This window comes from Benincasa hispida, chromosome 8, assembly GCF_027475165.1.
Source record: "Benincasa hispida cultivar pf3 chromosome 8, pf3_genome.v1.1, whole genome shotgun sequence".
Classification (NCBI taxonomy): Eukaryota; Viridiplantae; Streptophyta; class Magnoliopsida; order Cucurbitales; family Cucurbitaceae; genus Benincasa; species Benincasa hispida.
Window position 1 is genome coordinate 61,866,734 of NC_143485.1, and position 72,089 is coordinate 61,938,822.

The following is a 72,089-nucleotide window of genomic DNA, read 5'->3' on the forward strand; positions in this document are numbered from 1 at the left end:
GTCGAGGTTTTCTACAGGCCGTTTGCGCTGTTACGGAGGAGTTCGTGACTGAAGCGATTGCTGAGGACGAGCGCGGTGTTCTTGCTGTTGCTGAGGAGTCCATGACCAAGGCGATCGTTGAGGACGAACGTAAAGTGTTCATGCTGTGTTGCGGTCGTGTAGATCGAGCGTTCATGGTCGCTGTTGTTCGAGCGATCGTGCGCAACGAGGCGTGGAGACGTTCAATTGTTCGTACAGTTTGCTCTTTGTGCATTTGTATTGTTCATGTTGTAATTTTTGCATTTGAATTGTATAATCGTTTTGTTTTGACGTCGATTGTAAATGCATTGTTCATTCATGATTGTGATTTGGAATTATCTTTCTTCCGCTGCTCATGGAAATCTCGCATCCGATTTCCTTCAAATAGAATTGGGAGGTTGGTGAAGAATGGACTTTTAAGCGAGTTAGAAGAAAATTCTTTACCTCTGTGTGAGTCATGCCTTGAAGGCTAGATGACTAAGAGACCTTTTACTGGAAAGGGTCACAGGGCGAAAGAACCTTTAGAGGTAGTACATACAGACCTCTGTGGTCCGATGAATGTAAAAGCTAGGGGAGGTTATGAATATTTCATCACCTTTACTGATGATTATTCAAGATATGGGTACGCTTATTTAATGCAACATAAGTCTGAATCTTTTGAAAAGTTTAGAGAATTCAAGACTGAAGTTGAAAATGCATTAAACAGAACGATTAAAACATTTCGATCTGATCGAGGTAGAGAGTTTATGGATTTAACATTTCAGAACTATTTGATAGAACATGGAATAGTATCCCAATTCTCAGCATCTAGTACACCTTAGCAAAATGGTGTATCAGAAAGAAGAAATCAAACCCTATTGGACATGGTTTGGTCTATGATGAGTTACGCTTCCTTACCTGACTCGTTTTGGGGTTATGCAGTAGAGACTGCAGTGTACATCTTGAACTGTGTTCCAAGAGTGTTGCTAGAACACCTTTGGTGTTATGGAATGATCGTGAAGCTAGTTTGTGTCGTTTCAGAATTTGGGGTTGCCTAGCACCATGTGCTTAAGAATTTGAAACCACGTTCAAGATTGTGCCTATTTGTAGGTTACCCCAAAGGAACGAGAGGTGGTTACTTATTTGATTCTAAAGAAAACAAAGTGTTTGTATCGACAAATGCTACTTTTCTTGAAGAAAACCACATAAGGGAGCACAGACCCAGAAGTAAGATTGTGTTGAATGAAATTTCCAAAGAAACTACTAAATCTTCAATAAGTGTTGTTGAAGTAGGATCATCTAGTAGGTCAAATCCACCTCAAGTGTTGAGAGAACCTCAACGTAGTGGGAGGGTTGTGAACTCACCTGTTCGCTATATGGTTTTAATAGAAATCCTGACTATGGTAGTGATGGTGAAGTTGAGGATCCATTGTCTTACAAGAAGGCAATGGAGGATATTAACAAAAATGAATGAATCAAAGCGATGGATCTCGAAATAGAGTCTATGTACTTCAATTCTGTATAGGATCTTATAGATCAACCTGATGGGGTTAAATCTATAGGTTGTAAATGGATCTGCAAGAGGAAACGGGGTGTTGATGGGAAGGTGCAAACCTTCAAGGCTAGATTAGTGGCAAAGGGTTGTATCTAGGTAGAGGGAGTTGACTATGAGGATACTTTCTCACATGTTTCCATGCTTAAGTCTATCCAAATCCTCCTGTTCATTGCCTCATATTATGACTATGAGATTTGGCAGATGGACATTAAGACTGCCTTTCTGAATGGCAATCTTGAGGAGACCATTTACATGGAACAACCCGAGGAATTCATAACCCAAGATCAAAAGCAAAAGGTATGCACGCTTAATCGGTCCATTTATGGACTGAAGCAAGCTTCTCAATCTTGGAATATAAGGTTTGATATTGCGATAAAATCTTATGGCTTTGATCAAAACGTTGATGAGCCTTGTGCATACAAGAAGATCAACAACAGTTCAGTAGTTTTTCTAGTGTTATATGTAGATGATATCCTACTCATTAAGAATGATGTAGGTTTACTGACTTCGGTTAAGAACTGGCTAGCGACCCAATTTCAAATGAAAGATTTGGGAGAGGCTCAGTTTGTTCTAGGTATTCAGATATTTAGAGATCAAAAGAACAAAATGCTAGCTCTGTCTCTAAATCATAACATTTATAATAAAGAGATGATGCATGACCAATGCATAACCTAAGGTGGGATTTTCTCTATATGGCATACCATATGATATATAAATAAAACATACATTCTATGTATATTAACAAAGATTAATGGACCGGGATGAACCACCTTAAAAAAATTGGAATGAAAAACTCTATCTATTACATTTTTCATTGAGCAAACCGGTTCACAGGCGAACCAGGTCTTGAACCGTTGGGCGAAGCTCCCCATCGTTTAGTAAACGCGGCCAGGTAAACGATTGTTGGGGTTGATGCCCTAAAGTCTCGTGTCCTGTAGTTTGTAAACAATTTGTAAGAATGCTTGTGTTGTATAATATATGATATTTACTTCACATCTTGATTTTGCTCAGTTGTATGTTTTATTTGCTTTACCACAAACCAATAAACATAAAATCAGTTATCTGTATGTAACTTAAGCATGTATGTGGTGACATATAAGTGGATCATGTCTTGACTGATAACCAAAATGGTCTGTAGTATATGGATATAGGAGGGAAACCTTATCCTGGTAACGCTATGGATGCTGCTCGCTTTGTGGAATGGTCACAAGTGTTGTGACTTGTCACATATGGTCTGATCCTGATCATTCGTGTAGGGGACATGCGAGCGGAGGCGTCCTATACAAAGAGTTTGTATAAGATCTGACCACGAAATGTTAACGTCTCGTTATATAACACCGTTCATGACAGAGACTTCACTTCACTAGGATCACCATAGGTAACATGACTTCAATCCTAAGTGAGTTGGGAACTTCTGCCATTGAGGGTAGTCCTTTGATTTGTATGGGTACGAGTGCCAGGTCACTGGTTCAAACCTACCATTTTGGGGATTTGTCTGATTTGGGAGTTGGGAACTTAGCTACATAATATGAAATTCACTCATTTCCCGACGCCGGGGCAAGTAGATAAATAGCTCCCTTAAGAGCTGATTCCAAGACTTGAACGATGTGGTGCCACACACCTTATCTTGGCCCGAGAGGTGTTCACACATAGTTGGACTATGTTGTATTGTTCATTAGAGGAATCAGTAGTACTTAAGGAGTGAGATGTAACTACAGGGGCAAAACGGTAAATTGGACCAACTGTACTTACGAGCATCTGTGAAGGGTCATCGTACTCATGATTGGTTATATCCGATGGACATAAAATATATCTGTGGTAAGAAGAGTTCAACTATTGGTCTTTAGTGGAATACCTGACAGTTAACGAATGGTGGATCTCGTGGTTAAAGAGTTTAGACAGCTATTCACGTACCGTTGGAGCTTCGAGCCACAAGTCCATAAGGTCCCCTAGTTAGCTTGGATAAAGTCGAGAATCAGTTTTTGGGTTAGTTTGAAATGTTCAAATTGACAAGAAGGAGTTTGATTATATATGATATAATTGGACCAGCTAATTATATATGATATAATTGACTAAATGTATGAGATACATTATTCTGGAGGAAACTAGATATAAATATGATTTGTATCAAGTGGAGGAGAAATTACTATAGTAGATATATGATATCAAACTATAGGGTAAGAATATAATATGATTATATTCATTTATTAATTAAATTGGTTAATTATGTGATAATTGGCCGAAATCTTCTCCTCGATCGTGCGTTAATGGGAAATCAGTATTCAGTTATTGTAACTGAAGAATAAAATGAAAATTTGTTTCATTTTGCAAGGAGTTTGAAAAATTCGCAATCAGTGTGAAAACGTTTTGATCATTTAGTTGAAAACCTATACGATAGAGCTTCATCGCTTAAATGATCACACACCTGTGTCTAAACAATCGCACACTTTTCTCTAAACGATTGCTTAGCTTCACTAAACGATCACCTAGTGTGCCGTGTTTTCTAAACGATCATTTACCTATTACTAGACGATCGCTTAGTAAAACCTACATGATCGTGTAGCTTTCTCTAAACGATAAGCATCCGCTATACGATAGCCTTATCTCCCACTTGCTTCTCGTCTACATGATCAGTCCATTCCTCATTCCTCTACCAAATTCAACAAAGACCATGCTTTGGATTCTCACTCTGAGAATACCAAGGGCTCTAAGTGGTGGTGTCGTCCCTGCTCCTTCTTGCTTGTGCTTGTTCGTGTTGCTGTCGTTCGTGTAGACGATTGTGCTGTTATATCCGACTGTTTTGCTGGGCGATAAAGATTGTAGAGGTTGCTTCCGTTGCTTTGAGTTCAAATTGAAGAGAGTCTTCAACTGGTATATGAACTCAATCCCTTGTATTTTATTTATCAAAGCATGCCGTTAATTAGTGTGAATTGCATAATTGTTTGATAGAATGTATGTGTGGTAATTTCAGTTACAATGAAATTGGAAATATCAAAATGCGCTCATGGATGCTCTTCGTTAGAGTTCCTTCAACGATCGTGTAGCGCATAAGACTAAAACACGCGGGTGCTAAACGTTCGTTTAGACGATCACTTAACATGCGAGAGGTAAACAATTTATAATGCGATCATATAGTCAGTAACTAAGCGATGAAGCTTGCTGAGCTATACGATCGTCTAGTGCGTGCGTGTAAAACAACTCCTGAGTATCCGATACTCAACGATTGTCTAACCCATCATTTACACGACCCGACTAACACTTGGTCGTCTTCATTCTCGAAGAATAGCAATCCTTACTATAAAGCTTCTTCACGAACGACTCACAGACTCAAACTCTTTGAAATTACAGACTCGATAACAGTTAATGTGCAAAAAAAGCGCAGGGGCCTTTACAATTAACTTCAAATGTAAAAGAATTTAAACAATCTAAAGGCTTTATCCCAGAAACTCCATTAGTTCATACATCCACAAACGATTTAACGATTAAATAGAGAATAGACATGCTTCACCCATTGAGAATGTAAATGAAATTCTTTGCACTAATGAATTTAGAATATCAGAAACCTGGCTCTGATACCAAACGAAGGAACTCTTATACAAGAGTACCTCTGAGTGGAAGTGGATCTTTCCAAAGGCATTGTGACAGAATTACCACATTTATATTCAAACATACAAATATGCATCATACTATGAAATTATTGGCATGCTTTTAACAAATAATCAACAAGAGAACGAATACATATCAGTTGAAGACTCTTTCTTCACGGAAGTCTCGCTCTCTCTAAGGGATGATTCATCTCACTCTTGCTGGAACGTCAAGCTATCGTTCACCAAAACTCTGGTCGTTTACACACGAATGACCTTCACACGAATTGAACAAAGATGGAGACGACACCACCACTTGGAACCCTCGGTATTCTCGGTGTGAGAATCCAAAGAGTGGGCCCTGTTGGGATTTGGTAGAGGGGAGGAGGAATGAAGATCGTATATAACGATCAAGAAAGTGGGAGAAGGCTGAGTCTATCGTATAGACAAAATGCTTGATCGTTTAGTAGGGAGTACACGATCGTGTAGTGAATAGGCTGCGATCGTCTATACGATCGTTTAGTAAATGCTCAGTGCTAGATGATCGTTTAGTAAAACGTAGGCGATTGTTTAGAAAGATACGCGTGCGCGTATACGATCGTGTAGTAAATTCGAGCTATCGTATAGTCTCTCAGTTTACTAAGCGATAGACAGCATACACTTCACTTGAGTGAATTACATGATCTTTTGAAAAATGAAAACAATTTTCATTTTATTCTTCAGTTACGAAAACTGTTTGGAACTTCCCACTAACACACGGTTACGGAGAAAACGACGACCAATTATCCCATAATTGTTCAATTAATAATAATAAATGTAATCATATTATATTCATTAACCTATAGTTTAATATCACATATAAACCATAGTGTTTACTCCTCCACTAGATATAAATCATATTTATACCCATTTTCCTCAAAGTAATGTATTTCATACATAAAGTCAATCATATCATATATAATCGAACTCCCCTTGTCAATTTGAACATTTCAAATTGACCCAAAAATTGATTCTCAACTTGAATTCATTGAGCTACCAAGGGGACCTTATAGACCTATGGCTCGAAGCTCCAACGGTATGTGAATAGTTGACTAAATTCTTTAGCCATGAGATCCACCATCCGTTAACTGCCAGACATTCCACTAAACACCGACAACTGAACTCTCCTTACCACAGATATATTTCTATGTCCATTGAATATAACCAATAATAGTACGATAACCCTTCATAGATGCTCGTAAGTACAGTTGGACCAATTTACCATTTTGCCCCTGTAGTTACATCTAAATCCTTAAGTACCTTGATCCCTCTAATGAACAATACAACATAGTCCTACTATGTGTGGACACCTCTCGGGCCATGAGAAGGTGTGTGGCGCCACATTATTCAAGCCTGGGGATCAGCTCTTAAAGGAGCAATCTATCTATTTATCCCTGCTTCGGGGAAGGAGTGAATTCCATCTTGTGTAGCTGAGTTCCCAACTCCCAAATCAGACGAATCCCAAAAGTGGTAGGTTTGAGTTGGCGACCTGACCACTCACACTCATGCAAATCAAAGGATCACCCTCAAAGGCAGGAATTCCCAACTTATTTAGGATTGAAGTCATGTTATCTATGGTCATCCTAATGAAGTGAAGTCTCTGTCATGAACGGTATTATATAACGAGACATTAACACTTCATGCTAAAGTCTTATACAAACTCTTTGTATAGAATGCCCCCGCTCGCATGTCCCCACACAAATGATTAGGATCAGACCATCTGTAGCAAGTCACAACACTTGTAACTATTCTACAAAACGGGCTGCATTCATAGCGTTACCAGGATAAGGTTTCCCTCCTATATCCATATACTACAGACCATTTTGGTTATCACTTAAGACATGATCCACTTGTATGTCACCACATACATGCTTAAGTTACACAATGACAACCAGGGATTTTAGTTTATTGGTTTGTGGTAAAGCAAATAAAACATCCAATGTTCAAAGACAAGTAGTGAAGAAAATATCATATATTATACATCACAAGCATTTATACAAAACTGTATTTACAAACTACAGGACATGAGAGTTTAGGGCACTAAATGCCATATGAGAGAGAAAAGAAACTATAGGTTATATTATATGCGATACAATATGAAAAGTATAGGTTATATGTTATATTTGATATAACATATAATTTAACATATATATTATATGATAAGTTAGTTATCATATTTATATATATTAAATGTCATTTTTTTATTATTTTAAAAAATGAGGGAGGAAGTTACAAATCCATCTCCCTCTTTTCTCTCCACCCACATAAGTGGATAGTTGTTATATTTGGCCTTTTGAAAGGAGAGTTTCCTTCTTCTTCATAAGGCAAGAGAAAAAGACAGAATAATTCTGTAAGTTTGAGTTGTTGGTGAACAATCCCAACCTTCCTCCTCTTTACTAAAAATTCCCTCATTCCAAAATAGTAAGAGCCCATCACTCTTGGGTTCTCTACTTAAGGATACTAAGGAAACCATTGTGATAGTGTTCGTGTACTTGATCGAGGATTTTTTGAAGAAAGTCTTTAAAGAGTTTGTGCACTGTTCGAGGGATTCTTGAAGAAAAGTCCTCAAAAGTATGAGTTTCTAAAACCCTAAGTTTTTCTTTTGTTAAAGCATGTTGTAATTTATAGAAATGCATATCTTATTCTTTATTTACTATAAAATTTACATTCAATGAAAAATGAGAATTGGGACGTCTTTTCTTCCGCTTAAGGTTCTCTTCCTCTTAGAGTTCCATCTTGTTCTTAGATTTACAAGAACTCCTGACGCAAGGAAGGGACCTTCGGGAGGTCCTATAACTCTCGATGAGTGGAAGGGACCATTGGGAGAGTTATAGGAACTCCCGACGAAATAGAGGGTCGTCGGGAGTTCCTATAACTCCCAACGAGTTTAGGGGACCGTCACCCATCGGGAGTTCCTATAATTCCCGATGCCCTATATTTGTCGTCGAGAGTTGTTGAACAACTCCCGACGGTCCTTTTTCGTTGTCGAGAGTTCCACTCTCGATGAATTTCTCCCGACGATCAATATGTCGTCGGAAGAGGATCTCCCGATACATTTTTCACCATTTTTTGGCGATTTCAAGCGTCGAAAAAAGTATGATTTCTTGTAGTGTTAGAGTCTTTAAAAAAAAAAAAAAATTCTTATGGTATTTTCAAAATCCATCTAAGGAATTAATGATTTTTTTTTAGTTCAACAATAGATTGGCCTTTGAATTGATGATAAATGCATTAACCTATTAAGGATTTGTTTGGATTAACTAGAGAAGAAAATGTTTTTAAAAAAAATCATTTTTATTTAATCTCTTTTGATGAAAACTGTTTTGGCATTCCAAGAACTTGGAGAATCAAACTACAAAAAGAGTCTAGTCTAACACAAGTACTTTGAAAGTGTTTCAAAATTTATTTTGTTTGGTTGACAAATACTTCAATTTATTCCAAAATGACTTATTTTCAAAATTAAACACTTGAAAAGTTAAACCAAACATGCTCTAAATTAGGTTCACATTCACTTTTTTCAAACTCAACTTATTTAACATCATTTTTCAACCAATATTTTTACTAAAATGACTCTCCTACCACATCATTGACAACTAGTATATATTTCAAAATGTTTGGGAAGTATGGTATTCTTAGAAATATCTTTGAAATAAAATTTTTATTTTTTTAATAAAAAAAAAACCCTCTATAAATGGAGATCTATGTCTCTGTCTTGCTCATGAAAAGACGGTAAAAATCAATTGTAAAATAGAATATTAAGGTGGTTGGCATTACCATATATATGCAAAAGATGAAAGTGGTCCTCATCTTAAATATCAATATCTCACTTCAAGTTTTTATCCCTTTTCCCATACTTTTTTTCTCTTACGTTTGGAGTATTTTCAAGTCATATTTTACATAATAAAATATGACCAGCCTTAATTTAAACACTAAACCGAACCCTCTTTGTATTGGTGGAATTCAACCACATTAGTATTCTAGTTTATTTCTAATATTTACATCTTTTTTATGTAAAAAAAAAAAAAAGGTTCTTTTGTAAATGAACTTTGTAATACAATAAAACAAGTCAGCATTTCTACAAGAAAGCTATTAGAATATTGTACCTCCTCATTTAGTTATCTTCTAACCCACTTATAAAACTTCAATACACGTTTAGTTAGCAATTATAAATTAAAAAAGAATTTAACCAAGTAAGTTTAAAATATTATTAGATAAGTCAAGTTGATATTGAAAATCAGGTAAATTTGTATTTTTAAGGAAGAATGACTTCTAAATCCTACAAAAGAAGCAATTATAGACACTGATGTAGTGTTGAGCCACATAGACTTTTATGCTCAAGTTAGTGTCAAGTTTGTAAAATGTCTCAATCAATCAAAAATGAATTTTTGTTTTGCCATACTTTTCTTCATATGTCGCTCAATGATTACCTAGATGTCCTTTCGTAATTGAAACTTGAACAACCTTTCTACTTCCAAGTGACCACCAGACTCTTCAATTGTCACTTCACTCAAAGCATTATTTGAGCTGTTATTCTCCCAAGTCATTATTAGAGTCATTACTCACCCAAGTCTCAAAATTAATTATCTTGAAATTAACCCCTTAAACTATACCTCTAACACTGGTAATAATATATATTTATAAAAGATTCACATGAACCAAATAATGGTCCATGTAGCACTAACACCTTCTCATGGATAAAACCATATAAAAGCATGAGGATGGTTAAAGGCATGCAACAAAAATACTATAAATGGTCAAGTTTGTATGCAGGATTCATGAGGGTAGGTCTTGCTGTATTTGTTGGGCCTAGCTAAATTTGGAGTTTACAGTACCCATATTGGACACTTAATAATCATGAATTATCAACATCCTAATTTTGATCTTAATTTACCCATGTCTATATTTACCCTTTACACAGTTGCCCTTCTCTGGAGCTTGGCTTGGTGTAGCTTTCAATCGCAGCCTAGTTTAAGAGCTCTTTCTCAAAATTCTAAGCCCTGACAGTTTTATCGTTTTTCATGCTAAGTTTTCTTATAAAAAGCCATATCTCGTCACTCTATTACCATACTTCACCTTTCAACCTTCATCCATCCTCCTGAAGGTGAATCTTCTATGTAGCTTATCCTTACTCATGGAGAACAATTCAAGCATTAGGTTGTAGAGTTGATGTAGATTTTATCCCAACAAATTGCCACAAAATCACATTAAAATGGGGCTGGGGTTATCTAAATGTAGCTCCCTTTCAATTATTTCCCAATCCATATTGTATACTCTTTAGTTGCTATGTTCTCTGGCTCCAATTAGGAAATTCAAACCCCATTTCAGTTGAGGAATTTATGTCCCTCTATACATTCAAAAAAATAAAATCCTCATTTTATTTCCACTATATATCAGTATTCGTGGAGAAAATTTCATCGTTTCATACCCAAACCCCACTGCTATAAAAGAATGGAAAATGCAATGGTTTTTTTTTTTTTTTTTAATCAGTGGAACCCCCTCTTTTTTGGTTTCGACCAAGTTCTGGACCTTTGGGAAGTCTCTTACCAATAAATTGGGGATCAAAACCTAGTTCTAGTACCAATTGGAGGAACCTTTGAAGGTTCTTGAGCGGAAGCGTGGAGATCGATCCAAAATTTATTTGTATAGAATCAAAATTACAGAGTACAAATGTTATGTATAACTATAAATATACAGCATGCAAACAAAAAGGAAATGAGAAAATTAGGATGAGAGAACTAACCCTTGAAGAATGATCTTCTTCACATATCCTCTTGTCCAAAAATTACGAACTTGAAACCCCACAATGGACACCACCACTTGGTTGCCTCAGTATTCTCTGGGCGAGAATCAAGAGTTTTGTAGGCTCTGACTATTTTGGAAGAGAGAGAATTTGAGAGGGATGAGAGGAAGTGATGAGATTCAGATTTTCTCAGAACATTTATGTGGATCTGTAATCTTTTTGTATAACCACACCAGGAAGAAGAAGAATTGCTCTCCCATGCCCTACTATCACGTATTAGAGAGAAGAGAGGGGGAGAGAGTTACAACTCCCTCTTAAAATGATTTTTAAAATAAAAATAAAATAAATTTATTTATCTTTATAAATCAATTTAATATATATTTATATGATAACTACCTTATCATATAATATATATTAAACTATATATTATATCAAATATAACACATAACCTATAGTTTTTATATTGTATCAAATACAATATAAACTATAGTTTCTATTCTCTCACCAATGACATTTAATATAAATCTCATTTATATTAAATTTAATTATATGAAACAAATTCATATAATTAATATTTAGATCATATTCAAATATTTATTTCCTCTCAAATAAACTTTATATTATAATATATCAAATACATTATAATAATTATATCATATATAGTTAGATTGAATTAATTATATCACATATAATTAATTCTCTCAATTAATTTGAACAATTCAAATTAATCCAAAAATTGATTCTCATTAATTCTTGCCGAGCTACAGATGGGACCTCATGGATCTGTAATTTGAAGCTCCAATAATACGTGAATAATTAATTAAAATCCTTTAATTAAATTGTTCACCATCTGTTAACTGTCGGACACTCCACTAAAGACCGACAACTGCATCGCACTATAGATATATTTCTATGTCCGTTGGATATAACCAGTCAACCATACGATGACCCTTAACAAATTGCTCGTAAGTACAACTGAGCCAAAATGTCACACCCCTCCCAGATTACCTAATTAACACAAGAGGAGATGTGAAAACAACAGATGCCAACCCTCTTATGACATCTTCTGCCAACTGAACTTGTAAAACATCATAACCATCAGAAAACTCAAGATAATTTATCATCACAAAATGTTATTTTTACATCGTTTTTCAAGAGATATTTTATTACGGACCAAATTCTAACTCTAACCATGTAGAACCTAACTAATTATCGTCCATTTCCAGACACACAACTGACTATCAAACCCTTTTTACAACAGTGGCACACCGAACCATCTTTGTCAAACAACCCGTAACCCTGGAATCCTGAAACTCTTCTGCTACTTGAGGGAAAAACAAAAACATAGGAAAACGTGAGCTGGGGAGCCCAGTGAGTGGCATACTTTAGAAATATAAGCTTTTACCCTAGGAATCTATGTTTTCAAACAACTTTTGAAATCATATTCAAATGACTCAAAACATATCTTTCTACTTGAAAAACATATAACACTTCTGAAGCTTAGGGTTTTTAAAAGATTATGTCATAAAAAATGTAAATCATCATAATGCATAAAACCCTGAAAATCTCAAATATAATTTTTCACCTCATAACATTAGTTAAGGAGAGCCCTTTTGCTCAATCATTCAACGTTGAAATCCTTAATTGGTGTGGAGTAATCTCGATACAACCAACGCCAAACTATACTTGCGTGCACATGGTAATTCCATGAATACCGTCATACCTTAGGTACCAGGGCTAAATACCTTCTCATAGTCGTTTGGTATCAATTTTTTCATCATAAGCCAGACACCTTCTCATCATCCTTCGGTATTGGCTTCCTCATCATATCATACTATTTAGCATGCTGAACGATGCATGCTTCATGAAACTCAGAGTTAGAAAATCTTAAGCCATGCGTCCATAAGTGCCTTATCGTGCATTCAAACAAAGCTTGAAGAAATCATATCTACTTAGAAAATTCATCATAAAAATAAAGCTCACGCACGACACTTCTTAAAATAAAACATCTTTAAAACTTAGTAATACATACGTTGGGCTCATAAGAGAAAATATTCTATGAACTTATTCTTCATAAAACTCTTACACATTTAACTCCAGCCTTTAAAAAAACTTAAACATGCTTGAATAATAACTCATATAAAACCATGCTTTTGAAGTATTTATCTCATTCTATACTTAGTCATTTTCAAACATGCTATGACTTGAAAACTAGTAAAAACATTATGTTGACATAGCTGGCCCGCACGGTATCTATTTGGACGCATGGTAGGCGTTGATGTCCAATCTTGCAGCCACTGCTGTCTCAATGCCAACCCTTTCTGCTTTTCTTCATTTCCAACACTTATAGCATAATGTACAGCTCAAATTAGTCAAAACTTCCTTCATAAAATTTGTTAAGAATTATCTTAGGAAGCTGACTCTTAAATTTTATCTTTTAATTCGTCCTCTAGAGATCATAATGCTCAAAATATCTCATATTACTTTGGATGGTTCGAATTCTGACCTTTCTCGAGTTCTCTTCACTTTTAGGCATCTTTTGGTCAGATCTTCTTATGGCAGCCTAGGGTTGTATTCTAAACTCAAAATGATTCAATATATTTGAAAATCACCTACTTAGCACAAGTGGAACGCTCACACCTCTTGCTTCTTTCAACCCTAAGTTAGCTGCTTGCTTCTTCATCTCCTAAATCCTATGTTCAACTTTCAGAACATATAAGTCGAAATATATTCACTTAAATTAAAAAATTACTTCTATTAACTTCTTACGTATGCTTTTAGATATATTATCTCAAAATTGGAGCTCTTAACTCTTCTTAATTTGCTGATAATTTACCAAACATCATGGACTGTCAGATTGAACTCACAATCTGCACTACCTTGAATCTTCTTTGATTTTCAGCATCACTTCATGGGAATTTCTTTTTAGCATCCCCATATCTTCTTCCTCTTTCAATCAGCTTTCAAATGATGGTAGAATGATCTATTTTTGCTGAGTAAAAAGAGCCAAATTGACCTCTTCTTATAAGCCTATATATACATAAAACTGCATGAATTCCCAACCTTTATATCTTGCCACATAACATCTACAGATTTTTCCTCAAATTTGGCTACGTATCATGAAGTCACCTCATGCTTCAACCATATTAGATGTCTTTCACTGCCCAAAACATTACTTCCAATACATAGGGGCTTGCCTCAATACATGGAAGTTCCTTTGCCTCCAACGCATCACTAGGTTTTAAGCTTCTCATTACATGACTTGTCTCCATGCCAACTTTGTTCCTATGGCAAGCTATTCCAATGCATGGCTTGCTTCTTCCTAAAGTCTAACTCCTCAAAATGAGCTTCCTTTACTTCATAACTTTTTTTCTTGGTCTTTCAACGTATGGCAGCCATCAACACATGGTTACCACCTAACTTCCAACGCATAGTGCTTGTTTGAGGTGCCTTGCATATTCTACCTTGCCCTACTTCTTAGGTATCCTTTACTCAATGCATGGTGCATCACTTTTACCCTTCCTAGGGCTTCCTTGGACGCATGGTAGTCCTTGCCATGCGTTTAACCTCCCCTCTTTTCCTTATTCCTTAGTTTTTAAACTTTTCTTTAAAGTATGGTTTCACTACTTGAGTTTAAAGCATAATTCTTGTGTTTCTCATTGTGCTATGCATCAAAATGGCTATTTTCTTAAGGTATGTGCTCACTTGGCTTTTCTTAGGCTTCCTTAATGTAACTCCTTATCAAATGAAGGTCTCATGCTTTGCCTATACTCCAAATATGGCCTTTTCCACACCTGAACTCCTAAATTCCCACCTATGCATTGAGCATTTTCTTGACCATGCATTCAACGCATGATTGGCTTTCCATTATCTTTACTTAGCTTGGCCACAAATCTCGTCTTTTCCCTTGTTCGTTACTACACATGACCTACTAAACTAGCTCAAGGTGTGATGCACCCTCCTCCTATTGGACTACCTCCAACGCATGGTTGCCCCTCTTGGCAACACTTAGCAATTGATCTCCATGCTAAGTATATTTATGTGCCTCCACCTCCTAGAGCATATCTATTCTTGACTTATCCAACTCAAGTCTTCCTCCTCAAGCTCTCCCAAGGCCAACACAAGCCTTACTTTCAAGCATCTCAGTAAGTCTTCACAAGTCGCTCACCTCGGAGAATCCTCAGGGAGAAGTTTCGGGGGTTACACAAACTTACCATTTTTCTTTGTAGTTAAATCTATCTCTTTAATTACCACTGATCCCTTTAATGAACAATAAATCATAGTCCAATTATGATTAAACCCCTCTCGAGCCAGGAGAGGGTATGATATCATATTGTTGAAGCCCTAGAATTAATCCTTAAGAGACTACTTGCCCCGACAATGGGGAATGAGTGAATTTTGTCTTGTGTAGCTGTGTTCCCAACTCCCTAATCAAACGAATCCACAAAATGGTAGGCTTGTTAAATTGACGATCTGGCATCTCTTACCCATACAAATCAAAGGATCACCTTCATAGGTAGGAGTTCACAACTCACTTAGGATTTAGGTCATGTCACGTATGGTAATCCTGGTAAAATGTAAGTCTCTATTATGAACGACGTTATATAATGAGACTAAATATTTCGTGGTCTGGTCTTATACAAACTCTTTTGTATAGAATATCTCTGCTACATGTCTCGACATGAATGATCAGGATCAGATCATCCGTAGCACTTTACAACAATTGTAACATCTACAAAGCGGAGCATACTTGTAGTGTCACTATGATAAGGTATCCAACCTTATCCATCTACTACAAATCATTTAAGATATCACTTAAACATGATCCACATGTATGTCTCTACGTATATGTTTAAGTTATAGAAGATAACCTTGGATGTTAGTTTATTGGTTCGTGGGTTTAATATTACTAAATGTTAAATAAAGCATCTCATATTTTATTAAATAAATAAAATGTTTGTATAATACAATTACAAACTACAGAACCTTACAAGATTTAGTGCACCAACCCCAACATGTCATGTGTTCACTCGATCGAAACCAACCCACAATTTATTCTAACAAATTTTCTTTATTAGCTGTTGTTTTTCCTTTGTCTTTATGTTTTTCTTTAACGAACCTGTGGGAAGGTGTAACCTTTGCTTGATTAATTAATCTATGGAAACTGCGCCGTTTTTAGCTTCTGTTTCTAAATTAGTACTCTTTACTGCCAGTCAGGTAAGATGAATTTTACCAACGTGACACAATTCTCACGGCTTGAGTAAGCTACAAGACTTAAAATGCTCATTGAAAATTTGAAGCAAAGCCAAAAGGAAAACAAAACATTCTCATTAAAAAGTATTAAAAGAAACCTATCAGAAATAAAATTTTAGATGTTCAGCATTCCACGGATGAGGTAATTAAACACTTCCCATTCATGTTAACCAAACTATAGGTTTCAGGTCAAATAACTTTCCCAACTTGATGAGGGGCTTTCTAATGTGATTCTAAGGCTATGCTGCTAGGATCCTTAGGATCCTTAGTTTTAGGCATGATCCACTTAAAAACTAAGTAACCTATTACTATAAAGCTCCGCTTACACACATGGAAGTTGTAATAGTGGACAACCTGATTTTTATATTTTGCAATCCAAAGCTGTGCAATCTCACGAGTTCTTCTAAAAGATCCAAGTTTAACCAGAATGCATTGTTGTTCTCAGCTAATCAAATTGCTCAACTCTAGGTGAGGGAATCCCGATCTCCACTAGCACCATGGCTTTAGCCCCAAAGATAATCCACCATCGTACCCTATGATGACACGTGATATGATGGCGGTTTATAATCCGTCATCATATGTATACAATGTTAGTTCATAATCGGTATCTAAAGCCAGAATTGTTGCTGTAAAAATTATGTAATGGAGCAGTTGAATGCCTTATGGGCCACTACAATTGTTGAAAAAAAATCCAACTGATGTCGTTGAGGCATGAATAAAATGTCATTGGAATGTTTTGATGTAATGAGATGCCTCAAAGATAGAAAAGTGAAACTTGTTGCCTTCTTACTCCAAAAGAAATGAGCAGATGATTGGTGGAAATTGTTGGAAAGTATGGGAGTGAATTAAATGCAATTGCCTGGAGTGAGTTAAAAAGGGCTTTTTATGAAAATACTACCAACGATCTTATCGAGATGAAAAAAGAAAGGTTTTTTCTTTCTCCCCTTAAATTTGGAACAGAGGTTGATGATAGTTATTAAATATCAGAGGAAGTATATTGAGCTTTTGAAATATGCTTCCACTTCGATTAAGGATCGATCCACTACAAATTTTTTGACTAAATTGAAAACTTTTATAAGAAAAATCTCCAACCTAGTGCAAATGCAAACGGTTGATAAGTAGTAAAAAGATTGGAAGAATTCCAAAAATCGTCTTCCAAAAGAAAAAATTCTTAGAAACAGCAAAAATTTTCCTCAAAATTGCAATTCTAGTAACAAGAAAATTTATGATAAGCAAATAGGGATTCAAACATTTTCACATGCTCCCTTTTTAAAGTAAATGTAACCTAATATGAAAACTTGTAACTTAACTCAAATTCAATGCATTGATGAACCAGATGCTATATTTATTCAATCTTCTATGAAATATATTTAGGTGACTATGTCATTAAAAACCGAAAGTTCTATGGCTAATGTGAATTTAGGTAAATTAGGAAAACAATCCCATGGTTCTAAAGGTCTTGCCCTATGTCTTGGGTAAAAAACAATGTCCTATTTCTAGTCTATTTTCCTATATGACTTTTATGAAAGCAAAATTTTATCTAATCCTTTTAGTATTAGATTAAATTTTACTATACAAATCTAGGTGATCAATCTAGACTAATAATGATGAAATGAAATTCAATAAAAGCAAACAAAGCTATGAATTGAGCCAAATCACTTTATTTACATATTAGACTTTGCTACTTTTTTTTAGGATATTCACATATTTGAATAAAATAAACACTTAGCTCATGATGGAAAAATAAAGAACAAAAATTGAGATGAAAAGGAGTTCATAGTAGACTAAATTGAATAGAGATTATTCAAGGAAATAATTACCCAAACGACTAAAAAAGGAATACTAAAATGAAAAACTTGCAATAAAGAAATTAATGATGTTAACTACTAAAATAATCCTGATAACTAAGGAAAGCAATTAATGATGTTAACTACTAAAATAATCCTGAAAACTAAGGAAAGCAAGACTAAGAAAAAAACTACAAAATTGATGATTAAACCAATGAAGAAAATTAGAACTAAATGTGCACGAGAACAAGTAACTAAAAGAGTTTAACCCAATTCCAAACTTTGCTTTTCTCAATCCAACTCTGAACAAAATGGAAATAAAAATAAAAAATTGAAAGGAAAAAAGCTAAGGTTGAAAATCAAGAACAACCAAATCGAATAAAAATCAATCTAATAATTTGTTATTTATTGGACATATATTTGATTCCCTTCTTTATAATCTAATCTTGTTTGGTTTGGTTCAATCGATTTTGTTTGGTTCTTGGTTAACCCCAAAACCATAAAAAACGAACCAATTTTCTCTCCTACAACCTATAAATAAAAAGTATTGGGATACAAAATTAGAAAATAATGACCTAAATTTCACGGAGGAAAAAAGCATTTGATAAGTCTACTTTGATTTAGAATATGAAAATCAATGAGCGGTTCATGGAAGCTGCTTTCATAAAGTTGATGCAAATGAATCTTTATGCTAATTTGAAGCTTAAATAATTTCTCCAAAAGCACTTTTGCCTTTTCTAATTATTTTAGAAAATGCAAGAAGCTTTGTCCTTAGTTAGAACTTTATGCTCAAAAGAATAATGATAATATTAGTTTTGTTGAAAAACCCAGAAAGACTTCCTTTATTAAATAAAAAACCAAAAAAATCCAAACTTTTCTCAAATGGGTTAAAGTTCTCTGCTTTCTCATCCATTTTGCTAAAAACCCCCTTAAAGATTTCCTTTTCAATTTTGTGCCCCCTTTCTGGTGGGTTTCCTTTAGAGGGGAGTATTTGGTTTGGATTTTGATTTATTTTGTAGGGTTTGTTTGGTTTGGATATAGAGAGAAATGGAGGGAGGAATTGATGGAAGCAGTGTTGATTCAGATTTTAAAGAATGCTTTTCTCTTGCTTGGAAAAATCCTTATGTTCTTCTTCTTGCTTTGTCTGCTGGACTTGGTGGCTTTCTTTTTGGTTATGACACTGGTAATTCTCAAACCCATTTCCCTTTTCTATTCTTTCTTCTACATACATCTTTCTATTCTATGTGATTTTGATAACCTAAATATCCTCTTTTTTTTTTTTGTCATATTCGCAATCATTTCGTAATATATCTTTAGTCATTCAAAATCATTTCGAGGTTGAATTTTACTCGGGTTTGTTTTGTAGGAGTCATTTCTGGAGCCCTTCTTTACATTAGGGATGATTTCAAGTCTGTGGACAAAAGCACTCTTTTACAGGTGATTAATTGATTTTGAGGATTTTTCTTCTTTTAATAAATAATTTAAATTTCATCCCATGATATGATAGAATTGAGTTAAATTTATAAGTTTCCAGTCTATACTTTTAAATTCACTCTATTTAGTGAATATATAGAAAAAAATTTGTTTTTTGAAAAACTGTTTTTAGAATTTGTCATCCAAAGTTATTGAAATAATATCTTTTTTTGTTAAACTAAAATATGTATTACATAATATTTTATAAATCATATGATATTGCATAATAACAATTCTACAGAATTTTTTTTAACGAAAACCAAGTTTGTAAATTGATTAATTATAGTTTACATTTAACCTAATATTTAGTGAGTAACTATAATTAGTTTTATAGTGTACATATATTATCAATACTTTTTTGAACAATTGTTTAATTTCAATTTAATTTCCAAATCTACTACCAAACAAATATTTGAAAGGGATAATTACAAATATAGTAATAAGGTACAAAGTATTAACAAATATAACACAATGCAAAATAATTTGCAAAAATACCCAAATTTATATCCAATTATCAGAGTTCGTCGCTGATAGAAATCTATCAACAATAAAGTTTATCAATGGTAGATTTTACTATATTTTCAATTCTTTAAAAATTTTGTTATACCCTTAATAGTAGAGTTTATCGATGATAGATTTTACTATATTTTTAATTCTTTAAAAATATTGTTATATACTTAATTATTAACTCTAAATGTACTACCCATTTCAATTACCCATTTATTTAGAATAGTAAAACAAAGAGGGTCAATTTTATAAAATAGTTTAGTTAGGCATTTAAATTTTAAAGTTATGTCTATTTGGTCAATAAATATTTAATTGTATCTAAAAAGTCTCTAAACTATTAATTTTCTATATCATATGTTAAAAAAGTTAATTAATAATCAATTTATTAGATAAAAATTTTAATTTTATGTTTAAGAGATATGTGAATTTAAAAGACATGTTGAATAGGTTAAAGACCTAATTAATATAAATCGGAAATTTTAAGAATTTAATTAGATACAAAATTAAAGTTTTATAAATATTTATTAAACATTTTAAAAAATTTAGAAACTCAGTGGTCATAAAATTAAAAGTAAAAGAATTAATTAAATATTTTTAAAAGTTAATTACTAATCTTTGTCTATGTTAGGCAAACATGTTTAGATAAGTCAAGTAATTTTGTGAGGACAAGTGTCAATGTATGATTGTCTTCATCTTCCATCTTTTCCTGTCCACTTTTTTTTTTTCCTTTGTTTTTTTTTTTTTTGAAAATATTTTTTCCTTTCCACTTTATGGAAAGAAAAACTTAAATGTCATACTTTCTTTCTTGTTGTCCTATCATGTTAATTTTACTTACTATTTCCTTTTTCCTTTTAAGGAAAAAAAAAAATACACTTCTGAGTCCAAGAACTTTCATAAATGATGTAGTTCAAATTTTTATAATTTAGTACATAAATTTTAGCATAAAACAATTTTATTAAATAAATTCCATCAAAATTAATATCAAATATAATTTTCTGACATATTCCAAATTTTTATCAATTAATAGATCTATTAGATATAAAACTAAAAATTTATATTCAATGGACTTTCAACTTTTATTTGTATGTCAATTCTAAGAATTTAAAAAACGGTTAGTACATCATAATCTATTAAATACAAGACCGAAAACTCAAATGTCTATTGTAAATAGTTCCAATATCTATTAAATACTTTTTAAAGTTTAAAAAATAGACAGACATGAACTTGAAAGTTTATAACCTAAACTTGTAATTTAATCCTAAAAATTAAGGGAGCGTTTGGAGACAAGGAGCTGGTTATTATAGTCATAGATTATTATAGTTGGGTTATAATAGTGTGTATTTGGGGTATAAATTATTTTACTTTGGGTTATAATAGTATGTGTTTGAGGTGTAAACTATTTTAATTTGAAAAGGAAATAGTAAATACTGTAGCAATGAATAAAAAAAAAAAGGACGAATGTAAAATAATAAAAACTGTAGCAAATAGTAAATACTATAGCAAATGAGGATTTGGAAATAACATTGACGATAGCTAATTGGGGAATACAAAATAGTATTTACAGTAGTAAGAGGTAGTTATTATAGTGTTAGGATAATTTTTGCCCCAAACATACCCTAAAAATTTATGTATCAAACTACGGGTGAAATTCCAAGAGAACCTATAAAAAATAAAAAAGGCAATATTTGGATTCATTCCAATATACACCGATCTTTGTATATCTCAATCTAATCATACATATCGGAAGAAAGTCAAAATTTTTTTGAAAGAGGAATAAAAAGACTTTGGCATGTGGTAAATTATGATTTAACAATTTGGTCAAATGTACCAAGATATGTATAGCCTAGGATGCTTCTAAGTATTTAATTTTAAGAATATAAATGTCTTTTATTGGAGCTTTTTATAGGTTTCAACATCCTACTTGAAAGTGTTTTTTTTATAACTACCACAACTATGGAATGAAAATTGATCTTCTGATCTAAAGAAAGAAAGAGTATGTCAATTATCGTTAGAGCTTAACCTCGCGTTTTTGTATTATCTAAAAGCCTGTAATTTAGTTTTGAAAGAATGATATGAAAGGAAAAATGTAATGAAGGAAGATTTGTAAACAAGTAGTTGTAAAAGAAATTTAGCAATACAAGTGAATACCAATTGGATGACATGAAACAGGAAACCATAGTGAGCATGGCAATTGCAGGAGCCATAATAGGAGCAGCAATCGGAGGATGGATGAACGATCAATATGGTAGACGAACTGTAATTCTCATATCAGACTTCCTCTTCTTCATTGGAGCTGTGGTCATGGCAACTTCACCCAACCCTTCCCTTCTCATTGTGGGTCGAGTTTTTGTCGGTCTTGGAATCGGTATGGTTTCTATGACTTCCCCTTTGTACATCTCTGAGGCTTCCCCTCCAAAACATCGTGGTGCCCTTGTCAGCACCATTGGCATTCTCATTGCTGGTGGCCAGTTTCTTTCATATCTCATCAACTTAGCTTTCACCAAAGCACCGGGCACTTGGAGATGGATGCTTGGGGTTACAGGGTTCCCAGCACTCTTGCAGTTTATCTTAATATTCTTGTTACCCGAGTCACCCAGATGGTTATACCGCAAGGTAACAAGAGATATTTTTTAAAGTTAAGAGATTTAATAGACAGAAATTACAAAAAAAAAGTCTTTTTTTTTAATTGAACAGGGGAGATCAGAAGAGGCTGAGAGGATACTAAGAAAAATCTATTCAGAAAATGAAGTAGAAAGGGAGATTAGAGAACTTAAGGAGTCTGTTGAAGTAGAGATAAAAGAAAAAGAGGCTTCTGAGAAGATCAGTTTGATCATGCTATTGAAAACAAAAACAGTGAGAAGGGGACTTTATGCAGGGGTTGGACTTCATATTTACCAACAATTTGTGGGCATAACTACAGTTATGTACTACAGTCCTTCTATCATTCAGTTGGCTGGCTTTGCTTCTAATGAGACCGCACTTCTGCTTTCATTAGTCATAGTTGGGCTTAATGCATTGGGCTCCATTGCCAGTATATATTTCATTGATAAAACAGGCAGGAAAAGACTTCTAATCATCAGCTTATTTGGTCTCATCATCTCTCTTGGCCTTCTATCAGCAGCTTTTCATGAAGCAACATCTCACTCTCCATTAGTGAGTACTAGAAACACTCCACTTAAAGGTTACACCTGCCCTGATTACAGTTTTACCAATGATTCTTCTTCTTGGGACTGTATGAAGTGTTTGAAAGCCTCATCTCCAAATTGTGGTTTCTGTGCTTCAAGAGCTAATAAGGTAAAGAAAAAAAAATCTATTTACACTATTTACACGATGGTTTGGAATGACTTTCCTAATATTGAAATGCGATGCTAGAGTACAAAAGAGATACATAAATGAACCAAAAGCACATCAAATGAGATAGATCTTGAAAGTATATACAACTAAGATTGTGAAATGCTTAAAAGAATTGACAGTTTACTACTTGTACCAACCCCTTTACCAATAAGACACCTTTCTTTTCAATGACTTAGTTCATATGAACTCATAACTTAGGTGTGCTTGGCTTGGAAAAATCCTACTAGAGTGTGATCTCTTGAACAAATTTTCAAGTATATGTTAATGAGGACAAAACATATTAAAAAGATTTGTATTGGTCCGTAAGGATAATTTTCACTCTCAAGATCAGTTGAAGACAAGTAGGTAGAGCGACCAATTCCATAGGAAATGCAAGAGAATATTGGGGTTGTCATCAAGGGTTGAATCCTAGATTCCAAATCCTATGGCGATGGAGTTATGAAAAGTCATTCCAAACTAGTTTCTTTTACACAGGTAAATTATATAACTTTCTTTTGTTGTTATTTGCAGGTATTTTCTGGGGAATGTTTGGCTGCTAATGATACAGTGAAAGATTTGTGTCATAATGAAGATAGACAATGGTACACAAAGGGATGTCCTAGCAAATTTGGGTGGCTTGCACTCATTGGTCTTGCTCTCTACATTATCTTCTTCTCTCCAGGAATGGGACCTGTGCCATGGCTTGTGAATGCTGAGATTTATCCTTTAAGGTATCGTGGAGTGTGTGGAGGAATATCAGCCACAACAAATTGGATCTCAAATCTTATTGTTGCTCAGTCTTTCTTATCATTAACTCAATCAATTGGGCCTTCGTGGACATTCTTAATATTTGGATTGATTTCAGTAGTAGCTCTTTTGTTTGTACTCACATGTGTGCCTGAAACAAAGGGTCTTCCAATTGAGCAGATTGAACAAATGCTTGAAAAGAGGACTTTGCATTTCAAATTCTGGAAGAAGAGGACTAATCTGTCAGACAAAACCCAAGGTGCCTGAAAAATCAGAAGTAAAAGTAATTTTATACAACTTATATTTATGCCAAAGTACTTAGTTTCTATAGGCGGGGTGTTTATAAATTAATGATGTCAAGAGACGGTAATGTGTCCATCCAAGTATAGTTCTATGGATGAGACACCTACCATCACCTTCAAATCGATAGTTTGATTTTTCATCTCGTAATTGTTGAATTGTTTTTTTAAAAAGAAGATGTAATGTAGTTCTTCAATTCTCATAGTGTTGGGTTTGTAAATATTTGGATATGGAAGTAAATGACTAATGTATAGAACATTTACTAGAACCATCAGTACCATTTGATTTTCAACCTTTTGAATTCTATGGTTAATCTAAGACAACCAGTAAACCCAATGCCCTAGTTTTCTTGATGATATCCTTAAGATTAACTTTAGCCAAGGAACATAAATAATCGTTATGATAAAGCATTATATGCATATAAACTCATGTTTAGGAAAAATTTTGAAATGATAAAAATCTTTTATCAGATTCAAAATCACTTTGAAACACGTCTTTAGGGTGTGTTTGGGAGTGATTGTTGGAGTAGTGATTTAAGAAAAAAAGATTTTAGAACAAATGATTTTGTAAAATTGATTTTTAAACAATCAAATTTAATATTTGGTTCCAAAATTTTTAATGTGATTTTCAAATATATAAAAGTGATTTTAAATTATTATGTTTGGTTCTAAAAGTGATTTTAAAATTACCAAATACTAAAAAGTGTATTTTATATTGTATAATAAATATTTAATTTTATTAATTTATTTTTCGTTTGTTTTATTGTTAAATTATTATAGGTATGATTGAGATATGATGTAAGAAAAATATTGCAACTCGGCAAATCTTTTCTTCTGTACTTGATAACATCAGACGATCTAATTTGTTTGACATCTTAGAAGACTCTAAGGTTGGTAACGGGGCAGGGCGGGATCGGGGATGCACTCCCCATCCCCGTCCCCGTGGGGATTTTTAATCCCGTCCTCACCCCATCCAAATGTTTTGAGGAGTCGGGGAATCCCCATTCGGGGATCAGGTCCTTGTGGGAAAAAATTTTCTGTCTTTTATTTTTTATTTTTAATAATTTTTAATATTTATATTGAAATGATACACTTTTTAAATAACAAATTGGTATTATTATTGTTTTGTTTATTTAAATTAATAATAAAAAAATATTTTGACATTTCTTTATTTTAAAATTTAATAAAATTTAAAGTATTATGAAATGAAATTAAAAGAAAAAGTAAAAAAAAAAAAAAAACAAAATAGTAGCCTAAAGTAGCTTATATATCTGGTGATTCCCTAATCACCCACACAAAATCACCAATCAAATGATACATCACAAATCAATTTTTAATGATTTTAGATCTTGTAAAAATCAATTTTGTGTGGTTGCCAAACATCAAGCTTATGTAGAAAAATGATTTTGACGAGGGAAAAAGTGATTTTGGTCACACCAAAATCACTCCCAAACACACCCTTAATCATTTAAATTTAAGTTAATGTTTTATTTTACACTTCTAAAAGAAATCCTCATACTATAAAAATTGATTTTGAATTATTAAAAGCATGTTGTGAAGTGTTTTTGAAAATGACAAGTAATTTTAACCGTTCTAAAATAATTACCAAACATTTCCTAATATGAGTGCACTTGAATTCCAAAGCCTTGACATTAATGATGCAACTTCAACTATGTGTATTATTAATTTGTTGATCTTGCCATGCCTTAGAGTCGCATAGATTTTCTAAAACAAGGTTATATTAGATGACATAGGGTTTTATCTGAAAACTAAATGTCTATCTATATTTATATAAAAGGGGCTATGAGACGAGAATCTTTCCTTTCCATTTTTTCCCTTATTATTAGTAAATGTCTATTTTTCTCTTTACGTATGAAATGTGAATAGTTGAATTAATGTACATGTCTTTTAATCTATTTTACCTTTCGTTGATAGGATGCAACAATCTAAATGTCAGTCTTTGAAGTCCAATAGGTGCAATTGATGTCGATAGGACTTGCTTGTAGGTGGTTACACATAAAACTGATGAATTCATTCGTATACAAGTACGATCCATATATGATAAAAATAAAAAATAAAAATATGTCAATACATCCATGATTCTATCAGAGAAATTGTAGAAGTTATATTGAAATTTGAAAGATCATAAAATTTGACAAAACTAACAAAATTGGTGATATAAAAAATCCAAGAAGGCAAACTAAAAGACTTTGAGTGATTCATTCATTGATTCATTTTCACATGTTTTTTTTTACCTTCTTCTTTTTTATGTTTAGTTTCATTTCGTCTAATTGTTTGTTACTTAAGAATTACAATACAAGTATTTTGTTATAGAGTATCAAAGTTCTGTGGTGGTTATATAATAATTCCTTTTGTTGCATTCTTTAAAATGGTTTTCAGCTTCTTGAAGTTCACTGGAATGCAAAGAAATTCGAAAAATTTTCATAAGTTCTTTTAACTTCCCTCCAAAATATTATGTTCTACATCAATATGATTTAATCTAATACAGTACATGGTCTATGGTAAAAATTTATTTACTAAATGTCGTTATTATTTAATGGATCTCATATTGGTCTTTTTAAGTATCCTTTGGGACTTATGTTGGAATGAAATCGTTGTTAGAATATATTTTTATAGTAATCCATCATAATATTGATGAAATATTGGAAGGTACAAAAGAAAAAAGAAATTAATAAAAAGAAAGACACAAAATAAGAAAACAAAGTTTTGGGCAGAAATAGTTAGTAAGAAAATGAGAACGTACAGATAAAAATAAAGTTAGGAAAAGAGATTATAAGTTGGAATGAAATACCAATTTAAAGAAGAGGGTAAAAAGAATAACATAAAATATATATATATATATATATATATCTTTCATCTTATGGGTCTACATATATATATATATATATAAAATTTGCTCGTATACATATATATATATATATATATGTTGGGGCCACTTTCTAATTAAGTAGTTAAAATTATTTATTTACTAATATTAAAAATTTATGATAATAAAAACTAAGTTTAAATATGGTCTATTGATTACATCAATAAAATTTTATACAAAATTAAAAACTATTTGTAAAGTTCATGTTATAGGACGTATTTATTACTAGTTTCAAAACATTGTAAAATTCCTTAGTAGTGTTTTTTCGCGTAACTATATTTGAATTAATGTTTTAATTGAAATTAGGAGTTTCATCTAGAGTGATTGTTTGAATAAAGTAGGTAATGTGCATTCATTTGAAAGGTAGAAATCAAAAGAAAGAAAAAGTAGAAGTAAAAGCTACAAATCATTATTTTTCTATAAATAATTGTGTAGTTGATTTTTCTTGGGGATGGCATCATTTCTTGTAATTTGTCTAGACCATTTTAAAATTTTAATTGTTACATCAAGAAAATAAATCAATATCCAGAAATTAACTCACAAAGAGTAACTTTATCTAAATTGGATATTTGTATGTACTGGAAAGTTTAAAAGATATTATTAAAGTTTGAGATATTTTTGGATAGAAATTATTAGTATTTCATTTCATGAGTACCTTCCAATTTCTAAGAATATAAAAAATATCTTTAAACTCAAAAAAAAAATAATAATAATAATAAAAAAATTCAAAAATATTTTTAGTGTTAATATATGAACAAAAACGGTTAATATTTTGTTGCAAAAACAACTCTAAAATTTCAACAACCAAGGTTTTAAAATGGTCATAAGGTTTTTTAGTGCAATTAGGGGTGGGGGATTCAAACTATAGATATTTTGGTAGCTAACAGTTGAGCTATATTCGCTTTGTCCATCCTACCATTAATATAGTGATCAAATCAATTGAAGTTTTCTCAAATTTAAAAAGAACCAATTTTAATTATATAGATATTCTCATTTTTCATATAAATATTATCATTTTTCTCATATTTGTCAAATTCTTACGACCATTTTCTCGACAACAAAAATAAAAACCAAAACTTTAATTTAAAACATAAAATTCCACAAAATCTTACAAAATTTAAATACAAAAAATCTTCCCTTAAAACATACCAAAATGATAAATAGCTAAATACAAAAAACTGTATTTTGTAGTGAACACACATTCAACTACTAGCATACAACTTAAAACATTTAAGCCTTAAGATCACTTGGTGTTTCCATTATTTTTTTTTCTTCTTGTTATACCGATATACTTTATATACCCTAACTGAAATGAGCAATTTTATTTATATTTATAGATAAACAAATGTTAAATAATTATCAAGAGGAGTAAGAGAGTAGTGAAGAAAGAAGGGAGAGAAAAAAAGAGAAAAAATAGAGAAATAAAAAGGTACTAACAATTCATTTTCATATATTGACCTTAAAGGTATTTTAGAACTTTTTGTAACGTTTAAGGGTATTTTTGAAACTTTTGAACATTTAAGGATATTTTTGACATAAAACACTAACAGTTTCCATCCAAAACTAACGATAAAGATATATTTTTTAACTCCCTTTAAAAATTTAAGGGTATTTTTGAAACTTTAAAAGTTTAAGGATATTTTTGACATAATCTGCAAAGTTTAGAGGTATTTTATATAATTTAGCCTACCTTTTTTTGGATACTATAAAGTGGTGTACAGTGTCACAAGAAAAATCTTACGTTATTTTTCAAAATCTATCTAAGAAATTAATGAATTCATCATCACAGATTTGAATTTTTATCCCTTGATTAATGATACACTAATCAATTGAACTAAGTTTAGATTCACATTTTTTAAATCAATTTATAAACACCAATTTTCAACCAATAATTTTACTAAAATGACTCTCCTTGTATATCATTAAAAACTACTACATTTTTCAAAATGTTTGGAAAGTATCATCTTCTTAGAAATATTTTTGAAATAAAAATGTTATTTTATTTTAATTGAAAAAAAAAAACCCTATAAATGGAGATTTATGTCTCTATCTTGAACATTTAAAGATGGTAAAAATCAATTGTAAAATGGAATATTAAGGAGTTGGCATTGCCAAATAAAATGGAATATTAAGTTGGTTGGCATTGCCATATATGTAAAAGATGAAAGTGGTCCTCATCTTTTCTTTTTAATGAAGAATATCAATATCCCACTTTAAGTAAAGCTTTTTTCCCTTTTTCCCATACATCTTTTAATTAAATTTTTTTTTTAATTTTTTCTCTTCTTCTTCCTCCTTTGGAGACTTTTATGTCATATTCATTGCACATAGTAAAAGATGACCAATCTTAATTTAAACACTAAAGCAAACCGTCTTTGTATTTGGTGGAATTCAACAACTTTATTGTCAAATAGTTTATTTCTAATATGTAATTCTTATTACTTCCTCATTTTGTTATCTCCTAATTAGCTTATACAACTTCAGTACATATTTATAGTCGAAGTCGCATTGTTCTGTTGGCAATTATAGATTAAAAAAGAATTTAACCGTGCTATATTTTAAAACATTGAGAGACATCGACATAAAATTCAACTAACCAATTGGATAGGTGTAAATGATCCACCCACAAAGTGAATTATGCAAAACTAAAATTACCATTATTCTTTTGAACGGACATTTGCATATTCTTCTAATTATGGAAAAAGGTTTTTTGCATTTCTTTAAAGATAAGACTATTAGGAAAGGCAAAAGTGCTTTTGGAGAAATCATTCAAGTTTCAAATTGGGACTTTATGTTACCCTAAGATTCATTTGCATCAACTTTTCAAAAGTAAATTTCATTAACCATTAACCACACATTGTCATTCTCACTTTCTAAATCAAAATAGACAAATCTAAATTCTTTTCTTCCTCTATGATTTAGGTCATTATTTTTCGATTTTGTATTCGGATTCGATAATTTTACTCGTATATATATATATGTTCAAAGTATTTTTTTATTATAGTTTTTTATATTCTTATTTGGTGCTTCTTAATTTAAAATTTCAAGGAATAAAAATATTTGACCACATTTCAAATTTATTTATTAATAGTTAAATGGAAAAAGAGTAAAGTAAAATTATAATGGCAACTAATTAAAGCATTAGTAACTTCCTTCCATGGTCAAATGTTTTTAAAAGTTTTTTTTTACTAATATTATATTCTAAATTGTTACACATTTTTGAATTGGAGGTATAAATTAAAATTGATATATACATTTTTTTAGTAAAAAAAGTAATAGAAAGTTATTTAATGTATTTACTTCTATTTAACAAAAGGCAGCATAAAAACAAATTAAAATCCTTTTATCTCACTAATTTAGGATGTATTTAAAATATATTTTTAAATATTTAATTTAAAAAATAAGTTATTTCTAAAGAATTTTGAGTGTTTAATAATCACTCAAAATAGTTTTTTCAAGTGTAGTTTAATCAATTTTTATAAAAAGTATTTAAATAAAAATGATATTTTTTGAAAAATATTTTTTTCTCAAGACAATTCAAATGGATTCTTAGTGTTTGACACCTAATATCAAACATTGAGGATGATGTATTATTGTACGAGGGTCAAATATTAATTAGTTAATTTCTTTGGTCAATAAAAAATAGATAGTTTTCTCTTTCTTGGTGAAAAAAATACTAAAGTATCAAATGCTAATAGATAGTTTCCTCTAATTATTCTACGTGGTTAGGCAAAAACTCTTTTTTATAAGGTTAGGTCCTTATTTAAAAAAAAAAACATGTTAATAAAAGTCTTAATAAAAAAAGCAAATTAAAACAAACACGCAATCATTTGGACTAAACTTATATAAATTATAACTTAAAATAATCACTTAAAAGGTGTGTTGTTGGAATTTTTACCGATCATCCAAATTTTAGGCTTGAAATTATCATTTGACTAAGATCTTGAAAATAAAGGTATACAACATTTTTCTTATTTTAATTACTTCGTAGCATTTGCGTTAAGACTTATGTTCAACTAATCTAATATTATTAGTGTTTATCAGACATTAGGACTTTTTCTCCCTCACTCTCTTGTGCTCATGCTCTTTCTTAGGGGTGGACAAAAAACCTGCTCAAACCAAACCGAATTGCAAAACCATACCGAACCGAACTGATTTATAAACAAATCGAATTTTTCGGTTCGATGCGGTTCGTTAGGCTGTTGAAACCGAATTTAAACGGTTCGGTTCGGTTCAAAGCTTGAAAATCGATTTCTAAACTGAACCGAATCATTTATATATAAATATATATAAAATTATATATATATATATATAATATTAATATTTATTTAATAATACATAAATAACCTAATTTAAACTCACTCACCTTCAACACTCGAGCGCCGCCCTCCACCCTCCTCACGACTCACGCTATCGATTTTGCATTTCCATTTCGCAATCGCCCTTCCCCTTCGCCAATTAGATCTGTACCAACTAGGGTTTCTACCGCCGTTCTTCTTTGTTGACCGCCACCGTTCGTCTTCGTTACCAGACCGCCTTACGAAATCAGATCTGTACTAGAGTTCTTCTTTTGTCTGGTTCTTCTTCGTCGACGACTCGACCAGACCGTCTGGTTCTTCTTCGTCGACCAGGCCGATTCTTCTTCTTCTTCGTCGACTAGGCCGATTCTTCTTCTTCTTCGTTCTTCTTCGTCGAAAAAAGCTCAAACCGATTCTTGAAACCGAATCGAACCATACAAACGGTGCGGTTCGATTTGGTTTGACCATCAAACCGAACAGAACCGATTCCACCCCTACTCTTTCTCACTCCCTCACTCTCACTCACGTTACAAAAAGTGATTTTTGACATCAACAAAAGGTTAAGCTTCCACGTTTTTTTTAATGTTATTTTGTTTTATTTGTCTTTTTTTGAGTAATCATCGTGTTTAATACTCGAGTCAAACCACATTGCGTAAAAAATCATTAACTTTTTGACAAACCCCACGCCATTCCAATTTTTTTAAAAAAAAGGTGATAAGACATATTTTTTTTAGTATAAAGTCATTTTTAATAATTGTGCTATTTTATTGGACATCTATTTTTTTAAATCATTTTTTATATTTCAAAAACCAAATAAAATAAAATAAAATAATATATATAATATAAAAAAGCATTAAAAAAGGTAAAGAAAATAATTTTTTTTTTCAATACCATATTATAGAATCTACAACCAGGTTGAATGAGAACATAACCAATTAACATTCATATTTTTATATTTAAGAAAAAAAAAAAGACATTAACGTATTGGTCCAAGTATTATTATTTAAAATTTGTATTATTATTTTTTTGAATTTTGGAGAAGAACGCAAATTGCTTTATGCACCAAGACAAAATTAAACGTATAAATATTAAAAAGAAACACAACTGATTCCCTTATCCATTTGGCCAAACATTATACACAGTCCAATACAAAAATGTCCAGAAGCAGCTTACTTTATAAACAGTGTCAACCGTTACATACTCTGCTGCATGTATATTAATATTTAGGATAAAATATTATAAATATGAATTTAATTCATCTTGTCTTTATATTTTAAATTTTTTAATTTTAATTTTTATAACTAAATTAATCTTTTATTGAAATGGACTAAAAAATAATAATAATAATAATTTAGTCTAACCTAATAGTACAACACTTAATTTTTTGTATCCATTTGTATCATTCACACTAAAAAATAATTAAAATATCTAAAAAAAGAATAAGTGAATTTGTCACGTGACATGTTATGATTGGATAACAGATAGATGATATCCATCATGCGTATAAATATATATTTTTTTTTTTACTGAAATTACATAAACGAAAAATGGATGAAATTAAAATAGTATTTGAACATTATCCGTATTTCATAAAAAGAAAAGAAAACATTTTGGAAAAACCTCGAACATTGTTTCAAACATATCATGATGTTCTGTCTTAAACTGAGACTTAAAATTGTCCCATTAGTTGACTTATTTTCATCATCCCATTCCCCCAATTCTTGCTTCTCTCTTATTTATTCACTTCATTCTCATTCATTTTTTTCTGCCCCAAAACCCAAAAAGAAAAACAGAAAAGACCCATAAAATTTCTTTTTTATTATCATTTTAAAATTTTTTTTTTTGCTCTCTTTCTGGTGGATATTAGAGGGAATTAAGATTTGGTATAGATTTAGAGAGAAATGGAAGGAGGAATTCATGGAAGCAGTGATGGTTCAGCTTTTAAAGAATGTTTTTCTTTGAGTTGGAAAAATCCTTATGTTCTTCGTCTTGCATTCTCTGCTGGAATTGGTGGTTTTCTTTTTGGTTATGACACTGGTAATTAAGATCTAAGTCTTTTTCTTTTCCTTTTTTTCTCATTGTTCTTCTACTGACACGTTTGGAAGTGATTTTGAAACGGTATATATATTTGTTACTTTATATCTTATTTAGAATCATTTCGATATATGTTTTTGATTTTTCAAGATTAGTTCGATATTCGATTTTACGTATTTAAAAGTTATTTTTCTACCATCAAAATTGATTGAGTGTGATTACGTGGGATGATGGGTTTGTTTTGCAGGAGTCATTTCTGGAGCTCTACTTTACATTAGAGACGATTTCAAGTCTGTGGATAAAAGTACTGTTTTACAGGTAATTAATTTGATTTAGAGGATTCCTTTTTTAATAAAGAATATAAAGTTCATCTCATGAGATGGTAGAATTTCGTATAAATTTAATATTTGGTCTTTTAGAAATTTGAAAAAGTGTATTATTAAACTTTTATTTATTTTTTTATTTTCTAAACTTTAAAAAAATTTCTTTTTTAAAATGTGTATTTAATAGTTTCTTACCCTTTTAAAATTGAATTTTTCTATTCTATATCTAATAAGTCTTTGACTTATTTCATATATTTTTTTAAATTCACATATCTACTTAACATAAGATTGAAATTTTAAGATTTTATAAGAGAAAATTCAAATCTATATATAATAAATCACTTATCAATTGACTTTTTTTTCTTAAAAAAAAATTATTATATATAAAATTAAAAATTTAAAGACTTATTAGATACAATATTTAAAAGTTCAAAAATTTATTATATACTTTTAAAATCTAGGGAGTAAATAGACACAAATATAAAATTGTTAAGTACTTAATTAAATTAGGTTATAAATGTGACCTTTTCTTGTTTTACTTATCTAGCTTCATAATTAATGGCTTTTTATCATGTATTAAAACTTGATTGGTTTAAATTGGTTGTGTTAGTTTGGCAAGCTTGTTTAGGTAAGTCAAGTAATTGTGTGATCATTTATGGGGACAAGTGTCAGTCAATGGGTGGTTGTTTTCACTTTTCAACTTTTTCCTGCCACTTTATGGAAAGAAAAACCTTTCTTTGCTACATAGCTCAAATATCTTGTTGCCCCATCATCTTGATGTTACATACTACAATTCCTTTTTTCTTTTTTTTTTTTTTTAAAAAAAAAAATATATAAAAAGTACTTTTTAGTAATTTTCATATATAAAATTAACTATTTGAATTTTATAATTTAGTCTATAAATTTTAGCATATAACAATTTTCTTAAACTTTAAATGTGTAATAGTTTAGTATCAATTGTTCTTCAAAAAATAATTTAGTATCTATCTTAAAAAATCTCATCAAAAATTGATTATCAAATACTTTCTTGACATGTTCAAAATTTTATGAACTAATAGATCTATTAGATACAAATTAAATTTTATGATAAATTATTATTGGACAATTAGTCGGAATGTATAAAAAAGGGTGTAACCTAGGATGCATTTAGGTGGTTTTCAAAAATAAAAATATTTTTTATTGAAATATTTTGAAACTTACCTTGGGGTTAGATCTACACATAATTGTTTTTTTTTTTTTTAAAAAAAAATTATTACAACAATTACGAGATGGAAATCAAACCTCCAACTCTAAAAAAGGGAGATTGTATCAATTATTGCTAAGCTAGATCACTTTGTCACATTAGTCTGTTTTTGTTATCATAAAGTAATTTTAGTTTTGAAAGAAAGAAGTAGTTGAAAAAGAAATTTAGCAATGCAAGTGAATCTCCTGTTGGTGACATGAAACAGGAAACCATAGTAAGCATGGCCATTGCAGGTGCCATAATAGGAGCAGCAATAGGAGGATGGATGAACGATCGATATGGTAGACGAACTGTAATTCTCATAGCAGACTTCCTCTTCTTCATTGGAGCTGTGATCATGGCAGCTTCACCTGGCCCTTCCCTTCTCATTGTCGGTCGAGTTTTCGTCGGTCTTGGCGTTGGTATGGCTTCCATGACTTCCCCTTTATACATCTCTGAGGCCTCCCCTTCAAAAATTCGTGGTGCCCTTGTCAGCACCAATAACTTTCTCATCACTAGTGGCCAGTTTCTCTCTTATCTCATCAACTTAGCTTTCACCAAAGCACCAGGCACTTGGAGATGGATGCTTGGTATTGCAGGATTGCCAGCTCTCTTTCAGTTTATCTTAATGTTCTTGCTACCCGAGTCACCCAGATGGTTATATCGCAAGGTAAAGATCAGAGATACTTTTCAACATTCAGAGAGTTAATAGACACGAATTAAAAGTAAAAGGTGTTTTTTAATTGAACAGGGGAGGTCAGAAGAGGCTGAGAGGATATTGAGAAAAATCTATTCAGAAAATGAGGTAGAGATGGAGATTAGAGATCTTAAGGAGTCTGTTGAAGCAGAGATCAAGGAGAAAGAGGCTTCTGAGACGATAAGCTGGACTAAGATATTGAAAACCACAACAGTGAGAAGAGGACTTTATGCAGGGGTTGGATTGCAAGTTTTCCAACAATTTGTGGGCATAAATACAGTTATGTACTACAGTCCTTCTATAGTTCAGTTGGCTGGCTTTGCTTCAAACCAGACTGCACTTCTGCTTTCACTAGTCATAGCTGGACTGAATGCATTGGGCTCTATTGTCAGCATATATTTCATTGATAGAACAGGCAGGAAAAAGCTTCTAGTCATCAGCTTATTTGGTGTTATCATCTCTCTTGGCATTCTATCAGCAGTTTTTCATGAAACAACATCTCACTCTCCATTAGTGAGTTCTAGAAGCACTTCACTTAAAGCTTACACATGCCCTGACTACAATTCTGCCAGCAATTCTGCATCTTGGGATTGTATGAAGTGTTTGGAAGCCTCATCTCCAGATTGTGGTTTTTGTGCTTCAGGAGCCAACAAGGTAAAGAAAACACAATCACCAATCTAATTATGGGTTTGGATTGACTAATCTAGTATATAAATGTCATGCATGAGTACATAAGAGTTACATAAATGAACTAAATCTACATCGAATGAGAGAGATCTTGAAGATAATAGGCAAGTATGGTCAATAAATGCTTAAAAAATTGACACTTGTAACTTAAACCAACGAGATAGACCTTTATTTTCAAAGTTAAGTGTACTTGGCTTGAAACAATCCTATTAAAGAGTGATCTCTTGAAAATTTTCTTAAAAAGCATATGAGTGAGTGATCACTAAGCATGATGAAAAATTTGTATTGGTCAATAGGGACAATTTTTACTCTAAAAAGTAGTTCAAGATAAGTAGATAAGGTGTCAGATTACAAGGAATAAAAGGGAGTGTTGGATTTGTCATCAAGTTTTGAATCTAGATTCCAAATCCTAGGGTAGAGGCGATATGAGAAGTCATCCGACACAGGTTTTGTATTTTCTTGTTTGTGTGTTTCACATGTAAATATGACACTTTTGTTGTTGTTGTTTGCAGTTGTTTCCTGGGGAATGTTTGGTTGCTAATGACACAGTGAAAAATTTATGTCATAGTGAAGATAGACTATGGTACACAAGAGGATGTCCTAGCAAATTTGGGTGGCTATCACTTATTGGTCTTGCTATCTACATTATCTTCTTCTCTCCAGGAATGGGAACTGTCCCATGGATTGTGAATTCTGAGATTTATCCTTTAAGGTATCGTGGAGTGTGTGGAGGAATAGCAGCCACAGCAAATTGGATCTCAAATCTTATTGTTGCTCAATCTTTCTTATCCTTAACCCAATCAATTGGGCCTTCATGGACATTCTTAATTTTTGGATTGATTTCGGTAGCAGCACTTTTGTTTGTCCTCACATGTGTGCCTGAAACAAAGGGCCTTCCAATAGAGGAGGTTGAACAAATGCTTGAAACGAGGGCTTTGCATTTCAAGTTTTGGAAGAAAAGGACCGATCTATTGGACAAGACCCAAGGAGCCTGAAAAATCAGTACCAAAACTAGTGTTATACAACTTATTTTTCATGCAAAAGTGTTTGGATTCTAAAGGCTTGGTGTTTATCAATTAATGCGTCAGATATGTCAATCGATAAATAGCTCTATGGATGAGACACCTACCATCATCCTTAAGTTGATAGTTTGATTTCTCATCTCGTAATAGTTGAATTTTAAAAAAAATACGTAATGTACAATTTTGATTTCTTCCAGTGTGGTTTATCGCGAATTTACAAATATTTGGATATGGGGGAAAATGGCTAATATATAGAACATTTATGAGAGTCATTGACACCAATTAATTATCAATCTTTTGGATACTATGGTTTATCAATCACAAATAAGCAGATTACCCATTGTCCTAGTTTGCTTCCATGAAGTCCTTAAGATTAACATTAGCCAAGGCACCTGAAAAAGCTATACTTTAAAATGTTGTATAAAATATAAACTAATACTAGTGAACTTGAATACCATAGTCTTTGGCACTAATAATATAGCTTCAACTGTGTGTATCAATGTTTTGATCTTGACATGTAATTAGAGTCACATAGATTTACTAAGGTGGGGTTGGGTTGATTATCAAGAGACAAAAATAATAACCATAACCAAAATAGGTTTTATTTTGAAAGTTTCAAGATTAATACATTTTTAATCCAATACGCACTTTGATGGTTTTTAGAGATTAAGTGGTTAGTTTTTAAAGATCGTCAAACAAATTTTATCATTTTTAATTTTAGGTCTAAAAACTACTTACAACAAACTTATTCAAAAACTTTCAATTTTCTATTCAATAGGTTTTAGATATATTCAAAATTAAGAAAAATGATTATTTTATTGGAACCAAAAGTTAATTTTGTATCAATTTAGTTAATAATGGATAGTACGTTGATTTTTTTTCAAAAAATGTCCCTTTGGCTATTAAGCATAGAATTAAATTTGGGGAATTTTCAAAAATATAGAAATAAGAAAAACTATTTATACAAAATAGCAAAATTTTAATCTTCTTTGATAGAGGCTGAAAGAAGTCTATCAGTCTCTATCGGTGGTAAAAACTGATAGAAGTATATCGTTGATACTATGTGATAGACGTTGATAGAAGTCTATCATTGCTTTTTTTTTTCTTTACAATTTCTGTAAATAGTTTGACATTTTTTCTATCAGTTAAAACTGTTTATTAAATTTTATATATGATATAACAATTAATTTATAACATTTTTTTTAATATTGAATATAAACTTAAAACCATATGAATCTATTAGACATAAAATAAAAGGTTTAGTGGCCTATTATACACATTTTAAAGTTTAGGGACCATATATATGTTGAAGTTGATGCCTTAAATCTCGTGGGTCCTGTAGTTTGTAATTGTATTTATTTAATAAAATCTGAGCTATTTTATTCAACATTTAGTAGCATTAACCCACAAAACCAATAAACTAACATCTAAGGTTATCTTCTGTAGCTTAAACATATATGTAGAGACATACAGGTGGATCATGTTTAAGTGATAACCTAAATGGTCTGTAATGGTTTGTAGTAGATGGATAAGATTGGGTACCTTATCCTAGTAATACTATGAAGATGACTCGCTTTGCAGATGTTACAATTGTTGTAAAATTCTACAAATGATTTAATCTTGATCATTCATGTAGAGACATGTGAGTGAGGGTGTTCTATACAAAAGGGTTTGTATAAGAGCGGACTACGAAATGAATAGTCTCATTATATAAAGTCGTTAATAAGGACTTACATTTCACTAGGATGACCATAGGTGACATGACTTGAATCTTGAGTGAGTTGTGAACTCCTCTGCCTATAAAGGCGGTCCTTTGATTTGCATGGGTGAGTGTGGCTAGATCGTCGACTTAATATGTCTACCATTTTTGGAACTCATCTGATCGGGGATTTGGGAACACAACTACACAAGACAGAATTCACTCATTCCCTAATGTCGGGGTAAGTAGATAAATTGATTCCTTAAGGACTGATTCTAGGGCTTGAACAATGTGACGCCACACCTTTGTTGAGGTTGATACCCTAAATCTCGTAGGATCTCATAGTTTGTAATTGTAATGTACAAACATTTTATTTATGTTATAAAATATATGATGTTTTATTTCAAAATTAGTTTCATTAACCACAAACTAATAAACTAGCATTTAAGGTTATCTTGTAGCTTAAACATGTATGTAGAGACAAACGAGTGGATCATGTTTAAGTGATAACCTAAATGGTCTGTACTATATGGATAAGGCTGGATACCTTATCTTGGTGACACTACAAGTATGACTCACTTAGTAGATGTTACAATTGTTGTAAAGTGCTACAAATGATCTGATCCTGATTATTCATGTGGATACATGTAAGAGAGGATATTCTATACAAAGAAGTTTGTATAAGACCGGACCACGAAATGTTTAGTTTCATTATATAACGTCGTTTATAATAAAAACTTACATTTCATCAGGATGACCATAGGTAACATGACCTGAATCCTAAGTGAGTTGTGAACTCTTACTTATGAAGGCTATCCTTTGATTTGTATGGGTGAGAGTGGTCAGATCGCCTACTCAATAAGCCTACCATTTTGGAGATTCGTTTGATTGGGGAGTTGGGAATATAGCTACACAAGAAGGAATTCACTCCTTCCCCGATGTCGGGGCAAGTAGATAAATTGCTCCCTTAAAGTGTGATTTTGGGGCTTGAACAATGTGGCGTCACAACCTTTCCTGGCTCGAAAGAGGTTTGATTATAGTTGGACTATGATTTATTATTCATTAGAGGGATCAGTTGTTGAGGTTGATGCACTAAATCTCGTAGGGTCTTATAGTTTGTAAACACGTGTATGAACAAACATTTGTGATGTAATAACATGAGATATTTTCTTCACTGTTGTCTATGAAATATGGGATATTTTAGTTGCATTAACTGCAAACCAATAAACTAAGATCCCTGGTTATCATTGTAACTTAAGCATGTATGTGGAGACATACAAGTGTTGGGATTGATATCATAATTCTCCCAGAGTCTCGTAATTTGTAAACTGTACACATTATTATGAATAAAATAAGAGTTATTTTATTTTGCATTTACTCATATCCAATAAACAAATCTCCATGGTTATTGTATGAAAACTTAACCATGTATATGAGACATACAAGTGGATAATGCCTTAAGTGATAACATAAAAAGGTCTGTAGTATAAGGATTAAAAAGTGATACCTGATCTTGTTGACACTACGGATACGACCCGCTTTGTAGAGGTTTGCAAGTGTTGTGAACTACTACAGATGGTAGATCCTAACCATTCGTGTGGAGACATGCGAGCGGGGGTGTCCTATATAAAGAGTTTGTATAAGATCGGACCACGAGATGACTAGTCTTTTTGTATAACGCCGTTGATACTTGAGACTTACATCTCACCTAAATGCCTATAGGTGACATGACCTTAATTCTGAGTGTTTTGTTAACTCCTTCCTTTGAGGGCGGTCCTTTGATTAGTATGGGTGAGAGTGGCCAGATTACCAACTCAACATACCTACTTTTTTAGGGATTTGTCTGATTTGGGAGCTGGGAACTCAGTTACACAAGATGGAATTCACTCCTTCTTCGAAGTAGGGGTAAGTAGATAGATTACTCCCTTAAGGACTGATTCCGGGTCTTGAACGTTGTGGCCACAACTTCTCTTTGGAAGAGAGGACTCAGTCATAGTAAGACTATGACTTATGTTCATTAGAGGAATCGGTGGTACTTAAGAAGTAGATGTAACTACAAGGGCATAACGATTATTGGCCTAGCTGTACTTATGAGCGATCTGTGAAGGGTTATCGTATCGTTGGAGCTTCGAGCTACAAGTTCATAAGGTCACCTTGGTAGCTCAATGGATTCAGTTGAGGATCAGTTCTTGGTGTTGATTTTAAATGTTCAAATTGACAAGAGGTAATTCGATTATATATGATATGATTGGTATGGTGTATGAGATACATCTAGTGGAGGATTGATGTAAATGAGATTTGCATAAAATACCATAAAGAACTATGGTTAATATGTTTCATGAGCTGAAATATTAAAACTATAGGTTATAAATATAGTATGATAAGTTGGTTATCATTTATATTTATAATAATATTAATTATTGGATAATTAAATCTTTTTCTCTAATAGCCAATTGAGTGAGAGGTTATTGGTGGTTCATGGTAACCGTGAGATAAAAGAAAAATTATTTTTCTAATTTTAGTAAGTTTTTGTCAATTCTTTTTTTGAGATTTTCTCTCTCGAAAAAAGAATCTCACGGAAGTTGTCAAGTAAATACGATTTACTAAGCAACAACTTGATTTAGTAAACGATCGTGCAGTGTTTTGTAAGCGACAAACATGGAACTAAGCGATGAGCTAAACGATCGCTTAGCTTTTACTAGATGGTTGCTTAGCTTTTGCTAAACGATTGGGCATTGACCTATACGATAAGTTTAGTCTTCTCCCACTTGCTCAATCGTTTACACGATTGGTGTTTTCTCCTTGGTCTGCCTCAAAACAAGTTCACACAGAGCCTACCCTCTGGATTCTCACATCAAGAATACTAAGGTACCCTTCTTGGTGGTGTCATACTCAACTCGACGCCGTCGAGGTTTTGTGGAGGCTATTCGTGCTATTGGGGTGTTCGTGACTGAGGTGATCGCTGAGTTCGAGTGTGCAGAGTTTGTGCTATTGAGCGATCGTGTTGTTCGAGCCTTCGAGGTTGCTGTGTTCGTGCATTCGTGAGCAAGGAGCGTGGAGACAAGTCTACAAATGTTCGTAGCAGTTCTCCTTGTTCATTTGTAGTTTTCATGCTGCAATTTCTGTAATGAATGCATAGCCGTTTGTTTCGTTTTACGACTGTAATTTTTTAAGTTCATACATGGTTGTAATTTTGGAATGATCTTTCCGCTGCTCATGGAAATCCTTGTGATCGATTTCCTTCAATTACTCGATGGTTTATGTAATAGATAGTTTTTATTTCCGATTTTTTTAGGCTAATCATTCCAATCCATTAATTTTGGTAAATGTACTGAGATGTATGTTTAAATTATATGTCATATAGTATGCCATATAGTTTTAAATCCCACCATAGGTTATGCATTTGTCATGCATCATCTCTATATTATAAGAGTTATGATATAGTAGCTTGCATGATTAAATTACATAAGAGCATGCTCATGCATCATATAATATAAGAGTTATATTTATGCATGCATTAAGCAAATTCATGCATCATCTTTATATTATAAATGTTATAGTATAAGAGTCATGTATGCTTAGTTCATTACTAATTATATAAGAGTTATATATAGTAATGAATGGACATAACATGAAACATGACACATAGGTTAAATTTGTAATAGTTATAAATACCTAGTCTAGCTTAACAATGTGGATGATTTTGGTTGTTTCTTTTATAAGAGTTATAATGGAAACTAGAACTAAAATCAATAAGAAAGACATGCATGCAAACTTAGGCTTGAATCATGTTTTAAAAGAGTTTTAAAATTTGATGAAGATAGACCTAAGATCACGGTTCTAATGAGACTATTCTCTGAGCCTAGGAAATGACATGACTACAGCAGTTATCAACCCTTTGGTTAACACTTAATGCCTAATAACTCTTGCGGAAATAACTCTGATACCAATGAACAAATTTAACAACCAACTGATTAAGTCAAGGAGCAAACAACAACTGATTAGGTAGGCCCATTTTATATTACAACAATGTAACATTTATACAACTCCAAGACTTAACTACAAAGTTTACAACAACAACTCTTTAAAACCCTCCAGAAGTGTAACTGTGGTATGTGGCATACCTTGACCTCAGCAGCACCTTGGAACTCCTCACCTTCTGCTACTTGGGAAGAAAAACATGGAAAAACAGAATGAGCTTCACAAAGTCAGTGAGTGGTAAGCAACTTCTAGAGTCTAATACAACTCATATAAACAAGCATATCATAAATACGAGGTTACATTCAAACCTCTGCCTTGAATGAGTATGATCTCAAATCTATCTACACGCACGGTAGATAGCTAAACTGATAACTACTTAGAATGTGTATGCTGTCTACCTGCACAAATGGTAGATAGATAACTGTTACTAAATACAACGCTTACTCTTTACGTTTCCTTTGTCTCCTATGTGCACATAGTTCCCCCGTGCATGGGCTCAGAAGATAGGCCCATCGACCCTCTGACCATCCCATACGAGGATCCTCCCACAGGCTCAGGAACTAGACCTCTCGGTCCCCTGACCATCCCGTGAGGTTTTGCTTTCGAGCTCAGGAACTAGGTTTATTGACCCCCTGACTATCCTGATCACATAATCTCATTCTCATGCTAGATACTCATTCATAACATAAGCATATACAATTTACTCTAAATATATGCTTAAGAATTAAAGGAAAGTTACCACTCACCTTGGTCGTTTAAGAACCTTTCTCTCTAGAAGTTCCTTGGTCACCTTGGGCTCCCTTTTGAACCCCACGATCTAGATTCAACTTAATGCTCAGATTACTCATAGTTCTAGGCTTTATCTCGAGCTACTTCCTTCTACAAAAATTCTCTAAAATGTCTCAGAAATCTTACCTCATATTAGATTAGAACTCCTCGTGGTTTGGTCGGAATCTTCAAAACATCAAGGCTGACCCAAGCTTATCCGACAGCTCAACCCTTCTGTCATTTCCTCATTCTCCAGCCCGATTCCTTGGAGCTTCTTCTTCGAAAACCCTACTCTGAAAACTAGACTTGTTTAGCTTCCAGATGGATTTGGAATCACTCCAAACACACGAGTATTTTGGGAGAACTCCTCGTCCCAAGTTGATGCTACTTCCAGACCTTCCTGTTCGACAACATCTTCCCCTCTTGGAACCTCTTGACCAATGCATGGTCTTACTATCAACGCATAGTCTCCTCACAATACACTCTTCTTTATGTCCTTTGAAGAGAATTTGAGTTCTTATCTGAAGTCCTTGGCCCTATTTATAGGCATCCAAGATCTCTCTAAGGCCGACACCTTCTACTTGGCCGCATGTCCAAGTGTCTTTTCCTTACACTATTAACGCAATCTTGCGTCATCGCAACCCAAGGTGTTCTCCTCTTCCTTTAGCCAACACATAGCCCTCACATTTGCATGCCTTCTTGTGCATCCACTTCATTTACTTAAGGCTTAAGATTTCTTCCTAACAAGCCACATGTCCGGATGATGACCTTGAATGCATCCATCCTTCATATGCGTTCATCTAACCACAAATGCGTCCATCCAAAATGCCGCAACCTTCCTATGTCCGGACACCATCAATCAGTGTATGCGTCCATTCAATCTTTCCTTGTTCATCTAACTGACGCAACTTGGTCACATATGCTAGATGCTCGCAAGGCTCATCTTTGGCCGCATATCTTTTCCTATCGCATGGCTTACCTTTTCCCTATGCGCTCAACTAGGATAATGACCAACACTCTTTCAACGTATACTACTAGCTTTGTCCCATGTGCCCACATGCCCTCGGATGTCCAACGCATAGCACATCACCAACGCATAACAACCTTTGGGTCGACTTGGTTCTCAACTCAACACCTCAAGGCATAGCTCACCATCGCATCTCTTATGACAAACGCAACCAACCTCATCAACCTTGTTACCGAAAGTCTTAGCAACACAAGGACAAATCACCATGCGTCCACCATAGCTCGTTCCATCGCCTAGCTTATACTTTAGCAAGGCCGCCGCATCCATCATATCCATCGCATTCATCGTCGCATGCCATCACATCCATTGTGCAGCATCACCGCATGCCATCGCGTAGCACTGCTGCATCCATCTTGTCCATCGCATCCATCGATGCATGCCATCGTATACTACCAAAGCATTCCTTTGGCTGCATACGCGCATACCATCGGCGACATACCTTCGGCCGCATACCATAGGCCACATCACCGCATGCCCTCGGCCGCACACTCTCGCGTAGCAAGGCCGCCGCAAGCCCCCAACACATAACACTGCCATATGACATCAATGCATAGCACCGCTGCATGTCATCAACGCATAGCATCACTGTGTGACATCAACGCATAGTGCTACCGTATACCATCGACGCATACCTTCGGCCGCACAACGCATAGCACCGTCGCATGATGCCAATGTATGGTGCTGTCGTATACCATCGAGCATACTCCCATCGCCCGCATGCCATCCATCGCCGCATGCTACAAATGCAACCATCGCATCCATCGCATCCATCGCGTCCATCGAAACCGTCGCACTGCATGCATTGTTCTAACCTCTCAAGATAGTGGCTGCCGTATGCATTTTTCTTGGCCATACTTCAACCTCTCTCCATGCCCAAGTAACCTCTTAAGACTTCATGGCCAACGCATGGCACCACATCAATGCATAGTCCAACACTTAGTCGTTTTTCTCCTTGGCTTCCAATGCATGGTCACTCTTGGCAATTCCTCTTGCCAATACTTCGGCCAATCATGCGTCCAGCCTTACAAACACATGGTTGCCTTTTCAATTTATGCGTTAATGTCTTCTAACTCTTAACGCATGGGTTCTTTTTACCTTACACTTAGCCAAATTTCATCAATTAAAGCTTAACTCAAAACTACTCAAGGAAAATCTATTCAACACTTAGAAATTTCCTTCTCTTCAACATAGGATTTAACTTTCACTTAGTTAATTCCTTTTAACACCTGTTTAAGTAAGGAAAATTGGAAATATGGGTTTCACATCTATCCTCGACCTCGAGGCACCCTAGGAGTGTCCCCCTAAAGGATGGTGTTTGGGTAGGTCAATACCAAGGTGAATGGAGAGAATGTTCATAGTAAGTGGGAGTGGGATGTGTGACAACATATTCCACGGTCTCTCTCATTAGGTTGGATAACATTTTGTGCATCGCCTCGTGGCACCCTGGGATTGTCCCCCTAAAAGATGGCAGTTTTGCACGACTCTTTATTTGATCTTCTGTATAGGATAAGGTCGCTTTAGTCTCTTGTCATAATATGCTTTTTCCCTACGGTGGGCGCATTAGGGTGGGACTCTAAGGCCTAAGATGATGGATTACACTTACACGAAATTGTTAAAGGTTAACAGTTCTGGACCGAAAAATGGTGACTATTAGAGTCAGTTACAAGAGTTATTTCTGTCAAATTGTTGAGAATGTCTCATCCCAGTGAAGAGGTACTTGATCACCCTATCAGTGACTTTTGTCCTGCCTCGCTAAGGCACTATTTTGCTAAAACTTATATTGGTGTTAAAAGTGGTAATGCATAGACTTATTAAGTTTGTTCATGTTTTTTCAACAACTTTTAAATGGCAACAACCACGTTAGCTCTATTAAGTGCCGATAAACTGACTGGTGAAAACTACGCTAGTTGGAAAAACACGATTAATACCATTCTTACCATTGATGACCTGAGGTGTCCCTTATGGAGGAATGTCCTCCTATTCCAACTCAAACTGCCGCTCGAAATGTTTGGGAGGCATATGAGAAATGGACACGGGCAAGCGAGAAGACCCGAGCTTACATCTTGGCCAGTCTGAACGACGTATTGGCCAAGAAGCATGAACCTATGGTCTCTATGTATGAGAATATAGAGTCCCTGCAGGGAATGTTCGGACAATTTTCTAGACAGCTCAAGCACAAAGCTCTGAAATGCATCTTCAACTCCAAAATGGAGGAGTGTATATCTATTCAAGAACACATTCTGAACATGATGGTCCACTTCAATGTGGCAGAGATGAATGAGGCCCGCATCGATGAGGGCAGCCAGGTTAGCTTTATTCTGCATACGTTGCCAGAAAGCTTCCTTCACTTTTTCAGTAATGTTGTGCTAAACAAAGTTGATTGTACCGTTACAACTCTTCTCAAGGAGTTATAGATATTCCAATCCTTACTGAAAAGCAAGGAGAAGAAGGTTGGTGAGGCAAATGTTGCTTCATCATCTAAGAAGTTCCATCGAGGTTCGACCTCAGGAACTAAGTCTACACCTTCTTCTTCTAACACTACTAAGTGGAAGAAGAAGAAGGGTAGTAAGGGAAAACGGAAGGCACTTGCTAACCCATAACCTGCTGCACAACAGGGTAGGCGACCAGCGCCGGTTGAAAAAGGAAAATGTTTCCATTGCAACTAGGATGGGCACTGGAAGCAGAACTGTCCTTGCTGGTTAAAGGAGAAGAAGAAGGCTAAGGCCAAGGCAAAATAGGGTAAATATGATTTACTAGTTTTGGAAACTTGTTTAGTGGAGAATGATGTTTATGCCTGGATTATAGACTCTAGGGTCACTAATCATGTTTGTTCTTCTTTTCAGGTGATTAAATCCTGGCAGCAACTTGAGGCTGGTGAGATGACGATGCGAGTAGGCACCGGGCACGTTGTCTCAGCTGTGGTAGTGGGAGGGCTCTAGTTGACTTTACAAAATAAATTTATCATTTTGAATGATGTATATGTTGTTTTAGAGTTAAAACGGAACTTAATTTCTGTAAAGTATCTGATTGGATGTAAATATACTCTCAACTTTTCGGTGAATAAAGTGTTTATTCTGAAAGATGGTGTTGAGATTTTTTCAGCAAAACTGGAAAATAATTTGTATGTGCTAAGGCTGTTAGCAACAAATTTCTTCCATAAAATAGAGATATTTGAAACTATCGTAACTCAAAATAAATGACTTAAGGTTCTCCTAAGGAAAATGCCCAACTTTGGCACCTTCGATGAGGGCATATCAATTTCAATAGAATTGAGAGGTTGGTGAAGAATGGACTTCTAAGCAAGTTAGAGGAAAATTCTTTGCCTATGTGCAAGTCTTGCCTTGAAGGCAAGATGACTAAAAGACCTTTTACTGGAAAAGGTTATCGAGCCAAAGAGCCTCTAGAGTTAGTGCATTCAGTCCTTTGTGGTCCGATGAATGTGCGAACCAGGGGAGGCTACGAGTATTTCATCAATTTTTTTGATGATTACTCATGGTATGAGTATGTTTATTTGATTCATTGAAAGTTATATCCTTTGAAAAGTTCAAAGAGTTCAAGGCTGAAGTTGAAAACGAATTGGATAAACAGAATAAAACACTTCGATCAGATTGGGATGGAGAGTTTTTGGATTCTGAGTTCCAGAACTATATGATAGAACATAGAATCGTTTCCCAACTCTCAACGCCTGGTACACCTCAGCAGAATGGTGTATCGGAGAGGAGATACAGAGGGACATGGTTCGATCGATGATGAGTTACACTTCCTTATCAGACTCGTTTTGGGGTTTTGCAGTGGAACTGCAACTTATATCCTCAACCGTGTTCTTTCCAAGAGTGTTGCAAGAACCCCTTTGGGGTTGTGGAACGGGCGTAAAGCTAGTTTGCATCACTTCTGCATATGGGGTTACCTAGCACATGTGCTTGAGGCTAATCCTAAGAAACTGGAACCACGTTCGAGGTTGTGTCTATTTGTAGGCTACCCCAAAGGTACACGAAGGGGTTACTTTTATGATCCTATAGGAAATAAGGTGTTTGTGTCAACAAACACTACCTTCCTTGAGGAGAATCATATGAAGGAGCACAATCCACGTAGTAAAATCGTGTTGCGTGAACTGTCCAATGAAACTAATGAAACTTCAACAAGAGTTGTTGAAGAACTTTCTACATCAACAAGAGTTGTTGATGGAAGTTCAACAAGAGTTGTTGAAGGGTCTATTACATCAACAAGAGTTATTGATGAAAGTTCATCTAGTAGGTCAAATCCACCTCAAGTGTTGAGGGCACCTCGACATAGTGGGAGGGTTGCGAACCCACCTGTTCGCTATATGGGTTTCACTAAAATCCTGGCTATGGTAGCCGATGGAGAAGTTGAGGATCCGGTCTTATAAGAAGGCAATGGAGGATGTTGACTGGGACAAATGGGTCAAAGCCATGGATCTCGACATGGAGTCTATGTACTTCAACTCAATATGGGATCTTATAGGTCAACCTGATGGGGTTAAACCTATAGGTTGTAAATGGATCTACAAGAGAAATCAGGGTGCTAATGGGAAGGTGCAAACCTTCAAGGTTAGACTTGTGGCAAAGGGTTATACCCAGGTGGAGGGAGTTGATTATGAGGAGACTTTCTCGCCTGTTGCCATGTTGAAGTCTATCCATATCCTTCTATCCATTGTCTCAAATTATGACTATGAGATATGGCAAATGGATGTCAAGACTTCCTTTCTGTATGGTAATCTTGAGGAGACCATTTATATGGTATAGCCCGAGGAATTCATAGCACAAGGTCAAGAGCAAAAGGTTTGCAACTGAATCAGTCCATTTATGGGCAGAAACAGGCGTCTCAATCTTGGAACATAAGGTTTGGTACTGCGATCAAATCTTACAACTTTGACCAAAATGTTGATGAGCCTTATGTCTACAAGAAAATCATCAACAGTTTAGTAGTTTTCCTAGTGTTGTATCTAGACGATATCCTACTCATCGAAAATAATATAGGTTTATTGACTTCAGTTAAGAACTGGCTAGCGACCCAATTCCAAATGAAAGATTTGAGAGAGGCTCAGTTTGTTCTTGGTATTTAGATCTTTCGTGATCGAAAGAACAAAGTGCAAGCGCTGTCTCAGGCATTATAAATTGATAAGATGTTAATCAAATACTCGATGCAGAACTCCAAAAGGGGCCTACTACCTTTTCAGCATGGAGTTACATTGTCTAAGGAATAGTGTCCTAAGACACCTCAAGAGGTTGAGGAAATGAGACAGGTCCCCTATGCATCTGCCGTTGGTAGTTTGATGTATACGATGTTATATACTATACCTAACATATACTACGCTATGGGGATAGTCAATAAATATCAATCTAATCTAGGACAAGGTCATTGGACTGCCATCAATAACATCCTCAAGTATCTTCGGAGAATGAGGGACTACATGCTCGTGTATGGATCTAAGGATTTTATCCTTACTGGATACATGGACTTTGATTTTCAGACTGATAAGGATTCTAAAAAATCCACTTCAGGATTAGTGTTCACTCTTAACGGAGGAACTGTAGTATGGCGAAGCACTAAGCAGGGGTGCATCGCTGACTCCACGATGGAGGCCGAATATGTAGCAGCTTGTGAAGCTGCTAAGAAGGATGTTTGGCTCAAGAAGTTCCTTATTGATCTGGAAGTTGTTCCAGATATGTCTAGGCCCATCACCCTTATTGTGATAATAGTGGCGTTGTGGCGAACTCCAGGGAGCTTAGGAGTTTCAAGCGCGACAGACATATAGAGTGAAAGTATCATCTTATCCACGAGATTGTGCATCGAGGGGATGTGATAGTCACGAAGATAGCTTCGGAGCACAATGTTGCTGACCCATTTATGAAGGCTCTCACGGTTACAGTTTTTTAGGGTCACTACATAGCATGGGTCTACAGGACCGTCCGTGGTTGCACTAAGGCAAGTTGGAGATTTTGTACTGAGCCTTAATGCCCTAGTTTATATTTTTGTACTTGTATTTATCTTGTACGCCCACTTTAGGATAAGTGGGAGATTGTTGGGGTTGATGCCTTAAATCTCGTAGGGGCCTGTAGTTTGTAAACACGTGTATGAACAAACATTTGTGATGTAATAATATGAGATATTTTCTTAACCGTTGTCTATGAAATATGGGATATTTTAGTTTCATTAACCACAAATCAATAAACTAAGATCCTTGGTTATCGTTGTAACTTAAGCATGTATGTGGAGACATACAAGTGGATCATGTCTTATGTGATAACCTAAATGGTCTGTAATATATGGATAAAGAAGGGAAATCTTATCCTGGTGTCACTACGGATATGACCCGCTTTGTAGATGTTATAAGTGTTGTAAAGTGGTACAGATGGTCTGATCCTGATCATTCATGTGGAGATATGCTAGCGGAGGTATCCTATACAAAGGAATTTATATAAGACCAGACCACGAAATGTTTAGTCTCGTTATATAACGCCGTTCATGATAGAGACTTTCATTTCACTATGATGACCATAGGTATCATGGCCTTAATCCTGAGTGAGTTGGGAACTTCTGCCTATGAGGACGGTTATTTGATTTGCATGGGTGCGAGTGATCAAATTGCTGACTCAAACCTCCACTTTAGGGATTCGTCTGATTGAGGAGTAGGGAACTCAGCTACACAAGATGAAATTCACTCCTTCCCTAAAGCAGGGTTAAGTAGATATGTTGCTCCCTTAAGGGCTGATTCTGGGGCTTGAACAATGTGGCGCCACACACTTTCTCATGGCCCAAGAAGTGTTCACTCATAGTAGGACTATGATGTATTGTTCATTAAAGGAATCAGTGGTACTTAAGAAGTTAGATGTAACTACAGGGGTAAAATGATAAATTGGCCCAACTGTACTTACGTGCGATTTGTGAAGGGTCATCGTACTATTGATTGGTTATATCCAATGGACACAGAAATATATCTATAGTGAGAAGAGTGTAGCTGTCGGTCTTTAGTGGAGTGCTTGGCAGTTAACGGATGGTGGATATCGTGATTAAAGAGTTTACTTAGTTATTCATATACCGTTGGAGCTTCAAGCTACAGGTCCATAAAGTCCTCTTGGTGACTTAATGGATTCAAGTTGAGAATTAGTTTTTGGGTTAGTTTGAAGTGTTCAAATTAGCAAGAGGGAATTTGATTATATATGATGTAATTAAATTAGTTCAATTATATGTAATATAATTGATTTGATGTATTAGATACATTAATTAGAGGAAATGATATAGATATGATTTATATTAAATAAAGGAGGAAGGAACTATGGTTTAAGTATTACATATGATGTGATATTAAAACTATAGGTTACAAATATAATATGATAAGTTAGTTATTATATTTATTTATAATAAAAATAATTATGAGATAATTGTTTTAGTTGGTTATTTCTTTTCTCCATTAACCATGTAAGTGGGAGGTTATTTTCAGTTTTGATAACTGAAGAATAAAATGAAAAGAGTTTTCAATTTTTTAGGGTTGATCGCTTTATCGTATTACTGATTGATTAAGCGAAAGAAAGCTATACGTAAGCCGTTTTGAGAGACTAAACGACCGAGTGAGAGTTTACTAGACAAGAGTAAGAGTTTGCTAGACGATTGCGACAAGAGCGAAAGTTTGCTAGACGATTGCTCCTCATTTATTAAACAATCGAGTACCCACTGTTTATACGATAGACTAAGCCTTTCTCCCACTTACTCGATTGTTCAAGTCGATTGTATACATCCTCCTTCCCTTTACCAAATTCACATAGAGCCCACCTCCTGGATTCTCACTCCAAGAATACTAAGGTAACCGAGAGGTAGTGTTGAGGGTTGCCATTCGAGGATCAGACTATTTGTGATTACACTGGGTGTTCGTTGTGTTTGTGATCGTTGAGACTTTGCTCGGACACCTGACCATTTGAGATCAAGGGAATACGTGAAGAAAAGTTCTTCAAAGGTATGTCACTCGATTCCCTTTGTGTTTGAATAAGAAAGCATGCTGTAATTTTTCTCTATAATTGATGTGTGTAATTATGATGTGTTATGGTGTGAGTTTGGGATGATGTGTGTTATGCGGTCATCATGCAAGTTTTCCTAACAAGGCCCAAGTATAAGTCTTCTTAGGTTTCCTAGTAAGTCTAGGGTCGAACACAGGGACTACTAAGTAGATATGCGACACTCTTTGATTCATTGCGGTGGTAAAAATAATGAAGTGGATAGTGTTTTGATTTAGATTTTTCCTATGCGATGAAGTTGAACACGGAGTGATGAAAGTGTAGAGTTACGATAAGTATGATGAAGGGGTTGAGAAGGGGTTTAGCTAAAATTTCCTAAGATTATGCACAAGTTATGCGATCATGCTACACACAAATATCAGTACTACATTTCTCAATGTAGAATGCCGAAATTCCTATTTCTAGGATGCATGCGATGCATATGCAAAAATGTCGATAGAACTTATGCCTAAGTCTCTATTCTTACTTATGATGAATGACGCACACATAAGACAAGATGACTGCATACCATCATTTTCTATTTCTAGGGCGCATGCGATGTGTAAATAGCTATAGAACTTATGTCTAAGTTTCTACTCTTGCTTATGCAATTCTAATCTGACTCTCTCAAGCCTAGATTCTAATATAACTCTCTCAAATCTAGATTCTATCTTTAGACTACTCTCTTAAGTATGTCTAAAGGGTGAATAATGCATCATAAGACAAGATGATCGCATAAAATGTAAATCTTAAGTCATGCTAGCTAAGTACTTCTCAACCCATTCAGAAATTTAGCTACTCATGCATGGTATGGAGAGATTGAACATAGATTGAAATGAAATTTTCATTTTCTGCAAATAAAATACTGAATACAAAATAACAAATGGATTTGAGAGATAACAAGCATGGTAAGCAATGTCTTGCTTCCCGTGGCCTCTTACACTGCTCTTTATCACTTCAACTCTATTCTAAGTGTGGATTCTTGCTCTCTCAAGGTTTGGCCCTCTCTCCTTTGTATTGCTTTCCGTAAGTCTCTCGATCTGTCCGGGAACGATTTCTATCGGCTTTTCCTCATCTCCATGCTCTCTCCATCCTCTATGTATATGTATAAGTATGTGCGGGAATGGACTAACTGACTAACTCACTTTTTCTCTAGTGGCCTTCGGTATTTATAGATTTCAAGGTGAAGCAGCTCTTCTTGCTAATGATTGCAATGATGGGCGGCATTAATTCCCCTATTCTGTTGCGCCATTTAATAGTCAACGAAAGTTGAGTGTACTTGCTATAGTGTGGCTTTTAACGGCTTGTCAACTAAATTCGGAATCGGCCGTTATCAGCTTTCCGTTCCATCATGATTTATTATGCTGTCGCCTTGATGCGAGGTCTTTATGAGGCCACCTTTTTAAGAAACATCTCATGATCGCATGACTTGTGATTGCAATTTTCAAGCCCGCTGACGCATTGTGGCTTTGGATCGCAATTTCATATGCACCATTGCATTGTACCTGCACAAAATAGGTAAATTAACTGCTTTTATGCGATGAGTGCTCGCGATTGCAATTCCTTTCAGTTTAGCGCTTTCAGATATGATATTGCCTATTTTACCATCGCATTCTCTCATTTTTTTTACTTATTTGAGCTGTAATAACTTATTTTTCTACCAGTTATCAATAATGCATAAGTGTTCTTGTATGTTTGTGAATGTATTTATTCTTTGACAATGGGCTTGGAAAGATCTTGCTTCCGCTCACTGGTTCTTTTATATAAGAGATCCTTCATCAGTGGCACCTAAGGAGTTAGACGTAATTGCAGGGGCAAAACGATAATTTGTCCTAACTGTACTTACGAGAAATTTGTGAAGGTTCATCGTACTGTTAATTGGGTATATCCAATGGGCACAGAAATATATCTGTAGTGTAAAGAGTGCAGTTCTTGATCTTTAGTGAAATGCCTGACAATTAACAAATAGTAAATAATTTAATTAAAGAGTTTAATGAATTATTCATGTACCGTTGGAGTTTCAAGCTACAGGTCCATGAGGTCTCCTCGGTAGCTCAACGACATTAAATGAGAGTCAGTTTTTGGATTAATTTGAATTGTTCAAATTAATTGAGGAAATTAATTATATATGATATAATTAATTAAATTTTAATTAGATATGATATAATTACTATGATGTATTTGATACATTATAATATTAAGTATTTATGAGAGGAAATAAATATTAAATAGGATTCAAATATTAATTATGTGAATTGGATTCATATAATTAAATTTAATATAAATAGGGTTTATATTAAATATCGTTATTGAGATAATTAAACCATAGGTTATATTGTATTGGATACAATATTGAACTATAGGTTATCTATTATATTAATATGTTTTTTTCTAAATAAATCTAATTATGGGAGGGATTTGTAACTCCCTCCCCACCTTTTTCTATCTCAGATGTGAGAGTTGTAGAATGACCATTATTCTACATAGTAATTTGTGAAAAGGTTTTCAAAATTTCTCTCAACATACAAAATCGTTATGTGGAAAATTTTCATCTTCCTTCTCTTTTCTTTCAATAATCTATCCCTTTCTCAATCCAAAATCGCTAGAGCACCACACCTCCTGGGTTCTCACCTGAGAATATCGAGGTTGTGTTCGTGGTAGTGTCTGGTTGGAGACTCAAGTTCTTACAATTGAAGAAATGTTCTTCAAAGGTAAGGGTTTTCTAAACCCATTTTAATTTTCTACAATTTCATTATTTTAAGCATACTGTATTGTTTTATAATTAAATGCATATGTATATTTCTCTGTAAAATTATGAATTCTTAAGGATTCTTTAACTTTCTCTTAGCCCGAGAGTGGTTTGGTCATAGTTGAACTATGACTTATTGTTCATTAGAGGGATTAGAAGTACTTAAGGGTTATATGTAACTATAGAAAAATGGTAATTTTGACCTAGTTGTACTTACGAGTAATTTGAGAAGGGTCATCGCACTGTTGATTGGTTATATCCAATGGACACAGAAATATATCTGTAATGAGAATCAACTTTGGATTAATTTGAATTATTCAAATTAATTGAGAAAATTAATTATATGTGATATAATTACTATAATGTATTTGATATGTTATAAAATAAAGTTTATTTGTGAAGAAATAAATATTTGAATATGATTCAAATATTAATTATGTGAATTGGATTCATATAATTAAATTTAGTATAAATGGGATTTAAATTAAATACCGTGCATTAATGAGAGAATTAAACTATAGGTTACATTGTATTGGATACAATATTAAACTATAGGTTATATGTTATATTTGATATAACATATTGTTTAATATATATTACATGATAAAGTGGTTATTATATAAATATATAGTAATGTTTTATTAAAATAATTTTTATTTTATTTATTTTAAATTTTTTGAAAATTTATTTTGGGAGGGAGGTAACTCTTTCCCTCTTTTTCTCTCTACAACATGCGTGTGTGAGTGGTAAGTCGATAGTTTAGTTTTTCTCCTTCTTCCATGCTTGAGTTTTTTTAGAGAACTCTGTGAAAAACTGATAGAAGAAATCCTTGAGAAAAAGTTCTCAAGTTCTCACCTCTTCTTCTATCAATCTCACTTCCTCTCTTCCAAAATACCAAGAACCCACAACTTCTTGGATTCTTATCCTAGAGAATACAAGGGAAGCTTTCATGGTGGTGACCAAATTAGGGTTCCGAGTTCGTAGCCATTTTGGAGGAGGAATCCTACGTGAAGATCAAATCTTCAAGGGTGAGTCCTCCTTATCTCTCTTTTCTCAATTTCCATTTAGCATGCTCTAAATTTTTTCTTTTGTTGCATAATGATTCTATAAAATTGGGATTTAGGTTCAATCCTTGCTTCCGCTCACGAACCTTAACCAGTTCCTTCAATTGGTATCAGAGTGGGGGTTTTTGGCCCAAAAATTTCCAATTTTTTAGAATGAATTTTACGGTTTCATTGTGAGATTTCTTGCATTCTATATTGAATTCATAGTTGATGAATGAATGGCAATTTGTTTGCAACTATGGATGTTTTCGAGATTGGATCTCTTATTTGTACAACCTCTATTTTTGCAAATTTGATTTGTAAGGGCCTATGTTTTAGGCATAATTCATGTTATAGAGTATGTATTTATCGTTTATTGAGTCGTTTGTGGCTGTTCCGATCGAGTTCTGGAGAAGACGATGCCAAAATCGGAGGAGATTTGAAGAAGATCGCAACTGTGTAGTGCATTCTGTACAATAGCATTATAACGCTGCGATTAGGCGAACAGAACGTTCTATCCGTAGCGTTGCAATGCTAAGTCACAGTGTTGCAACGCTTTGAGTCGAAAAAAACAATTCGGTTCGTGCGCAATTTAATTTGTGGCTCGATTGTTTCCTGTCCAGTTCGGTTGGTTCGAGCGATTCTTTGTCAGTTCGGGCACTAGGTGGTCTGGTTCATGCAGTTCAAAGCCCGGTTCACTTGTTTTGTACTGGTTGACCATCATTTATGTAATAGATAGTTATTTTTTATTAATTAAATTAATATAAGTTTTACATTAATTTAATTAAATATTTAGGAGTTTAATCCCAATCCAATAATCGTTTTAAATTATGCATTTGATATATGATTTATTTTAATTTTATATATGTCATATTGTATGTCATATAATGAAAATCCCACCATAGCTTAAGCATTATTCATGCATTATTTATATTATAAATGTTATAATATATAGTTGCATGATTTAATGTTATAGAATGCTCATGCATCATATAATATAAGTGTTATAGTATATGTTTGCATGCATTAATAACATAGCCATGAATCATTTGTATTATAAGTGTTATAATATATAGTTTTATATATGTATGGATGGATGCTATTAATTATTTCATTACCTTATTATATAAATGTTATATATGGTTAGTAATGAAATGGAACTGCATGAAGCATGACACTATCTTAGGTAATTTATAATTGTTATAATTTACTAAGTATATCAATGAATGCAATTGTATGATTTTAATTTATTTCATTACTTTATAAATGTTATAATTAAATGAAATTACAAATTAAATTCAATAATTCAAAATTTCATGCAAACCTTAGGTTAAGATCATTTTTAAAATAGTTTTAAAACATGATTCCCCTATAGATGGTGTTTGTATAGGTCAATATCAAGGTGAATGGAGAGAGTGTTTATAGTAAATGGTTTCTCTCATTAATTTGTAGTAAAGTTTCATGCTCGGCCTCGAGGCACCTTTGCTTCTGTACCCCTACGGATGGTATTTGCATGATTCTTTACCTCAAAATCCATAAAAGGATAGGATTACTTTAGTTTTTTCCTCATTCGATTTTTCCCTATAGTTGGCTCATTGGGGAGGAACTCTAGAATATAAATTGAGGGGTTAAACTTACAAGAAATGTTAAGCGAGTTTAACAATTTCTAGACCAAACAATGGTGACTGATAGTTACAATAACAAGGAGTTGTTTTGTCTATTGGTTGAGATAGTCTCATTTCAAGGAAGGGGCACCTGATCACCCTACGGTAGCTTTGTCCTGTCTCCTTGAAACATCATTGCAAATAGATGTCACGTAGGGTGGATTATATTATTTTGCTAAATTTGATTGGTTTTTTAAAATGGGTTAATGCATAGATTACTAGTATAAATAAATTAATTGTATGGTTTAAGCAAATTAAAATCATGACTTCTGTGACACTTAACTTACTCGCTGCCGACAAACTTACCGACGAAAATTATACAACATGGAAAAACACAATCAACACAATATTGATTATCAATGACTTGCATTTTGTTCTTATGGAGGATTGTCCTCCTATTCCTGCTTAAAATGCCATTCGAAATGTTTGAGATGCATACAAGCGTTGGATAAGGGTGAATGAAAAGGCTCAAGCGTATATCTTGGAGAGCCTTTCTGAAGTCCTGGCCAAGAAGCATGAGCCCATGATCACTGCCCGTGAGATCATGGAGTCCCTACGGAGGATGTTCGAACAACCGTCCGAACAACTCAAGTATGACGCTCTTAAATACATCTTCAATGCCCGTATGCAAGAAGGGGCATCTGTTAGAGAACACGTTCTCAACATGATGGTTCACTTTAACGTGGTAGAGATGAATGGGTCTGTCATCGATGAAGCCAGTCAGATTAGCTTCATCTTAGAATCTTTACCTGAAAGTTTCCTATAGTTCCGTAGCAATGTTGTTAGGAACAGGATTGACTACAACTAGACCACCTTGTTTAATGAGCTTCAAACTTTTCAGTCCCTAATGAAAAGCAAGGAACAAAATGGAGAGATAAATGCTGCCTTTGATGGAGTTAACATGCAATTAGCGAAAGAAATAAGATCAATAAGTACTATAATTCATTAGCTTTAGCAATCAATTTTAGCATGTACATAAGAAAAAAGAGGGTTTCAGAAATTACCTTTGTAGAACCTCTTCAATCCACGAATTCAGCAACAATCTTCAATCCAAAGGGATGTAGACCACCACTTGATCTTTGCTACTATTCTCTTGGACCTTAGATTGACTTGTGGAAACCAAGATAAGCTTGAATAGAGGGACTTTTAGAATAAAGCTTATAGTTTTTTGGTGTCACATGAGAAGGAGAACCTTTTCTTTCCTTTTTCCAAAACTAATTTATTTTTTCTGAGAAAACTCTTAGAAATCTCAGCCGGAATTTTTGATTTTTTCAGCCAACTCATCCATTCAAAGTGGATGAGAAGAGGACATCTAAAACACTATACATTGAGTGGAAAAATGGTGGCAAAAGTGGGAGAAACCCACTTTGCTGTTCGTTTTTCTTTTTTCTTTTTTCTTTTTTTGACAAAATTGAATCTAAATTCAATTTTAGATTGAATTCAAAGTTCAATGAAAAATAAATATGAATTTAATAATCATATAAAATTCATTTTCTAAATTGATTTTACATTAAAATCAATATAATTTTGAAATTAAAAATTTCAAATTAAAATGAATGTTATTGCTAAAATTGATTCAAATAAGTCATTAAACAATTTAATTAATTAAAATAATTCAATATCAAATATTAAATTATTTACACCACCAATTCTACAATCATGAAACTCTATTCATGTATCAATATTTAAATCAAAATTTAAATATTATCCAATTCTCCATTTTTGTTTAATTCGATAATTAAACATGTAACTATATCGTATATAATTATTAATTCTCTTCATTCTAATTTTAACATTTCAAATTCACTTATCACGCTATTCTAAGGTTTAATCTATTTATGAGCTAGTAGGAGGACCTAATAGACCTACAGATCATGAGCTCCAATGATCCGAGATTAATTGGCTAAACTCTTTAAACCGAATTAATCAACGTTCGTTAACTATCGGGTCACTCCACTAAAGGCCAGTAGTTGCAATCCTCTCACTGTAGATATATTTTTGTCCACTTGATTTAATTGTAATCAATAAGTTGTCCCTTCACAGGTTGTTCGTAATAACAACTAAGTCAAATGTCGTTTTACCTCTGAGATTACATCTTGCTCCTTAAGTGCTACTGATCCTCTAATGAACAAATTGGTTTGTGATCCAATCACTAAACCGAGTTCCTCTTGAGCCAATGATAGGGTGGGGCCCGTTGTTCAAGACCTGAAATCAGTACTTAAAAGAACAACCTTTCTACTAACCCTAAACGCGACTAGGAGTGAATTTCATATTGCACCCTATGTCCCTAGCTATCTACCTAGTCTTATCCCTAAAATGGGAGGCTTATTGAGCCAACGTTGTTGAGTCAACCCTCATCTATGAAAATCTAAGAATAATCTCGAATAAACAGGAGTTCGTAGTTAGTTCAGGATTAAGCTCGAATTACGTAGGTCATCAACTTGAAATAGTCAGTCTTAAATAGTAAACAACGTTATAAAGTAAGAGTGACTTATTTCTTGGTCTTGGTCTTATGCAAACTCATTGTATAGGATCACATCATTTGTACTAAATACAAAGTAGGTTGCTGAAAGAACTCTTATGCAAGAGTACCTCTGAGCGAAAGCGGATCGTTCCAAATACACTGTGACAGAATTACCACATTTACATTCAAGTAGACAGATATGCATCATACTACATACATACCAGTTGAAGACTCCTTATTCTCTTTAGAACTCGTTCTCTCGAACAGGGACGACTTCTTTCCTTCTCACTGGAACATCCAAGCAAACATTCACCAACACCCAGTCGTTTACTCACAAACGGTTTCCACATGAACATAACAAAGATGAGGATGAAACCACCACTTGGAACCCTTGGTATTCTCGGTGTGAGAATCCAAAGAGTGGGCTCTATTGGAATTTGGTAGAGAGAAGGAGGATATGAAGATCATATACAACGATCAAGCAAGTGGGAGAAGGGCAGGGTCTATCGTATTGATTGTGCTTGATCGTTTAGAAGAAGTACACGATCGTGTAGGAAACAGGCTGCAATCGTATAGACGTTTGTTTAGTAAACGCTCGACGCTAAATGATCATTTAGAAAAACGTAGGCGATCGTTTAGAAAGATGCACGCTTGTATACGATCGGGTAGTAATTTCGAGCTATCGCATAGTCTTTGGGTTAGCTAAGTGATGGCTAGTATACACTATGCATGAGCAAACTACGTGATATTTTGCAAAATGAAAACGATTTTCATTTTATTCTTCAGTTACGAAAACTGATTGGAACTTCCCAATGTCCAAATAAAATAATAAATATAATCATATTATATTTATTAACCTATAGTTTAATATCACATATAAACCATAGTGTTTTCTCCTCCACTAGATATAAATCGTATTTATATCCAATTTCCTCCAATTAATGTATCTCATACATAAAGTCAATCATATCATATATAATTAACCAGTTCAATCATATCATATATAATCGAACTCCCTCTTATCAATTTGAACATTTCAAACTGACCTAAAAATTGATTCTCAACTTGAATCCATTGAGCTAACAAGGGGACCTTATAGATCTATGGCTCGAAGCTCCAACCGTACGTGAATAGCTGACTAAACTCTTTAGTCACGAGATCCACCATCCGTTAACTGTCAGGCATTCCATTAAAGACCAACAACTGAATTCTTCTTACCACGAATATATTTCTGTTCCATCGGATATAACCAATCAATAGTATGATAACCCTTCACAGATGCTCGTAAGTACTGTTGAGCCAATTTACCGTTTTTTCCTTGTAGTTACATCTAACTCGTTAAGTATCATTGAACCCTCTATTGAACAATACAACATAGTCCTACTATGTGTGGACAGCTATCAGGCCATGAGAAGGTGTGTGACGCCACATCATTCAAGCCCTGGGATCAACCTTTAAGGGAGCAATCTATCTACTTACCCTTACTTTGGGGAAAAAGTGAATTCCATCTTGTGTAGCTAAGTTCCTAGCTCCCAAATCAGATGAATCATGAAAGTGGTAGGTTTGAGTCAGCGATCAGGCCACTTGCAACCAGGCAAATCAAAGGACCGCCCTCAAAGGCAGGGGTTCTCAACTCACTCAGGATCGAGGTCATGTTACCTATGGTATCCTAGTGAAGTGAAGTCTCTGTCATGAACGACGTTATATATCAAGACGTTAACACTTCGTGGTCAGGTCTTATAAAAACTCTTTGTATAGGATGCCCCCGCTTGCATGTCCTCACACAAATGATCAGGATCAGACCATCTATAGCAAGTCACAACACTTGTAACTATTCTACAAAGCGGGCCACATTCGTAGTATTACTAGGATAAGGTTTCTTTTCTATATCCATATACTATAGACCATTTTGGTTATCTCTTAAGACATGATCCACTTGTATGTCATCACATACATGCTTAAGTTACATAATGACAACTAGGGATTTTAGTTTATTGGTTTGTGGTAAAGCAAATAAAACATCCAATGTTCAAAGACAAGTAGTGAAGAAAATATCATATATTATACATCACAAGCGTTCGTACAAAACTGTATTTACAAACTACAGGACATGAGAGTTTAGGGCATCATTCTCAACAAGCGCATCCTATAATATCACCAGAATAAGGTACCTAACCTTATTCATATACTATAGACCATTTTGGCTATTTACTTGAACTTGATCCATCTTTATGTCTCCATATAAAGTCCAAGTATTCATATAATAGCCATGGATCTTATTTTATTAGATTTAGCCTTTACAAGTGCAATTTACATACTCAATAATAGTTTTATTAAATAAACCTCAATAATATCTTTATTGTAAATAGAATATGTTTAACATTACAAACTGTGAATTTTAAGACATACAACCCAAAAAACTCCCACTTGGACTAAAACTCCATTGGATTTTACATATATTCAATGTTGAGTACTGAGAAACTAAATACAATAAACCAGGGCATCAAATATCCAGTATTTCTCACACTTACCCTAGTTCTATCTATGTTGTAGTCTTAGTCTCACTAGGTGACTCTTGTATACTTTAGTCGGGAGGGACTTTGTAAATGGATAAGCTAAGTTTTCTTTTGAAGCTATCTGCGCGACGATCACGTCTCCTCGGTGTACAATCTCCCTGATGAGATGGTACTTACGCTTGATGTGCATTCCATGCTTATGGCTTCTTGGTTCTTTGGAATTTGCAACTACTCCATTGTTATCACAATACAAGGTGATAGGTAGATGCATATTTGGAACAACTTCCAAATTGATCAAGAACTTTCTGAGCCATACTACTTCTTTGGCTGCTTCACATGTAACTAAATACTCAGCTTCCATGGTGAAGTCAGCAATACAACTTTGCTCGATACTCCTCCATACTATAACTCCTCTATACATAGTGAATACTGACCCTGAAGTTGATTTCCTCAAATCCACATCAGCCTGGAAGTCAGAACCAGTGTATCTAATAGGTATTAGATCCTTAGCACCATATAAAGTGTATAGTCTCTTATTCTCTGAAGATACTTGAGGATGTTTTTAACGACAACCCAATGATCATATCCAGGATTGGACTGTTATCTTCTGACAATTCCAACTACATAACATATGTCAGTGCGTGTACACAATATGGTATATATCAAGCTTCTGACTGCTGATGCATATGGAATTCCTTTCATAAACTCAACCTCTTGAGGTGTCTTAGGATATTGTTCCTTAGAAAAATGAATTCCATGTCTGAAAGGAAACATACCTCTTTTAGAATTTTGCATTTTATATTTAGGCAACATCTTGTTTATATAAGATGCTTGAGATAATACTAATGTTCTGTTCTTGCGGTTCCCAACTATTTGGATCCCAAGAACATACTACACTTCTCCCAAATCCTTCATTTGGAATTGTGTGGCTAGCCATCTCTAAACGTCAACTAGAAATTATACTTCATTTCCAATGAGTAGAATATCATCAATATATAGAACCAAAAAAGCTACTATTTTGTTAACAATCTTCTTGTAAACATATGATTCAAGTCAACGTTCTGTTCAAAGCCATAAGATTTGATCGTAGTAAAAAATCTCATATTCTAGGATCAAGAAGCTTGTTTTAACCTGTAAATGGATTTTTTTTTAAGCTTGCAAACTTTATGCTCTTGACCCTGTTCAATAAACCCTTCTCGTTGAGACATATAAATACTCTATTCAAGATAACCATTTAGAAAAGCTGTCTTGACATCAATTTTCCAGATCTTATAATCTTAAAAAGCAGCAATGGACAAGAGTATTCTAATAGACTTAATCATGGCAACCGGAGAGAAGGTTTCTTCATAGTCTACCCACTCTTTTTGGGTAAACCCTTTTGCCACGAGTCTAGCCTTGTAGGTTTGCACCTTTTATCAGCTTGGTCTCATTTTCTCTTGTAGATCCATTTGCAATCAATAGGTTTTACCCCTTCTGGTTGATTTATAAGTTCCTAGACTGAATTGAAGTACATGACTCCATTTTAAGGTCCATGGCTTTTATCCACTGGTCTCTATTCACATCTTCCATTCCTCGTTTGAAAGTCAATAGATCCTCTAAGCCATCATTTGGTATGATGATTTGAGTTTCTGTTAAACCCATATAACGGTCAGGTTGTTGAAAAATCCTCCCACTACGTCGAGGCATTCTCAATTTTTTAGAATGATGTGAAGTACCAGTTTCATCAATAACTCTTGTTGAAGGACCAGCTCGATCAACAACTCTTGTTGACCTATCTATAATTTCCCTGGACATCTCATTTAATACTAACTTACTATGATGTTGATGATTTTTTGTGTGATCTTCCTCCAGGAATGTTGCATTTGTTGATACAAGTACTTTATCTTCCTGAGAATCATAAAAATAACCAATTTTTGTCTCTTTAGGATAACCTACAAATAGACATACCTTTTAACGACGTTTTAGTTTCTTTGGGTTCTGCACCAACATATGTGCTGGGCACCCCCAATTCTGAAGTGACATAAACTACCTTTACGCCCTCTCCACAACTCGTATGGTGTTTCTAAAACACTTTTTGTGGGAATCATGTTCAAAATATACACAACAGTCTCTACTGCATGACCCCAAAAAGAACTAGACAACTGAGCATAACTTATCATGGAATGAACCATGTCCAACAAGGTTTTATTTCTCCTTTCTGCAATACCATTCTATTGAGGGGTGTCAGATGCTATAAGTTGAGATTTAATTTCATGTTCTATCAAATAGTTCTGAAATTTTAAGTTCATATACTCACCACCTCAATCTAATCGAAGTGTTTTAATCTTTTTACCTAATTGGTTCTCAACCTCTGTCTTATATTCCTTGAACTTTTCAAGTGTTTTGGACTTATGATGTATTAGGTAAATATATTCATATCTTAAATAACCATCTATAAAGCTATGAAATATTCATACCCTCATCTAGCTTTAATATTAATCGGACCATAAAGATCTGAATGTATTAGCTTTAAGGGTTCTTTGGCTCTAAGACTTTTTCTTGTAAAAGATCTTTTGGTAATTTTACCTCAAAAAAAGATTTGAAGGAAAGAGTTATCTTCTAACATATTTAGAAGTCCACTCTCAACCAATCTCCTAATTCTATTGAGATTAATGTGACCCAGTTTTAAGTGCCAAAGATAAGCATTTAGAGAAATCCGTCGTTTCTTGTTTTGAGTTTCAATTGTTTTAAACATCTTTATATTCAAAACGACTTTTACTCCAGTTGGTACAAGTTATTTTCCAAATTTGTAGAATATATCTTAATATCTTTTGAAATAATGAACACTTCGGTATTTTCAAAAGACACATTATAATTTTGTTCTAGCAAACATGAGACAGAGATTAAATTCTTTTTCATAGAAGGAATGTAATAAACATTTTCAAGTAAGATGTATCTATCTCCCACAAATAACTTTATATCTCCTACTGCTTTAGCTAAAACAACCTCCTCAATCCCTACTTTAAAGGTTGTCTTACCTTCTGTAAGCTGTCTCTAGGAACTAGTTTCTTGAGCGAAACACAAATAGTATCTGAATCTATTATCTAGGTTAATTTATCATTTTCCACTGACAAACAAATCATATTTACTTTGTTGTACTTCTTTTGTTTCCTCATCTATGACATTCAAAACTTTTCTATTTGTAGATGAGTTGGGAGATAGTCGACAAGCAAACACAACATGGATTGCATCATAGGAATCTCATGGTCCAAACTAATGGAAGAGACCGCATGACACATTTACACACATCCTTCACCCACTACTACTTCTCCTATTCACCTTGCTATTGATTCATGCAAACACTTTCTGAATGGAGGTCACTCCCAGGGTGACAGAAAGCCGAGCATGAATCTCATGGTGTGAACTTTTTGGGATTTAAGAGCTAAGAATAACATATTGTATATGTTATTAATCTCCCACTGAAGTGTTCTATTTGTTTTGGGCAAATCTTTACTTAGGTATGTTCCGATTAATTAAAACCACCTAAATCTAGCTAGGTGATTTTCCAAATATAACGATTATATTTGGAGCTAACCTACAATATCTAGGTGATAAACCAGTTTTAAAATCTCACATCGCTCACAAAGTCTATAAAATTGGGTTAACAATGCTTAATTATTCAGCCATAATCCCAAAGTAGAAGGTGTTATGTAGACCATCAACTTAAGTACCTCCAGCCTTAGACATGATTATATACCAGTTGAGTTTGTAACTAGAGTTTTACAAAATAACGACCTATTTTAACTATTAAAACAAGTGGTTATTTGTTAACCTACGTGAGTATGCAACTTATCTTAGTTATAGATTTAAAATGTCTAATCCCAATTTTATAACAACTTATAAAACAATAGACATGCTCTGCATCCATAACTTACATCAAGCATTTCAAGATTTAAAATAACACTTTATATTAAACACTTGAAATCCTAAACATGCATACTATATATTATAACTCTTTATAACATACTTTCAATGCATGCAACATGCTTCCATGATAGAATTTTAAATCTATATGGCATACCATATGCACATACAAGATTTATTTAATTATAACATAAATTCATAATGCACAAATAATTAAACACACACTGATATGGACTAGCTTTGGCATTTTAAGCAAATGAACAACCTTAAATATTAAAAAATAATCAAAACTAGCTTCAAGATGCTTCTGGACCACCCGAACTGACCTAAACCCGACCCGAACCGCTCGAACTAGACCTCCAAAGCTCCAAAATAGGTTGAATCAGACCTACTAGATCTGAACCGACTTAGCCGGTTCACTTGAACCGCCGGTTGGGTCAGTCGGTTCACATGACCTGGGCTGGGATGAACAGCGTTGCGGTGCTTCATCCTAGCGTTTCAACACCACGGGCCGGTTCTTCATTTTTTAGGCTGAAATATGAACAGTGTCACAAAGCTGCGAGGCAGAAGTTTTGAAACTAGTTTTCTTCAGCTGAACTTGTTTTTTTCTTTTTCAATTACAACCTAATTGCAACTCTAATAACTCTAACAAATTTATAGACCCTTAATCACACATTAGTGCCCATCAACCAAGAGTCAATTACAACAATTACAACATAATTGAAGAGTAATCTAATACCAAAACTGGAAAAATACCATATAAACTACCATTTCATACAACTTATGAAATTCACACACCAAACACAAATTAACGCTTGAGTGCTTAAATCATGCTCTGATATCAATTTTTGGATAAAATATGTAATTAGCAGAAGAAATTAGGATCAATAAGCACTCCAATTCATTAATTTTAGTAATCAATTTCAGCATGTACATAAGGAAAAAGAGGGTTTCAGAAATTACCTTTTTAGAACCTCTTCAATCCACGAATTCAACAACCATCTTCAATCCAAAAGGATGTAGACCACCACTTGATCTTCCCTACTATTCTCTTAAATCTTAAATTGGCTTGTGGGAACTGAAATAAGCTTGAATAGAGAGAATTTAGGAGAAAGCTTCTGGTTTTTTGGTGTCACATGAGAAGGAGAACCTTTTTTTTTCCTTTTTCCATAACTAATTTCTTTTTTCTGAAAAACACTCAGAAATCTCAGCCAAAGTTTTTGGTTTTGTTGAACCAACTCATCAATTCAAAGTGGATGAGAAGAGGACACGTAAAACACTATACATCGAGTGGAAAAATGTTGGCAAAAGTGGGAGAAACCCACTTTGCCTTTTTATTTATTTATTTTTTTTTTACAAAATTGAATATAAATTCAATTTTAGATTGAATTCAAAATTCAATGAAAAATAAATATGAATTCAATAATCATGTAAAATTCATTTTCTAAATTGATTTTACATTAAAATCATTATAATTTTGAGATTACAAATTTCAAATTAAAATGGATCTTATTGCTAAAGTTTATTCAAATAATTAATTAAAAATTTAAAAAATTAAAATAATTCAATATCAAATATTAAATTATTTACACCACCAATTCCACAATCATGAAACTCTATTCATGTATTCAATATTTAAATCAAATTTAAATATTATCCAATTCTCCAATCCTGTTTAATTCGATAATCAAACGTTTAATTATATCGTATATAATTACTAATTCCCTTAATTCTAATTTGAATGTTTCAAATTCACTTATCACACTATTCTAAGGTTTAATCCATTTGTGAGTTAGTAGGAGGACCTAATGAACCTAATGGACCTACAAATCATGGACTCCAATGATCCGAGATTAATTGGCTAAACTTTTTAAACCGAATTAATCAACACTCGTTAACTGCTGGGTCACTCCAATAAAGCCCAGTAGTTGCACTCCTCTCACTAAGGATATATTTTTGTCCACTTGATTTAACCATAATTAGTAAGTCGACCCTTCAGAGGTTGGTCATAATAACAGTTTGGTCAAGTATTGTTTTACCCCCGAGATTACATCTTGCTTCTTTAGTCCTACCGATCCTCTAATGAACAAATTGGTTTGTGATCTAATCACTAAACCAAGTTCTTCTCGGGCCAATGAGATGATGGGAGCTGTTGTTCAAGACTTGAAATCAGTACTTAAGAGAACAACCTTTCTACTAACCCTAAACGCGGGTAGTAGTGAATTCCATCTTATACCCAATGTCCCGAACTATATACCTGATCTTACTCCTAAAATGGGAGACTTATTGAGCTGGCGTTGTTGAGTCAACCTTCACCTATGCAAATCTAAAGATAATCCTGAATGAACAGAAGTTTATAATTAGCTCAGGATTAAAGTCGAGTTACTTAGGTCATCGATTTGAAATAGTCAGTCTTAAATAGTAAACAACATTTTAAAGTAAGAGTGACTTATTTTTTAGTCCTGGTCTTATACAAACTAATTGCATAGGACGTCCTTACTCATATGTCTCCATATGAACAATTTAGGATCACATCATTTGTACTAAATGCAAAGTGGGCCACAACTGATAGTGTCACCAGAATAAGGTACCCAACCTTATTTATATACTATAGATCGTTTTGGCTATTTACTTGAACTTGATCCATCTTTATGTCTCCACATAAAGTCCAAGTATTCATATAATAGCCATGAATCTAAGTTTATTGGATTTATCTTTACAAGTGTAATTTACATATTCAATAAAAGTTTTATTGAATAAACTTCAATAATATCTTTATTGTAAATAGAATATGTTTAACATTACAAACTGCGAGTTTTAGGACATACAACCCAATAGCTTCATCCTCAAAGAAGTTCTATAGAGAGTCATCCTCTAGAACTAAGTCCATGCCTTCTTCTTCCGACACCAAAAAGTGGAAGAAGAAGAAAGGTGGAAAGGGGAAAGCCAACCCACCAGCTGCTGGCCAAAAAGGCAAGAAGGCTAAGGCTACAAAGGGAATCTATTTCCATTGCAACCATGAGGGACATTAGAAGAGGAACTGTCCTAAATACTTGAAAAAAAAAGAAGAAGACCATGCAAGGTAAATACGATTTACTTGTATTAGAGAATTGTTTAATGGAGAATGATGTTTCAACTTGGATAATTGATTCAGGCACTACTAACCATTTTGTTTTTCATTTTAGGAAATTAGTTCCTGGCGGCAACTGGAAGTTGGGGCGATGACCATGCGTGTTGGAACTGGGCACGTCATCTCAGTTGTGGCAGTAGGAGGACTCCAGCTTTTACAGAATATATATATTTTCCTTCAAAATATATTTGTTGTTTTGGGTTTGAAGATGAACTTGATTTCTGTATAGTTTTTATTAGAACAAAACTACTCTACCATTCTCTGTAAATAAAGCATTTATTTCCAAGAATGGTATTAATATTTGTTCTGCTAAGTTGGAAAATAATTTATATGTGCTAAGACTATTAGCAACTAAAGCACTCCTTAACACTGAAATGTTTAAAACCGCGTTAACTCAAAATAAAAGACTTAAAATTCCTACTAAAGAAATTGCCCGTCTTTGGCATCTAAGATTAGGACACATCAATCTCAATAGGATTGAGAGATTAATTAAGAATGGACTTCTAAGCGAGTTAGAAAAAAAATTCTCTATCTGTATGTGAGTCATACCTTGAAGGCAAAATGACTAAAAGATCTTTTACTGGAGAAGGTCATAGGGCAAAAGAACCTTTAGAACTTGCCATTCAGACCTCTGTGGTTTGATAAATGTTAAGGCAAGAGGGGGTTTTGAATATTTCATCACTTTTACTGATGGTTACTCAAGATATGGGTATGTTTATTTAATGCAACAGAAGTTTGAAACTTTTGAAAAGTACAAAGAGTTAAGGCTAAAGTTGAAAATGCATTAAATAAAACGTAAAAATATTTCGATCTGAACGAGGTGGAGAGTTTTTGGATCTTATATTCCAGAACTATTTGATAGAACATGGAATTGTATCTCAATTCTCAACAGTTGGTACACCTCAGTAGCATGGTGTATCAGAAAGGAGAAATGAACACTGTTAGACATGGTTCAATCTGTGATGAGTTATGCTTCTTTCGCTGACTGGTTTTGGGTTATCAATACATACTGCAACTTATATTTTAAACTTTATTCCATCAAAGAGTGTTACAAGAACACTTTTGGAATTATGGGATGGTCGTAAAGGTAGTTTACGCCATTTCAGGATCTGGGGTTTCCTAGCATATGTGTTTGAGACAAATCCTAAGAAACTGGAACCTCGTTCAAAATTGTGCCTATTTGTAGGCTACCCCAAAGAAACGAGAGGTGGTTACTTCTACGATCCTAAAGAAAATAAAGTATTTGTGTCGACAAATGCTACATTTTTAGATGAAGATCATGTAAGCCACACAGTAAGATTGTGTTGAATGAACTTTTCAAGGAAACTACTGAACCTTCAACAAGAGTTGTTGAAGAACCCAACACCTCAACAAAAGTTGTTGAAGTTAGTTCATCTAGTAGGTCATGTCCACCTCAATTGTTGAGATAACCTCGACGTAGTGGGAGGGTTGCAAATCCGCCATTACATGGGTTTAACAGAAATCTTAGCTATGGTAGCTGACGGAGATGTTGAGGATCCATTATCTTACAAAAAGACAATGGAGGATGTTGACAAAGATGAGTGGATCAAAGCGATGGGTTTTGAAATAGAGTCTATGTACTTCAATTCTTTTTGGGATCTTGTAGATCAACCTGATGGGGTAAAACTTATAGGTTG

General features: G+C 33.9%; 2 protein-coding genes across 2 annotated transcripts; both read left to right on the top strand.

The window, feature by feature from the left end:
- The first annotated feature begins 18,414 nt into the window (after nt 1-18,414).
- LOC120083564 (putative inositol transporter 2) lies at nt 18,415-24,580 on the top strand. The gene is made up of 5 exons (XM_090316865.1): nt 18,415-19,135; nt 19,319-19,389; nt 22,102-22,545; nt 22,627-23,226; nt 23,797-24,580. Exons 1-5 carry the CDS (start codon nt 19,000-19,002, stop codon nt 24,277-24,279), a joined length of 1,734 nt encoding a protein of 577 aa, XP_090172991.1. The 5' UTR covers nt 18,415-18,999; the 3' UTR covers nt 24,280-24,580.
- An 8,534-nt stretch (nt 24,581-33,114) lies between these two features.
- LOC150034758 (putative inositol transporter 2) lies at nt 33,115-37,674 on the top strand. The gene is made up of 5 exons (XM_090316081.1): nt 33,115-33,530; nt 33,775-33,845; nt 35,299-35,742; nt 35,824-36,423; nt 36,969-37,674. The coding sequence occupies exons 1-5, from the start codon at nt 33,395-33,397 to the stop codon at nt 37,449-37,451; spliced, it is 1,734 nt and encodes a 577-aa protein (XP_090172207.1). The 5' UTR covers nt 33,115-33,394; the 3' UTR covers nt 37,452-37,674.
- The last annotated feature ends 34,415 nt before the right edge of the window (nt 37,675-72,089 follow it).

Bases quoted from the DNA above. Each gene is read 5' to 3' on its own strand.
- LOC120083564 (XM_090316865.1), top strand. From the start codon at position 19,000: ATGGAGGGAGGAATTGATGGAAGCAGTGTTGATTCAGATTTTAAAGAA. The intron at 19,390-22,101 runs GTGATTAATTGA...GACATGAAACAG, and splicing joins ACAAAAGCACTCTTTTACAG to GAAACCATAGTGAGCATGGC. The intron at 22,546-22,626 runs GTAACAAGAGAT...TTAATTGAACAG, and splicing joins CCAGATGGTTATACCGCAAG to GGGAGATCAGAAGAGGCTGA.
- LOC150034758 (XM_090316081.1), top strand. From the start codon at position 33,395: ATGGAAGGAGGAATTCATGGAAGCAGTGATGGTTCAGCTTTTAAAGAA. The intron at 33,531-33,774 runs GTAATTAAGATC...TTTGTTTTGCAG, and splicing joins TCTTTTTGGTTATGACACTG to GAGTCATTTCTGGAGCTCTA. The intron at 33,846-35,298 runs GTAATTAATTTG...GACATGAAACAG, and splicing joins ATAAAAGTACTGTTTTACAG to GAAACCATAGTAAGCATGGC.